Raw genomic sequence first — 72,089 nt, forward strand, 5'->3', positions numbered from 1 at the left:
TTAATGGTCTCCTCTATCTATAAACACACACACAAAAGCCGCACCATTGATTTAAGCGTGGTTATCTTTTCCGCTTCTTTATCCCAAATGAGATGGGGGAGGGTACTTTAGAGCATCTGTTTGCTGGGTTTTTTTTATAATTATTTTATCATGATGATGATGGTAGATAAGAATTATTGTGAAGGGCGGAGGAGGAAGCCGTCGGAGGGGAAGAAGGTGTGGCGAAAATGGCAACGGTATACCAACATAGATCTAAATTCAACTTAAAAATAGCTCAAATAAAAAAAAATCCTATACGGCATGTTTGGTATTGCTTATTTTTTTTTTTTTTAATGACTTTGAAAGAAAGAAAGCACTTTCAGGGGGAAAAAGTGTTCGAGCACGATCAGGAGGTATATTCAGGGTAGGATTAAGATAGCCTTTTATCATTATGTCATACGTCAAATTAAGCATGATGATATTGAAAAATAAATGTAAAAATGCAATCAGATTACTATTAGTGTGTCAAATTAGAAGATATGGACCTAGTCAAGTGCATAAAAGCATAAGTAAACCATTGGAGTAAACTCTCTCTCTAATGTAGGTATAGTTCACATTTGAGGTTTCCTGTCCGTGAAACAGCTGCTGCTTAGGAACCATGAAAAGTAAAATAAGATCACGGAAATCCTAACTTGGAACACCAAATACACAATCAGGTACATCAAAGGAGGAGACAATTTAAGCAATTAATTCTTCTTTCATGTGCTTCACAAATACATAATAACACCTCTACTCTATTCATGTATCTATATTTGTTATGGGGCCTTTGAACCAGTGTCTTGCACTCAGAATCCATGACGACACAGTGAGGATGAATAGGCCACCCACAGCAACTGGAGTGTAATTGAGAGTATCCTTGGTTATGGGATAAGCAACAGGAAGCGAAAATAGTACTGTGATTGTCGCAACCCAGAGGACAGCAACCCAACCCACTAGTATCCCATACCTGCCAAGGTTGAAGGGGCCTGGAACAAAAGATTTGCGTGCTACGGTCACCCGGAAGAAGATAGGCAAAGCATAAGCAATGTAGAGTCCAACTGTAGCTATTGACACCATAGCCTGGAATGCTACTAAGTTTCCAAGAGACTGTAAAAAAGGGAAATGAGAAAAGAGATAAGCCATTGAGCAGGGATTCTTACACTTACAAGCAGTGAGAATGCGCATCCAAAATAAATCATGGGACGTGCTGGAATTCCATAACAAAATTGAGAAAACAAATAATAGTACTTATACCATGCACACATCTATGTAAATAATTGATGATTCTCGTATTACCCTCTTCTTCTTTCTCCACCTACCGACTTTTCCTCTCTTTGAGGGGGCTAGGGTGGGTGAATCAGATATAACCTTTGGTTCTCTTCTTTTGCTTTCAGTCATTTACTGAAAATTTCATGAGACCGGTCTGTGTTTACGTGTGTAGTTTTGTATGGAAGTACTGTTTGAAGACACATTCTCACCATGGATCTGAACCTGATTCCCTGGCCAGTTTAGCCAGTCCATTAGCAGCAGATGACTTCTAAATAAGGTGATTTTGGATACTCGTTAAGTAATAAGCTAAGCAAAATTTGAGGGGGTTCTTTTACTGCATGTCACATTTAGAGGGCTCTGTTGCTAAACAATTAGTCCAGAGTACAGGCCTACAGGTTCACAATTTAGGAGATTGAGATTGGGAAACTAGGTGAGTTATGGAAGAAAGAACACTTCAGACAAAATGCCAATGTCAATTTACGCAAATGCAGGTGATGATTGTGCCAAACAGAGTAGCAAAACTTGAATACATATTTAGGGGCGAAAAATCTGATGCTAGAAATAAAAGATACAGGTAATCACCTTAAATATTTGCAAGCATTATTGCAGGGAAATTAACAAAGCATCGATCTCCGAGGATCCAAATTTGACACTGTAACTCGTGCAGGTCTTTGTTTTTTCAATGTTAAGATACCTAAAATTTTGATATGATTCCGTTGGAAGAATTAAGCACCAGTAACATGCGACCTCCTAGCATCTAGGGGCTAGGTTATTCCATGATTGCATGTGCATGAAACACAAGCTATATCCAAATAATATTTCAATCTAGTCCTAATACATGCATGATGAAACCAGAACGTGGGCGACCTTAAACAAACAAGGCAGATCAAGAGAAAGTTCATTACCGTCAAAGCCATGCAGAAAGATATAAATGCTGAGAGCCAAACTGCATTTAATGGTACTTCCTGCTTGTTCACCTTATGCCACAATGATGATAGCGGCATTGCCCTATCTCTTGAGAATGCATATGCCATCCTAAATTTGAGGAAACAGTCAAACAATAATTTTTTGGCATCTAATGATTAAAATCTAAAGCCAAAAAACAAAAATAAATCAAACTCGAATTTAACCCCTTTTAAGAGGGAAATAATAGATACACATTTCAGATATTAAGTAGAATATAAGTCATGTTTACCTAGAGTTGCTTGTCACCGAGCTTATACCACAAAAAAATATAGCAACAGCAACAATTCCCAAGCAAATGATGCCACCTACACCGCTGCCATATCTACTCTTAAAGGCAAGGTAGAAAACTTCTGCAATTGCATAACCTCCAGCATCATTGTCGGTGCTCAAAAGATATGGAATGTTGTTAACTGCAAATGTGATGCCAAGCAGATAGCCCCAGCCTGCAATGATTGATATGCCAATGGCACTGATAATTCCTTTTGGTCCATTCTTATCTGCGTTTTTAGTTTCCTCTGTCTGGCAAAAAAATATATATGATAAAGAACCAATTTAACATTTGCATAAGATCTTTATGAAACAACCAAGATTAATAGAACATGAGCATATGATAGTAGATGAAGGAAAAGAAAACAAATTTTGGGCTTTAAATTAATTTATGTCAAAGTAAGAGAACATAGATCTGAAGTTAGTTGCTTTGAGAAGAAATGATTTGAGAAGATTTAACATGGAAGTGATGAAAAAGGAATATCTCCTTACGACAGAAGAAAGGGGATTCGGTGGAAATAATGCCAAAGTATGGTAAATCTAGTTGGATATGTGTCAATTATGAAGGTATAGCCATTGATAAATCTAATATCTAACAAGAGCAAAGTAAAACACTACAGGAATAATTCTTACCATATGAGCAGATGCATCATATCCTATCAATGAGTATTGACTCAACAAGAGTCCCAAAACAAAAATGTATAGCTTGCTGTGGATTCCAGAATCATTTTCGGTGTTGAAATGAGAAAACACAAAATCTGGACTGGCCCTCTCAGTAGCAACAGTTGGTATAAGGATCATAAGGACAAAGGCACCTGAAGAGAACAACTTCATTAGGTAACCAAGTGGAATATTGTTTCAATCTCTCCGATGACCTTAGAAAAAATTAAAAATGTCCTACCTAAGACATTCCAGATAGCTGCAACCTGTCCAAAGAAAGATAACCAGGTAATTGACAGACTGTTTATTATGGCATGAATCAGCAGAATTCCCCCATGAAACCCGATGACCACATATTTGGAAGCCAGGTATCCTCCTCCATTGTTTCCACCAGTGCTAAGTAAGATAATTACTTGCAATAGTTGTGCAAGTGAGAAATCTACACTAGTAGTGACTGCCCACTGCAAAACAGAAATTTCGTTAACTGCTCAGAAGAATATAAAAGGATTGTTTAGCTCCAGTTGAGGTATGCTCTCCACTGGACAATAGAGGCTTTGAACTTCAAACCAAATAACTTCTGGTATTACCTGTCCAACAATGTTAAACCTGCATGAAAATCAATAGAAATTATTAGCTCACAGAGAGAGCACTATGCTAATGGAATACATGGTCATATGCAAACAAAAAAAAAAAATTCCATTTCAAAATAAACGCATAAAAATGGCTTAACTTTCAAGCCTCTGCAAACTCAATTTTGTTAGAAACACCAAAAGCTCTAAGTCACCTTTTCACTTGAAACATTTCTAGTAGAAGATATTATATTGTAACATGTGTTACAAAATGATACAATTTTGCATCATTCTCAGAATTTTTTGCTGAAGCAAGCCTCTAGCCTACAAGAACAAGAATCTATTGAATGGAGTAAGTATAAAAGTTGGGAGTCACATGCACTTTGGACAGGCATCTAAATTGTAAAATTCACGAACCTCTTTTCATGCAAGGAAATAACACAAGCAGCAATCCTCCCAAAGGAATGGCAATTCAATACAAAAACAAGCAGTTCAACGAAGAAACAGAGACCAAACAGCCATAACCAATAGTAGTACCAGCCAGTCGTCCAGGAAGCAAAGGGTGCCCACTCCTTCCCCGAGAGCTTTGCACTCCAGTAGTACAGACCGCCAGATGTCGGGTATGATGAGCAGATTTCCGCCATCGAAAGGCCAACAGTCATTGTAAAGAACCCAGCGATAAACCACCCGTATGTCATGGCTACAGGCCCTCCAAACTTCAGACCGGTGTTGTAAAGGGTGGTGATGCCAGTGAGAATTGATATGATCGAAAATGAGAAGGCGAAGTTGGACAACACCCTGCAATTCCCCAACACTACGCATGAATCCAAAACACACACACACACACACACCAACAAAAATGCAACCCAAGCGAGGAACCAAGCATTTGAGTCGGTGGAGATAATTACGAGAGATCGCGTTTGAGCTCCTGCTTGTAACCAAGCTCGTGGAGGCGAGCATGCCCGGTATCCATGGAGGAGTCGACATCACTCCTTTTGGAGCCATTGGTCCCATCCTTTCCCCGGACCATCTCTCTAGCTATGACCACCAGAAGGACGCTCCCTTCGAAGAACAAGAGATGGTTAGGGGTAAAGGAAGAGAAGAGACGAACCTACGCTTCCCGGAGCTCTTTCCGTCTCCCAGAACTCCAATAATCCAAGTGGGAGGGGTGTTGACAAGTAGGTTGCAACCTGCTTAAAAGATCTGGGCATCACATAGGAATCTCTTGCCCATCAGTGCGAACTCGAAATACAGCCAAAGACTTTGACCGGCCTCTCTTCTGTTTCTCAGCACTGAGCTCTCTTGACGCAGCCAAAGCTGTGGATTTATAGGGAAACTTGCTCAGCGGTCCATTTATTGACCGAACTTTAACATTAAATCCCTGTTGACCGATTGTTTAACAACCGGTCCATATATATTTCAACATTGCTTTATGGGACAAAAATGCCTCCGCCTCTCCCATTCCCACCGAAGAAGGAGAAGAAAAAGGCAGCCGCCGGCCACGGCCCGCCCCCTCCCGCGCCGGCCACCGGCCACAGCCCGCCCCCTCCCGCACCCGCTGCCCCCTTCCGCGCCGCCGGAAATACCTCCGCCCCCACGGTGGGGAGGTGCCGAAGAAGAGGAGCCGCTGCCCCCCCCCCCCCCCCCCCCGATGGCCCCATCCTGCGGCTGCCACCGTCCGACCCCCTTCCGTAGCTGCCGGCCTCGCGAGAGGAGAAGGAAGAAGAAAGAAGGAGAAGGGAAGAAGAGAAGAAGAAAAAAAAAGAAAAAGAAAAAAAAAAGAAAATGAAAGAAAAAGAAGAAAAGAAAATAAAATAAAAATAAAAATAAAGTTAACTGTGTTCCTAGACAAGTTAACTGTGTTCACAGACAACTTAACTGTGTTCACAGACCTGGAGTCGACCCCTTAACAGCATGAGTCGACCCCTGTTCACCTGGAGTCGACTCTTAGGCTTTTCTAGACAAGTTAACTGTGTTCACAAACAAGTTAACTGTGTTCCTAGACAACTTAACTATGTTCCTAGACAACTGTGTTCCCAAACAACTTAACTGTGTTCCCAAACAACTTAACTGTGTTCCTAGACAACTGTGTTCATAGACAAGTTAACTGTGTTCACAAACAACTTAACTGTGTTCCTAGACAACTGTGTTCACAGACAAGTTAACTGTGTTCCTAGACAAGTTAACTGTGTTCCCAAACAACTTAACTGTGTTCCTAGACAACTGTGTTCCTAGACAAGTTAACTGTGTTCTTAAACAAGTTAACTATGTTCTTAGACAAGTTAACTGTGTTCCTGGACAAGTTAACTGTGTTTCCAAACAACTTAACTGTGTTCCTAAACAACTGTGTTCCTAGACAAGTTAACTGTGTTCACAGACAACTTAACTGTGTTCCTAGACAAGTTAACTGTGTTCCTAGACAAGTTAACTGTGTTCCCAGACAAGTTAACTGTGTTCCTAGACAACTGTGTTCCTAGACAAGTTAACTGTGTTCACAGACAACTTAACTGTGTTCCTAGACAAATTAACTGTGTTCCTAGACAAGTTAACTGTGTTCCTAGACAAGTTAACTGTGTTCCCAAACAACTTAACTGTGTTCCTAAACAAGTTAACTGTATTCACAGACAACTTAACTGTGTTTCTAGACAACTGTGTTCCTAGACAAATTAACTGTGTTCCTAGACAAGTTAACTGTGTTTCTAGACAAGTTAACTGTGTTCCCAAACAACTTAACTGTGTTCCTAGACAAGTTAACTGTGTTCACAGACAACTTAACTGTGTTCCTAAACAACTGTGTTCTTAGACAAATTAACTGTGTTCCTAGACAAGTTAACTGTGTTCCTAGACAAGTTAACTGTGTTCCCAAACAACTTAACTGTGTTCCTAGACAAGTTAACTGTGTTCACAGACAACTTAACTGTGTTCCTAGACAACTGTGTTCCTAGACAAATTAACTGTGTTTCTAGACAAGTTAACTGTGTTCCCAAACAACTTAACTGTGTTCCTAGACTACTGTGTTCCTAGACAAGTTAACTGTGTTCACAGATAACTTAACTGTGTTCCTAGACAACTGTGTTCCTAGACAAATTAACTGTGTTCCTAGACAAGTTAACTATGTTCCTAGACAAGTTAACTGTGTTCCCAAATAACTTAACTGTGTTCCAACTTAACTGTGTTCCTAGACAAGTTAACTGTGTTTACAGACAACTTAACTGTGTTCCTAAATAACTGTGTTCATAGACAAATTAACTGTGTTCCTAGACAAGTTAACTGTGTTCCCAAACAACTTAACTGTATTCTTAGATAACTGTGTTCCTAAACAACTTAACTGTGTTCACAGACAACTTAACTGTGTTCTTAGACAACTGTGTTCCTAGACAAGTTAATTGTGTTCCTAGACAAGTTAACTGTGTTCCCAAACAATTTAACTGTATTCCTAAACAACTGTGCTCCTAGACAAGTTAACTGTGTTCCTAGACAAATTAACTGTGTTCCTAGACAAGTTAACTGTGTTCCCAAACAACTTAACTGTGTTCCTAGACAAGTTAACTGTGTTCACAGACAACTTAACTGTGTTCCTAGACAACTATGTTCCTAGACAAATTAACTGTGTTCCTAGACAAGTTAACTGTGTTTCTAGACAACTTAACTGTGTTCCCAAACAACTTAATTGTGTTCCTAGACAACTGTGTTCCTAGACAAGTTAACTGTGTTCACAGACAACTTAACTGTGTTCCTAGACAACTGTGTTCCTAGACAAATTAACTGTGTTCCTAGACAAGTTAACTATGTTCCTAGACAAGTTAACTGTGTTTCCAAATAGCTTAACTGTGTTCCAACTTAACTGTGTTCCTAGACAAGTTAACTGTGTTTACAGACAACTTAACTGTGTTCCTAAATAACTGTGTTCATAGACAAATTAACTGTGTTCCTAGACAAGTTAACTGTGTTCCTAGACAAGTTAACTGTATTCTTAGATAACTGTGTTCCTAAACAACTTAACTGTGTTCACAGACAACTTAACTGTGTTCTTAGACAACTGTGTTCCTAGACAAGTTAATTGTGTTCCTAGACAAGTTAACTGTGTTCCCAAACAATTTAACTGTATTCCTAAACAACTGTGCTCCTAGACAAGTTAACTGTGTTCCTAGACAAATTAACTGTGTTCCTAGACAAGTTAACTGTGTTCCCAAACAACTTAACTGTGTTCCTAGACAAGTTAACTGTGTTCACAGACAACTTAACTGTGTTCCTAGACAACTATGTTCCTAGACAAATTAACTGTGTTCCTAGACAAGTTAACTGTGTTTCTAGACAACTTAACTGTGTTCCCAAACAACTTAATTGTGTTCCTAGACAACTGTGTTCCTAGACAAGTTAACTGTGTTCACAGACAACTTAACTGTGTTCCTAGACAACTGTGTTCCTAGACAAATTAACTGTGTTCCTAGACAAGTTAACTATGTTCCTAGACAAGTTAACTGTGTTCCCAAATAGCTTAACTGTGTTCCAACTTAACTGTGTTCCTAGACAAGTTAACTGTGTTTATAGACAACTTAACTGTGTTCCTAAATAACTGTGTTCATAGACAAATTAACTGTGTTCCTAGACAAGTTAACTGTGTTCCCAAACAACTTAACTGTATTCTTAGATAACTGTGTTCCTAAACAACTTAACTGTGTTCACAGACAACTTAACTGTGTTCTTAGACAACTGTGTTCCTAGACAAGTTAATTGTGTTCCTAGACAAGTTAACTGTGTTCCCAAACAATTTAACTGTATTCCTAAACAACTGTGCTCCTAGACAAGTTAACTGTGTTCCTAGACAAATTAACTGTGTTCCTAGACAAGTTAACTGTGTTCCCAAACAACTTAACTGTGTTCCTAGACAAGTTAACTGTGTTCACAGACAACTTAACTGTGTTCCTAGACAACTATGTTCCTAGACAAATTAACTGTGTTCCTAGACAAGTTAACTGTGTTTCTAGACAACTTAACTGTGTTCCCAAACAACTTAATTGTGTTCCTAGACAACTGTGTTCCTAGACAAGTTAACTGTGTTCACAGACAACTTAACTGTGTTCCTAGACAACTGTGTTCCTAGACAAATTAACTGTGTTCCTAGACAAGTGTGTTCCTAGACAAATTAACTGTGTTCCTAGACAAGTTAACTATGTTCCTAGACAAGTTAACTGTGTTCCCAAATAGCTTAACTGTGTTCCTAGACAAGTTAACTGTGTTTATAGACAACTTAACTGTGTTCCTAAATAACTGTGTTCATAGACAAATTAACTGTGTTCCTAGACAAGTTAACTGTGTTCCCAAACAACTTAACTGTATTCTTAGATAACTGTGTTCCTAAACAACTTAACTGTGTTCACAGACAACTTAACTGTGTTCTTAGACAACTGTGTTCCTAGACAAGTTAATTGTGTTCCTAGATAAGTTAACTGTGTTCCCAAACAATTTAACTGTATTCCTAAACAACTGTGCTCCTAGACAAGTTAACTGTGTTCCTAGACAAATTAACTGTGTTCCTAGACAAGTTAACTGTGTTCCCAAACAACTTAACTGTGTTCCTAGACAAGTTAACTGTGTTCACAGACAACTTAACTGTGTTCCTAGACAACTATGTTCCTAGACAAATTAACTGTGTTCCTAGACAAGTTAACTGTGTTTCTAGACAACTTAACTGTGTTCCCAAACAACTTAATTGTGTTCCTAGACAACTGTGTTCCTAGACAAGTTAACTGTGTTCACAGACAACTTAACTGTGTTCCTAGACAACTGTGTTCCTAGACAAATTAACTGTGTTCCTAGACAAGTTAACTATGTTCCTAGACAAGTTAACTGTGTTCCAAAATAACTTAACTGTGTTCCAACTTAACTGTGTTTCTTGACAAGTTAACTGTGTTTACAGACAACTTAACTGTGTTCCTAGACAACTGTGTTCCTAGACAAATTAACTGTGTTCCTAGACAAGTTAACTGTGTTCCCAAACAACTTAACTGTATTTTTAGATAACTGTGTTCCTAAACAACTTAACTGTGTTCACAGACAACTTAACTGTGTTCCTAGACAACTGTGTTCCTAGACAAGTTAACTGTGTTCCTAGACAAGTTAACTGTGTTCCCAAACAATTTAATTGTGTTCCTAAACAACTGTGTTCCTAGACAGGTTAACTGTGTTCACAGACAAGTTAACTGTGTTCCTAGACAAGTTAACTATGTTCCTAGACAAGTTAACTATGTTCACAGACAACTTAACTATGTTCACAGACTTGGAGTCGACCCCTGCTCACCTGGAGTCGACCCCTTAATAGCACGAGTCGACCCCTGCTCACCTGGAGTCGACTCTCTCGGGCTTTCCAGAGAGCTGTTTTTCTGCCTAATTTCGGGGGTCGACTCCAGCTCTTCAGGGGTCGACCCCAGCTCTTCAGGGGTCAACCCCAGCTCTTCAGGGGTCGACCCCAGCTCATCATAAGTCTACAATAATTTTCTAATAACACTTAACTGTGTGCACAGTCGAAATAACTGTGTTCCTGGGTAGAATAAGTGTGTTTCGGGATGATTTAAATATGTTCCAAGCTTATTTAACTGTGTGTCATGTTAGATTAAGTGTGTTCCAAACTTATTTAATTGTGTTCCAAGCTTATTTAACTTTATTTTCATTTTTTTCTTTTTTTCTTTTTTTTTTCTTTTTTTTCTTCTCTTCTTCTCTTCTTCTTTCTTCTTTTTTCTCCTTCCGCGAGCTGGCGGCACACAGTTAAGTTGTCTGCGAACACAGTTAACAAGACTGTGCACACAGTTAAGTGTTCTTAGAAAATTGTTGTAGAAGTGAGCGAGTCGACCCAAGATTCTCACGAGTCGACCCCAGCAGAGCAGGAGTCGACCCCAGTTCAAACTTTTTCTTTTCTTTTTCTTTTTTTCTTCTCTTCTTTCCTTCTTCTTCTTTCTTCTCTTTCCGCGAGGCCGGCGGTGCCGGAAAGGGGCTGGGCCACGGCGGATGCTGGAGGAGGGCGGGCCGTGGCCGGCGACAGCCGTAGGACGCGGGACGGCGCCCTTCTTCCTCTTCTTCGGCACCTTCCCACCATGGGGGCGGGGGCGGAGGCATTCCCGGCGGCGCGGCCGCGGGAGGGGACTCGGGGGAGGCGAGCCGGGCCGGCGGCGGCCGCGGGAGGGGGCAGGCCGCGGTCGGCAGGAGCCGCGGCTGGGAGATTACAGTTTGAAAAGTCTCTGAAATTCTTTTTCTTCGGAAGGATGGGAGATCATGAGGGAAGGGGCATTTTCGGTATCTTATTTCAAAATAAAAAGGGCTTAGGGACTGGGAATTACAGTTTGGAAAGTTTGTTTTAGATTTAATTAGCAAGGACTTTTTGTTACAGTGGAGTCTTTAGAGGGACGGAAAAGTAATTTTCCCTTTCTTATATGGTGTCGAGAGATATATATTGACTGGAATTATAATTTATGGTAAATGACATAAGCTCCCAACTTCAGGATAAGACTGCCTTGCTGAGCATCACTAATTTATGAATTTGCAACATAACAGATTATAATTTGGCAACTTCGGAAAAAATATTCATTTTCCCCTCGGTAATCCACTTTTGAAAAGTGTAGTCACCGTCGCTTGAATCATTGACGGTTGAGATGAGGATTTCCATTGCCTTGCTGGGAATTTATGAAGTAAACCTGACATTTTGAAGTGTGGGTTTAGGCCCTTTTCTCATACGGCCGTACATGGCCGGATTTTGGGTTGTAGATTATATTTAAGTGCCTTGAGTCCAAGCCAGGGTCAGCTATATGGACTAGGTAAATGCTAGAACCAATTGACTAATAATCCAAATAAGGGTCTATCTGGATAATCTTGTGATTCATGGGAACACAGGCGGGCCAGATCTATATTTACGGAATTCATAGAAATTTTTTTAAAAGTGGGCTGGTCCCAATCTCATATGAAGCAAAAAAATCCCATTAAGTTTTTTTAAAAAAAATTTTATATGAATGGAGCAGTAGAGATTCAGTCGATGTTGACTGGAATTCTGGTGAAAGATTTTTTTTTTTTTATAAGATACGGGCCAGTCCACTTTGAAGCTATTTTCATAAATTTTATGAATATATGTTTGCCTTGAGTTGTCTATCCCAATAGACCCTAAAGAGGCAGTGTTGGACGGAGCAATCCAAGATATGCTCCCTCTGTTCCAATCGTGATAGCCTGGTGGGGGCTCTATTTGCCATCTGATCTGATTGACGGTTCCACTGAAAAGAAACATAAGCAATAAAATCCAAGGCACAGGCAAACATTTATAATTGCTGTGAAGCAGCAGGGTCGGAGTTGTATATATGGACTGCCTTGCTTCTCTCGAAAACCCCGGGCCTGGCACTCGTCCGACGGGCCCTAGGAATCCTCCTCCCCCATAGCCCATCCTGACCACCCTTGCCTTTGTTCAACGCCGGCGGCCGGCCCTCCCCTCCTACCAACCCCAGCATGGCGTCCACATGGGCATCCCTCAACCAGGTCAGCAGGCGGAGGGCTGACCAGACCTTGAGTCTGAGCCTGACGAACAGCTGCGCTTCCTTCGATCGTCGACGTCTTCTTCTGAGCCTGATTGCTCCGACGTTCTTTTTGCTCAGCGCCAACATCAACTCGAGTCTCTGATACGTCCTCCGGCGCCAGTAGGACTGAATGGTCCGAGGCACAGCCTCCGTTTTTTGTTCTTCTTCTACTACCGAGATTAGAAGAGACCAACCATGGTGGGGATTTTTGTGCCTGGTGAGTGTTTATACTTGTGCTGGGGTTCATGCATTGATGGATGGCCAGACTGGTCAATAGTCTATATCCAACTTTTTGACTGCTTCTTGTGCGTAGACCATATTTAATATTGCTTAATACTTCGAGACTTGAATTGATTTAGATAGTTTAAAATTGAAACAGAGCTGTGAGGCCTGATCATAACCTCCCTAGTTTTCGGGGGTCAAGTCACGACCCGTCCCGAGAAGCAATCAACTGGACTGGAACCATGAAACAAGTTAATCTTTGACCTGACCTTGTGTTATGTATCTTGAATGAGAAAAATAAAAAGACAAACAAGATAAGAGATGATGAACTAATCTTCTATTACATTCTGCTCCATTTATTGACTCACAACCAGCTGCTCTATATAAAGAGCTAATGCCCAACGGCTATATGCATAAAAGTAGAAATATGGAGCCACTAAGTCCTAGATAAGTGACCAACATACAAACAAAGTAATAAACTGAAAGACTCGGTAAAAACATGCGACAGACTCCACTACCACCTGAAGACTAGGACAATATTCAACTAAATACCAAAATAAAATATTAAGTAAATACTTCCAACAATCCCTCCCTTAAACTGAATGTTTGAAACATCAGTTTAATGAAGATTAGCTGCAATTGCACCCTCCCTCAAATTGAACTCTCCAAAGTACAAACACCAAGTAGCTTCCTGAGCTTCTGAAATGCAATCAATTTGAGGGGCTTTGTGAGTATGTCGGTAACTTGTTCTTCACTCCTGCAATAGATGAGATCAATTGTTTCTTCTCTTGTGAGATTCCTTCAAAAATAATATTTTACATCAATATGCTTGCTTCTTCCATGTAGAACAGGATTTTTGGAGAGCTTTATTACAGAACTGCTGTCACAATAAATGGGAGTAGGCCATTCTTGCTTGAAGTGAAGCTCCTCAAGAATATTTTGCAACCAAATTGCTTGACAAGCGTACGTCGTTGCTGCTACAAACTCAGCTTCCGTAGTTGATAAAGTTACGATTGATTGCTTTCTTGATGACCATAAAACTGCTCCTGAGCCTATCATAAAAGCATAACTAGATGTGCTCTTTCTATCATCTGCGTCTTCGGCATGATCACTGTCTGTCAAGCTAAACAAATTTGACTTTTCACCCTTCTGGTAGAGCAGCCCATAATTAGCAGTACCTTGCAAGTATCGAAAAATTCTTTTTGCAGCCAAGTCTCCTTTGGGCATTCCATGTACCTGCCAATCAGACTTATAGCATACATTATTTCTGGCCTTGTTGCAGTCAAATACATCAAGCTCCCCACAATTTGTTTGTAAAGAGTGCTATCAACCTTTCTTCCTTTAGGATCTCTAACAAGCTTTAGACCCATTTCAGTAGGTGTGCTAATAGGATTGCAATTCTTCATTTGAAAACTATCTAGAATTTCTTGCACATACTTCTTTTGAGAAAAAAAAAAATCCCAGCAGAGGATTGCACTACTTCTATGCCAAGAAAATAATGCATCATTCTAAGATCAGACATATCAAATTCAATCAACATGGAATCCTTAAGTATTTCAAACATAGCCCTATCGTTTCCAGTGTAAATCAAATCATCCACATATAAACAAACAATGAGCATTTTTCCTCCATCTCCAATCTTTGTAAAAAGTGTATGCTCATATGGACATTTCTTAAATCCCCCCTTAGAAAAATAAGCACTTATACGACTATACCAAGCTCTTGGAGCTTGTTTTAGTCCATATAGTGCCTTTTTTAATTTATATACCTTACGCTCATCTCCAATCTTAACATAACCAGGAGGTTGATCAATAAATACCTGTTCTTCTAAGTCTCCATGTAAGAAACCTGATTTCACGTCCAACTAAAAGATAGGCCATGAATATTGTGCTACCAATGCGATATTAATCTGATTGTATCATGCCATGCAACAAGAGTAAACACTTCTTTGTAGTCGACACCGAACTCTTGCTTATAGCCTTTAGCTACTAAGCGTGCCTTGTATTTGTCGACTTCGCCATTCTCCTTCAACTTTGTCTTATGCACCCACTTGACACCAATTGTTTTGTGTCCTTTTGGAAGATTAGTCAACTCCCAAGTGTTGTTCCTTTCGATGGCCGCAATTTCATCATCCATCGCCTTCCGTCATTTTAATTCTTTGACAGCTGCTTTGAAAATGGTAGGATCACAATCGGAAAACAGAGCAAAATGGGTAAGTGGGTCCTCAAATTGGTCAATTTCGGTTACCTCATAATCAATCATCCATGTGGGTCTTCTTCAAACACGTTAAGGCCTTTGTTCTTCATCTAATTCAGCTGCAAGTGGGCTTTGAGCAGCTACTGGAACATTTTGAGTGGCTTCTGGTTCTTGTACATTGTCCATAGGCTGCTGCCTTTTCTCATCACCATTAAAATCTGCTGGAATATGTTGTTTAACACCATTTTCATTCCATGACCATGTTCCTTCTTCATTGAAAAATGCATCACGACTAATAATAATTTTCTTGGTGTTAGGATTGTATAACTTATAAGCTTTTGACTGATCACTAGCACCAAGAAAAATGCATTTTTCTCCCTTATTATCTAGCTTTCACCTCTTCTCATCTTGAATATGGGCATGGGCAATACACCCAAAAATTCTGAAATGATCTACAGTCGGTTTTCATCCGCTCCATGCTTCCTCTGGTGTCATATTTTGAATAGCAAGTGTGGAACTTTTATTCAATATATGAATACGCCAATTAACCGCTTCAGGCTGGAAACTTTTTGGAATGCCACTCCTTGACAAAATGCTTCGCACCATATTTAGGATTATACGATTTTTCCTCTCGCAAACACCATTTTGTTGAGGTGTGTATGTTGTTGTAAGTTACCTCTTGATTCCATGGGTTTCACAAAAAATTGCAAATTCTTGTGAGTTGTATTCTCCACCCTGATCAGTGCGAAGTATTTTTATTGGGCTACCAACTTCTTTCTCAACAAGCATTTTATAATTTTTAAAGGCTGCAAATGCTTCAGATTTCTCCTGCAGAAAATACACCCATGTTTTTTCGACTAAAATCATCAATGAAGGTGTTTAAGTATCTTTTACCTCCATTGGAAGATGGATTTATTGGCCCACAAAGGTCAGAATGATCCAGCTCCAATGCCTTCTTTGCTCTCCATGATATTTCTTGTGAAAATTGATAACGGTGTTGTTTGCTAACAACATATTCTTCACAAACTTGAGAGAGAGCTGTAATTTGAGAAAGACCCGTTACCATATTCTTTTGTTGTAGTGTTTTTAATCCACCAAAATTCAGATGCCCATAGTGAAAGCGCCATAGCTATGCCACATCCTTTAATTTTGCTGAGAAGCATGAATGAGTAGTGTTGTGGAGATAAAGTGGAAATATTCGATTTGCCGTCATGTTGACTTGAGCGATTAAGCACAATTTTGCATCTTAAATTCAGCATACTCCATCTTTAATAGAGATTTCATATCCCTTTTCTTGAAGCCGGCCAATGCTAAGCAAGTTTGTTTTCAAATCTAGAACAAACGAAATATTAGAGATAGTCTGAATAGTACTTCCCTTGGTTTGGATTGTTACCTTTTCCTTTTCCATGACAAATATTCTAGAATTGTCACCAAACTTCACATTATCACGAAAGGACTCATCCAAATCAGAGAATGATGACTTGTCATCACTTATATGATTGCTGCAGCCTGTGTCTAAGTACCATAAATTTTTGTTGGTTTCTTTTTTTTATGACATACCACCAACAAGGATACTTCTTCTTACTTCTTTGTAAAATTAGATTTTTTACCATGTCTTTTGGACAAATTAGTTCGACATTCGGACTGATAATGGCCATACCTATGACATCTGTAGCACTCAACATTAAACTTGTCTGCTAACATTGGTCTGTAAGTAGTGGAGTGGTGGCCTCCTCGTCCTCTTCCTCTTCCTTGAAATTGATTATCTTGGTGTTGGTGTTGGTGTTGGTGTTGGTTTCCATGATCGTTGTTTCCTCTGCCTCTACCTCGTCCTCTATCTGCTCTACTTTGTGTCGAGTGATTTTCAGTTGAGGCCTTCAATGCTTTCTCCTCTTTCTCCTGCTGATTAATTTTCTGCTCATGAACCAACAAAGAACTCTGTAATTCATCAATTGAAAGTTCATCAATATCATTAGATTCTACTATAGAACAGACAACAAAATTAAATTTTGGTGTCATGGATCGAAGAATCTTCTCAACAATGGTGACGTCCTCCGTCTTGTCACAGTGGATCTGCATCTTGTTGACGATTGCCATAGTTCTTGAAAAATAATCTGTAACTGACTCTCTTGATTTCATTCAAAGCATTTCGAACTCCGAACAAAGTGCTTGAAGCTGCTGCCTCTTTGCCCTTGCCGATCCTTGGTACTTCTTCTTCATGGAATCCCAAATATGCTTGACAGTGTCCTTGCAAAGAATGGTTTCCAAGATTGAGCGATCAATAGCTTGGAAGAGATAATTTTTTGCTTTAAGATCCTTTAATCGCTGCCCTTCAAGATTAGTTCTCTGCTGGTTCGTTATCACGGTGCCTATTGCTTGTTCTGCTACTCCAACTTCAACAATCTGCCAATACTCTTTGAATCTTAAGAAGTTCTCCATCAACATGATCCAATGATCATAGTGACCATCGAAACGTGGAATAGCTGGTTGCACAAAGTTTTCGGAAGCCATCGTTCACTGCTACTGCAAAAGAAAAAACAAGTGAAATAGAAAGAGTGTTGCTGCTCTATACACTATATCTCACGAACCCTTTTTCTTTTTGGCTCTCACAACCTCTCAACCTTTCTTATCTCACTCTCCCCACAACCTGGAACCTACGTTTTGGCTCTGATACCACTGTTATGTATCTTGAATGAGAAAAATAAAAAGACAAACAAGATAAGAGACAATGAACTAATCTTCTATTACATTCTGCTCCATTTGTTGACTCACAACCAGCTGCTCTATATATAGAGCTAATGCCCAACAGCTATATAATAAAAGTGGAAATATGCAACCACTAAGTTCTAAATAAGTGCCCAACATACAAACAAAATAACAAACTGAAAGACTCGGTAAAAATATGCAACAGACTCCACTACCACCTGAAGACTAAGACAATATTCAACTAAATACCAAAATAAAGTATTAAGTAAATACTTCCAACACCTTGGTGATAAAGTTTGTTGTCTGCATAAGGCGATCGGGTTTAATATCGTGTGGTTGGAAGTTAGTAGCATGACAACTACTTTATATCTTGTATGGTTTTGAATACATTTTCTCCCGCTTTGAACATGACATATTTGGCTCATGTACTGAGAAAAAAGAATGATTCTTAGAATACTTGACCTGCGGCACACGTTCACCATATTCCAAGGTGAAGATAAGGTAGAATTAGAATCACGGCTATCCTACAAGAGCTCCAGCAGCATATCTTACAACTAGTAAACAACTGACCACAGCTGCTGCAACTCAATTCAGAGGTGAGAGAGGACTAGGGTGGAGACAACCGACAAAGGAAAATTAGAAAACTATGCTGTTGGCGAGGTATAGCAGTAGGGTTGCAAATAAAATGGGTCCACCTGCCACTTGGCCCTATCCATGTTTGAAGAATTGAAGGTCCTTGGTTCGGATTGGGGTCAAAAATATAGACCCAACTTGAGAACCAGATCGGATCTAGATTTTGTATTTTCAACCCAATACAATGCTGCCTAGCCCGTGTATCATCCATGTTTAGTCTAGTTAAGAAAAAATGGGTTTAACTTGGCCTAGATCCTATTCAGGCCAGCCCAAGAACTTGAATTATATAAACCCCCTTTTTTTTCTTTACTCTAAATGAATTCTCAAATTCATTGAATTAATGAAATCTTATTTAGTCGATCGCTCTCTGTTTGCCTCAACAACACCATTTCCTCCAACCGACTTTCATTTAATTAAATTTAAGTATTCATTATTTGTCATGGTGAATTATTATTTATCCTATTCGCAAGAATATTAATGGATCTTTGTAAGTTATAGTTCGTAAATTTATATGTTAAGAATGACCAATTTTGGATTAGGCCTGGATGATGCTTGTCCCCAAAACTTGACCCTAATAGCCTCTGGGATCTAAAATTTTTTCTATGGACCTAATATGACTTGACCTAATTAGCAAGCAAGTGCGGTCTAGCTCCAAAATCGAGATCCGAACATGAGACCAGATCAAGTTGGGATCATACATACCTCGATCCAACACCCAATAGATTTGCAACACTACTTAATTTGGATCTCGAGACAAGAAGAGATTGTGTTGATAAGCAAGCCCATGTGATTCAGCAGTAAAAGAGAAAATATGGTTGTTCTTCTCTCTTCCTAAATGCAACAGCAAGTAAAGAAAATTATGCAAATCCCATTTAACTTTTAATTAGCAAAATTTTAGAGCAAATAGCCAAATTAGAGGTCAAAAGAGCATCATTAATGACGGAAGGCCTAACAGGGATGTTGAGCATTTGGGACCTATTTCTCGGTGAGGTTGGGAAGGGATGAAACTCAATGTTATAATTGTTACCTTTGACAAGGTGGAAGTCACTGATTCAACCCTTACTATCCATAAACCTAATTCGAATTTTCCTATTTTGATTTGTGCCATGATCAAATAAGTCGAATGGCGGAACGAGTGGGCCTGTATCGAGTATAATAGAGATTCCGTATTGGGCCTATTGGGCCATTGGCCTAGGTTACTGAGTAGCGATAGATCCGGTCATTCGGGTGGATTTAGAAAGTTTGGCGAATTGTTATACAGATATCCGAATTTGAATCCAAAAAAAATCAGATATATTCATATCCATATCTATATTCGGACGATTTTTCAACTAACAATCTGTATCCGTATCCGAATTTGATCGGATCAAAAAAATAGTATCCGAATTGGATACGAAAATGGATACGATCGGATTAAATCCGACCCATTTTCAGCCCTATGATTAAACGAAAATGGATAAGAAGCTTGAGGGATCCTCTATTTTTTCAGGTTGTTGGCACCTATAAATAAGCCTTTTAACCATATGTTGGATCATAGGATTGTTGGATTATTTTAAAATAATAAAATGAAATATTTCAATTTTCAATGTTTTCCTCTAATTTTATACATTTCAAGATTACCTCCACTTCAGTTTTGTCTTGTTTCTTAAAATAGTCCCACATTGGAAAGCTATGAGAAGTTTTTTGTACTTATAAGTAGTTATGTTGCTGGAACTTAAAGTTGGACTTGTGCGAGTGGACTTGTCTAGTACTTGACAAGCTACTCAAGCCCAAATAGGCATCCAGACCATCTAGTCGGGCTCAGATCAATACGAGCAGTCACGTTGGTTTGGAAAGTGAGTAAAATCGCTTCATCTAACGGTTGAAAAAAATGAACAGTCATCTAGCTTCTCTGATACTTGTTCGAACATAACTGCCATGATACAACCTTTCAATGTGCCCTTTCATCTTTTTAAATAGGCTGTTACATCATAAATCTCATGTTAACGATTCGAAGACCAGTTTTGCAGTCTATTCTTCGAGAACATAGGACAGTGTTTTATCCTGAAAACAAAATTGCTGGATTTTCTAACTACAATTAGTGGGAGGCAATATTTGTTTGAAAGACAGATTAACCTTCGACTCACTGTTCTACGATTAAGCCATTATCCTACCCTTGATCTTTTATTTTTTTCCAACAATTTTTCAAACAAATATTGGTCCATATGGCTCTTTCGAATTCTGCATTTACTTCTCTGAATGTGGTTCAGCAAGATATCTTCAAACTGGATCGTTTTAATGGCAACAATTATAAGCGATGGAAGGATAAGATCGAGTTCTTTCTGACCACCACAAAAGTATACTATGTCTTGGAGACACTCTGTCCCACCATTCTTGAAGACAACCCCACAGTGGAACAGATTGCTGCCAAGAAGAAATGGGATGAAGATAACTTCTTCTGCCGGGGTAACATCCTCAACTCGCTAGCAGACTCTCTGTTCGACATGTATGCTCCGATGAAATCAGCAAAGGAGATCTGGGAGGCATTGGAAAAGAAGTACAAAACTGAGGATTCCGGCAACCAAAGTTGTAAGTAATTATTTTGATTTTAAGATAGTTGACAATAAGCCTATTCTAAATCAAGTGCATGATTTACAACTTATTGTTCAACAAATGAAATATGAGGGCATTCCGGTTGATGAGAAATTGCAAGTTGGTGCGATCATAGCCAAGTTGCCACCGAGCTGGAAGGACTATCGTAAATCTGTTAAGAGAAAGGGTGATGATTTCTCCCTTGAAACTCTTCAAAGACAGCTTCGAATTGACGAGGAGTCCAGGCTTCGTGACAAAATTGAGGAAAATGCAGAAATTACAGCTCATGTTGTTGAAACAGACAACCCAAAAGGGAAGAAGTCCCGATTTGGAAATTCTTCCAAAGAGAAGAATAAGAAGAGCAACTTCAAGAAAGGTAGATGTCATTACTGCAAGAAGAAGGGACACTTTAAATCAGAGTGTAGACTTCTGAAAAAGAAACAAGAAGCCAACAATGTTAAGGACAATCTTGTTGCTGTTGCGTCCGAGGCAAATATGGTGGTGAATGATGCTGATTGGTGGGTCGACACCGGTGCAACTTGTCACATCTGTGCAAACAAGAGGCACTTCAAGAAGTATGAGAAAGTGGGTGATGAGATTGAACTTTACATGGGAAATTCCTCCACTACAAAAGTAGTTGGGAAAGGAACTATTGAATTGAAGTTCACCTCTGGGAAGACAGTAACCTTACTTGATGTGAATCATGCTCCTCGGATTCGAAAGAATCTAGTTTATGATGGTCTTTTGTCTAAACATGGTTTTAAGTTAGTATTTGAATCTGATAAGTTTGTACTTACTAAAAAAGACATGTTTGTCGGCAAGGGTTATACCGAAGGATGTATGTTCAAACTCAATCTAATTAAGGATAATGTTTCTGCTTACATAATTGAGTCCTTATCTTTGTGGCATGTTAGATTAGGTCATGTTAACTATGATTCTGTTCAATGTATGGTTAAGTTAAATTTGTTGCCCTCAAATTTGCATGATGATAAAAGCAAATGTGAAACATGTGTTAAAACCAAGTTGACCAGAAAATCCTTTCCAAGGATTGACAGAAATTTTTCAAACTTTCTTGAATTAGTACATTCAGATGTATGTGATTTGAAGAATAAATTAACAAGAGGTGGTAAAAGATACTTTATCACATTTATTGATGACCTATCTAAGTATGCACATGTGTATTTGCTTAGAACAAAGGATGAAGCATTGGATAAATTTAAACTATATAAAGCAGAAGTTGAAAACCTTCTTGAGTGCAAAATTAAGACACCAAGGAGCGATAGAGGTGGAGAGTACTTTAACAATGAATTTGATTCATTTTGTGAGGATCACGGTATTGTCCATCAATGTACAACCCCATATACACCACAACAGAATGGTGTGGCTGAATGAAAGAATAGAACCCTTATGGACATGGTCAATGCAATGCTTGACCATTCTGGATTACCTGATAATCTTTGGGGTGAGGCAATTCTTTCAGCTACATACGTTTTAAATAGAATACCTTCAAAAAGAAATTTAAAATCTCCTAATGAATTATGATTTCAATGGAAACCAAATTTGGGTTATTTTAAATTGTGGGGGTGCCTAGCTTATGTAAGGCTGCCCGATCTCAAGAGATCCAAATTAGGACCACGAACTACAAAATGTGCATTTGTAGGCTATGCCTCAAATAGCAAAGCATATCGTTTTCTAGAATTAGATTCTAATGTCGTAATTGAGTCTAGAGATGCTGAATTCTTTGAGAACATATTTTTCAAAGAATCTAAATCTTTAGAACTTGTTTCTCAAGAAACCGAGAATATTCAAAAGAACGATGCTTCCAGAAATAAAGAGGACTTGGAAATTAGAAAGTCCAAAAGAGTACAGAAAGAGAAGAATTTTGGTCCTGATTTTATGACTTATTTAGTTGAAGGTGATTCTAATTTGATTCTGAATGAATATGGTGTATGTTTCAATATGGAAAATGACCCTACTACTTTTGAGGAAGCGATGAAATCAAGAGATGCCAATTTCTGGAAGGAAGCTATCAATGATGAGATAGAGTCCATCATGTCTAACAATACATGGACACTTGTGAATTTACCTTCAGATTCTAAACCCATCGGTTGTAAATGGATCTTTAAGAAAAAGTTGAGACATGACGGGTCCATTGACAAATATAAGGCTAGATTAGTAGCCAAAAGGTTTAGACAGTCAAAAGGCATCGATTATTTTGATACATATGCCCCTATGGCTCGGATTTCGTCTATCAGAATTTTGATTTTATTAGCTTCAATATATAACTTCAAGATCCATCAAATGGATGTCAAAACGGCATTCTTGAATGGATATTTAGATGAAGAAGTATATATGGAACAGCCAGAAGGTTTCATTATTTTAGGGCAAGAAAAGAAAGTATGTAAACTGATTAGATCATTATATGGTCTAAAACAGGATCCTAAGCAATGGCATGAGAGGTTTAATAGTGTTGTTTTATCTAATGGCTTTCATATGAATGATGCTGATAAATGCATATACTCTAAATTGATTGATGATGAAATTGTGATCATATGCTTGCATGTGGATGATATGTTAATCTTCAGTAAAAGTGATTCTTGCATTAAAATTACGAAAGATTTTCTATCATCACATTTTGACATGAAAGACATGGGTATTGCAAATACCATTCTTGGTATTAAAATACAAAAAGTTAATGAAGCATATGCAATTTCATAATGTCATTACATTGATAAAGTTTTGAGTAAATATAGTCATTTGCATGACAAGATTTCAAGAGTTCCTTATAGCCCCAATTTGAAACTTGGATTAAATAAAAAACGGTGTGTATCACAACTTGAATACTCAAATATCATTGGAAGTCTAATGTACGCAATGCATTGTACTCGACCAGACATAGCATTTGCAGTAGACAAATTGAGTAGATACACAAGTTATCCAAGTACAAAACATTGGAAAGCAATTAACATTGTATTGGCTTATTTGAAAGGAACAAGATCATATGCACTATACTATGGAACTAGTCCATCTGTGATCGAAGGGTATAGTGATGCTAATTGGAATTGTGTAGATGATGAATCTAAATCTACAAGCAGATAGATTTTCACCCTTGGTGGAGCTGCTATCTCTTGGGGATCTAAGAAACAGACTTACATAACTCACTCAACAATGGAGTCCGAGTTAGTGGCTTTAGGAGCAGTTGGAAAAAAGGTTGAATGGTTAAGAAACCTATTGATTGACTTGCCAGTATGGCCAAGTCCAATGCCTCCTATTTTTATACACTGTGATAGTCAAGCTACTTTGTCAAGAGTATACAGCAAATCTTATAATGGGAAGTAAAGACATATAAGTCTTAGACATAATACTGTGAGACAATTATTGGAAGAAAACATTATCACAGTTGGGTACATCAAATCATGTATAAATTTGGCAAATCCTTTGACAAAAGGCCTTAGTAAGGATCTCATTCGGAAAACTTCTTTTGAGATGGGTCTACGACCAATCGAGTAAATCACCAAAGGGTAGCAACCCTACCTAAACTTGGTTGTCAAGCTATGGGTTCAAAGGGAAGAACAAATTCTGAGGGTGATGGTTAAAGCACAACAAATTGACCCACTAAAAACAATGAAGTTGATTTGTGCTAAGTCTTGCTATAAAAAAGGAAAGGTTGAGTTAAACTCTTAATGAGTTCGCATAAAAGGTGTATTTACTTGCAAGAACCCCTAGAAGAACTCTACCTATGTGAGTGTAAAGTCAGGCCGCTTTTGTCGGGGCTTGGTCAGTCACCTATAGCACTCATGAAGTCGGGATAACGCGTACGGCCATCAATGCGTGGCTAAGAATAACACAAGAGATTATCAATGGTGATATGTGCAGATTCTCCGGTTCTATCTACAAGTTTGCTAGTTCAAAGACATTGAGTCTACTATCATCCTGATAAAACTTTGAGAGTTTTGTACTATATGGAAGTTCAAACCCAAAAGGTACTTTCATTTATATATCAACATTTGTTGTAACAGCTAACTTATTTTAAAATAAGTGGGGGATTGTTGGATTATTTTAAAATAAAATGAAATATTTCAATTTTCAATGTTTTCCTCTAATTTTATATATTTCAAGATTACCTCCACTTCAGTTTTGTCTTGTTTCTTAAAATAGTCCCACATTGGAAAGCTATGAGAAGTTTTTTGTACTTATAAATAGTTATGTTGCTGGAACTTAAAGTTGGACTTGTGGGAGTGCTAGATAAGCTACTCAAGCCCAAATAGGCATCCAGACCATCTAGTCGGGCTCAGATCAATACGAGCAGTCACGTTGGTTTGGGAAGTGAGTAAAATCGCTTCATCTAATAGTTGAAAAAAATGAACAGTCATCTAGCTTTTCTAATACCTGTTCGAACATAACTGCCATGATACAACCTTTCAATGTGCCCTTTCATCTTTTTAAATAGGCTGTTACATCATAAATCTCATGTTAACTATTCGAAGACCAGTTTTGCAGTCTGTTCTTCGAGAACACAGGATAGTGTTTTATCCTGAAAACAAAATTGCTGGATTTTCCAACTGCAATTAGTGGGAGGCAATATTTGTTTGAAAGACAGATTAACCTTCGACTCACAGTCCTACGATTAAGCCATTATCCTACCCTTGATCTTTTATTTTTCCCCAACATGATTTATACAAGATTGCGAACGGTATCTTTTTTTTTGCTTTCTCCTTTTTAGCTTATTAAGTATATATTATTGCCTTAGGAAAATAAAAGTCCCACTCATCACCACCCCAGCCAACATGACCCAAGCAGATCGAGGAAGTGAAAACCAAGCACGATCCTTATATACGTAACCTCATCTTAGATCCGTGTGCTTAGGCCATCAAGACCTAACCAACATCCAGCGGCGTAATAACGTTCCAAGTATAGAAAAAGAGAAAAGATGAAAACCTGTATGATTAGCAGAAAAAAAAAAAAATCAATTGGGAGAACCCTTGCAACTTTTCTCACCACGGCTTTCAAGCATAAGATACAAATCGAATCGAGCAGAACATTGCATTGAAAAAGGAAAATTACAGTAACTCAACTTAGGTGTAATTAGTAAAATTACATGCAAACAAACACACCTAATAATTTGCATGAGAAGGATGAAAAGGAGGGGGGGGGGAAAGCTTTCCTGAGGCCTCGAATCGTACATGAGTTTCACTTCACACAAATTGGTGCAGACACTTGGTTGACACAATGATTGCCAGGCACCTCCGGAGGAGCAACCAGTGAATTGTATATATGAATCATGAACCTCCTGTCGAAGTCTCCTCTTCTTCTTGCACTCATTTGACGAGCCTTTGGGATCCTCCTCTCCCACAGCCCATCCGAAACACTCCTGTTCTTATTCAAAGCCGACGGCCGACCTTCTCCACCAGCCAACGCCAGCATCGCATCCATATATGCATCCCTCATCCGAGCCAGAAGCCGGAGTGTCGAAAACACCTTAACCTGCAGCCTTCGAATCGGCCGCACCACCTTCTTCAGTTTCCATGCTCGCTGTCTTTTGGTGCTTCGGCTCCCTCTGCCAAGCCTTGCCACCAACCTCACCTTCTTGCTCGGCGACGATGAAACCTCCCGCCCTCTACGGGCTCTTCTGCGCCAGTAGTGCTGGATGCTTCGATATACCTGAGAGGTAAAGAGCTCCATTTCTTCGCTTGTTTGGGCGGCTGAATCGCAATGAGATGATGGGAGAAGGGAGTAGTAGGGTTTTGGCCTATGTATAGGGATAGATGGCCGGAGTAGGATATCATGAAGGTCAAAGTACGACATTTTGACTGGAATTGTTAGTATTGTTATTAAGCTGTGCTGGGTTTGATCCGTTCAAAATTAACAGGCAGGTCACGGAATGTTTCTTGTCATGGCTCTCTTTCTTAATTTATGGTTGTCGTTCGCGTGGCCCCGTCATGATTGGACCACGAATAAGTCTATCTTGTACAAAGTTTAATTGATCAATTATTTGCTAGTCCATAAATATAACCGACATAGTAGTTAATGAGAGCTTGAATCCGGATGGCAATACCAAGGGAATAAAATAGAGTGATACGAAAATTATGGACATAATACTACAGAAAAAGCATTTTTTGTAAATGTGTGATTTCTTACACAACTCCTAAGGGAGACGTCGCCCGTTTAGGGCCCTTCGTTCCGTTATCAAAGGAGATTTCATAACCTTTTAACACCTAAACACGACATCATGATATCAGAAAAGAATGATAATGGAATAATGTAACCTAATATGGCTAATATTACATTTTGTTTGATGTATGATCACTGATTTGCAAAAATTGAAGTTTATTAGGGCATGCAGAAATGATCAAGAAGTTAGCAGGCAATATTTTACCCATGCAAAGAGAAAAAATATGGTACGGGAAACAATCACATGACCTTCCATATATACCAAAATAAAAAGCTGCTACCAAATTGTTAAAATTTGATCTACTTGTTGATTACTTGACAGCAAACAACATCATGCTTCAACCATGTTTTTCACAGTCCGGCTATCGAGGTGAAACCCTTTTTCTTCGGTCGCGAAGAAAGTAATTTCACTTGGGTCCTATAAAGTTTGTTTTTTTTTTTTTCAAATGTTTAATTCTACGATATATAATGCCAAAAATAAATGTTTTTTTGCCGCTTCCCCAAATAACTAGATCACAATATCTTTTGTTACCCAAGTGAAAATATTTGTGCTGGATGTGTGAAGATCCCTGCGGACGTATGTTTAGTCCTACATCGGTTATTTGCTGAGTAGATCTTTAGATACTTATACAGGATCAAGAAATCCAAATAATACCTTCCGGCTAGCTATTTTAGATGAAGTTCTGAATTGTGACAAATGGTATCAGAGCGGAACTGATCCATAATGTATATGGATTAGGGAACACTGCAGCACGGATCTATTAGGGTTGACCATGGTTCGATTATGATGTTTATGCTTAAATTTGAATGGATGTTAATACTATGGCTATAGCTTTCTGCAACTAGCTTACATGCATTTGATTTACAGCTAGAGACTCCTATTTTGCCCTCCTCTGCTTGCTTTGTAGTGGGGCTTCGTCCTACCTTGCTAAACAAAAGGCAAGCAAACGGGGCAACGAGGCAGGGTTTTGGGGTCATAAGACAAAACTAGAGACCTTGTCCGAACAATCCTCCCATACCCGAAATAAAGGAAATAAAATAAACAAGCTCTTTAATGAACATTTAGTAAAAAAGGTCATTTGCTTCCGGAATTTCATTTGAAATGTTCAAATCGGCAAGGCGAATTTGCCGACATGGGTCCGGTCATAGCTGGATCACTTCCAACATCATTTTTTTTTTTTCTTTTAGTTGTGCGGGCGCATCGTACACATATAAATACATCTTCAAAAGCCAGAAAATTAAAAAAAAAAAAAAATCTCAAAACTGAATTGGAACTGCGGAATATTCTTCCCGGCTTGCAGATGTTTTTCGGTATTCAAAGTACCCGTCATAAAGAATTGTCCATAAAGTCATTATTAATAACAAATCTTATATTCAATTTAGATTATATCAAAGAGTATATATTTACAAAAAATATGTCGGATACATGAAACAAATTTGAATATATGGTAAATAAAATGATAACATAGAAAGCATGAAAATAAGTGACAAAATCTTTTGTACGGAGGTTAAATGATATTAACCACAATGACAAGTCAAATTTAATGTGTTGCCGCTATGATAATGGGGTGGTGTTGTTTTTTTCGAAAGTTAATTTTTGAAATCTTCTAGGACGAAAATACAAACCAAGTTTATAAAAACTAATCTAATCAATTTTTTTTAAAAAATATGTAAAGTATATCTAAAATAATTTTATTTTCTAGCATGTTTTAAATAAATATATCAAATTTAAGTATATCTTACATTATACTTCAATATCAGTTTGAGAAGAAAAAAAAATCATATCCACGTATTTCGCAGGCGACAAGCTAGTAAAACCAATTTTGGAAACTATAGGTATAACATTTATATGACGCTATTCTTTTCCTCATCGTGTGCTCAGGACATTAGCCGCAGAAAATAACGGCTCAAAATTCGGGTGGATAAAGAATTACTATTTATTTCTCAACTAAGAGATAATGCAGCTAATGTGACAGTGTGACTATAATAGCTGACTAATCAGCAAAAATAAAAAGAAAAAAATGGCATCCTGAGCGACTGCGTCCCCCTTTTTTATATTTGGAAGTAACAAAAAGAATATTAAAGTGTTTTATATAAACAATTACATCTTGACAGGTTTATCCCAGCAAAATCTTGGAAAAGAAAACTGTTAATCAAAACCTGAAAAATACATTTCTAGATTCTTTCCAACAAGGAAAGGAGTTCTTGCAAGAGTTTGTTCACCAAAACATCATTACGTATGCTCCATTTTGGTGTACTTCACCAGTCAAATTGGAACGAATCAGCCTTCTTGCCAAACTCAACTTCCTTTAAGCTTGAGCATCAGCAAAAGGATGCTTAATTTATGCACTTCTCTACATAGAAGGACCTTATCACCTTAAATTGGTCCATTATAACCCAACGCTAACTGCGTTCTCTAGCTTTGTACCCCCAGCCTCGCAGGCTTAATTAGGCACCTAAACATGAGGGGAAAGAAAGGCAGGAAAAAGAGAAATATAAGCTACCCCTAACTGTGGAGAGCTCTTCCTTGACTTCAATTCTTGAGAGATTTCCAAAAGCAGTTGCCTTACTTTGAGCCGGTCGAAAGTATCATGCCATTAAAATAACGATATTTTGGATGAAGTTAGAGCTGAATTAATTTACTTTTGCTTTGTTAGAATTTTTCCTCTCCAATAACCAACGATTTTTTCAATGTATTACTTTCTTCCGAGCGTTGTTTTGACTGCCATTTTCCTGTTTAGCTTCATGTCCCTCATTTAGAGAAAATACTCTGCTCGCTTTTTATAATTTCTTTCACCATCATTATGTTTTGACCAAAAAAAAAAAAACTTACGAAGTTACTCCAATTTTATTTTAACGCCTAGATATATATAACTCGACCAAGAATGAAGAAAGCCAACTTAGATGAAAGTGTCTGATACTTTGATTATTCCTTGGAGAACATTTCGAATTGCAGCAAGAAGACAAAACAAGTTTCTCATATAATTACTTCATAATTAATATTTTATTAAACTGCATTGTTGGTTTCTACGAGAACATACTATTCTTAGGAATCTTGTTGCATAATTTTGCACTTAAATAACTGCTATTGTTTCTTTTCTTTTCAAGCAAAATTAGCCTAGACTCGGTCATGAAGACCATTCTTCTGTCGTCTCCGTAGAGATCTGGTCATTGACATCCTATTGTTCTCGTTGTTCGTAACGCACCAGGCGGAAAGAATGAAAAAATTTTGAATGAAACATTCCAACATCTTTCTTTCATCAGCTGCATTGATCTCGAAGTGTCCGTTGCATGATACAATGATGGATGCCATGAAAGAAGATGAATCATTCTTTCGCGTGAAAGATATATCAATGGCCATGATATATATAACTCGGTCAAGACCAAAAGAGCCAACTTAGATGAAAGTGTCTGATACTTGGATTACTCCTTGGAAAACATTTCGAATTGCAGTAAGAAGACAAGGAGTTCCTCATATTATTAATAATCAATATTTTATTAAACCGCATTGTTGGTTTTCTACGAGAACATACTATTCTTGGGAATCGTGTTGCATAATTTTGCACTTAAATAACTGCCATTGTTTCTTTCCTTTTCAAGCAGAATTAACCTAGACTTGGTCCATGATGACCGTTCTTCTGTCGTCTCCGTAGAGATATGGTCATTTGCATCCTATTGGTCTCGTTGTTCTCAATGCACCAAGGCGGAAAGATTAAAAAGGCTTTGGATTGTATCTTTAGCGCCAAAGAATGATTGATTCCTTTTTGACGTATCAACCATTTGATTGTATCTCGTATAGCCCTCAAAATACTTCAACCTCTTTCTTTCATCAGCTGCATTGATCTCGAAGTGTCCATTGCATGATCCAATGATTGATGCCATGAAAGAAGATGAATCATTCTTTGATGCGAAAGATGCAATCTGAACCTAGAATGAAAATCTTGGGCACAGACAAATGATGCAATGCAAGTATTCGGCTTCTGTTGCTCAGGAGGTTTAGACCCTCCAAAAGTCCAAATAAGCTCGTTGGAGGGTTATTGACCTCATGACAAGGAGTGAAATGGCAGATTATGATCTTCCATATATTGCCGGACATGATTTTCTATTACAGTCTATAGTTTTTTTCTTTCTTTGTTTTGTCCCTCGAAACAATCGGTATTTTGTGCACACCGATTCAACTACATCATTCCTGTGAACTGCACCTAAATGTCCTTGTGTCTGCTTTGGCCTGCCACGAGCCTCTTATAATTCAGACACATAAAATGACCAGAGCCAACATTAGTCATGGCTGATAGCAATTTGTAAGAAAATATAAAATATATAAATAAATCTATCTCATTCTATTAGTTTAAATTTTTAGAACAAGTGGTAATTTTAATATGGTATTAGAGCAAAAATTTTATTATTGGACTCATCCATTAAAGAAAAAGTCTGACCTACACGTGCGGAAAAGTGTAAAAAAATATAAAATATATAAATAAAACTATCTCATCCTATTAGCTTAGCTTAAGCTTTTGTCTCTTCAGAGAAAATTAAACTAAATATAATATTTTTAAATTAGATAGCTAAGAATTGTTGGGTTGAATGGTTAAACAGTTGGTAGTCTACGATCGCAGTAGAGAGGTGGATCTTCCAACGCCAATTAAGTTGTACAAATCTCTTGTACCACAAATGCTACAGGTTGGAACCGCTCACCTTGGAAGTATCAATGGTTTTTGTGAAGTATACTGATCTCCCTTCTGAGTTAGAAGAATTTGGTGATCGTTTTGCAGAGAATTTGAGTACAAGGTGACGCACGAGATGAGAAAAAAGATTTGTTCCAATCCATTTGTGGATTGATTCACCAACTTTTTATTAGCATATTCTTAAGTTTACAAGCAATAAAATCTGTCTGCTAGTCAAGGAAGAAGGCTACAATATGTGTGGAGTTTGACATGAACAATATTTTAATAGAATATACATGCCAGGATAGATCAGGTTTAATAGATGAAGCGATTAAGGGTTGCTTGAGTTGAATAGGTTAGGTTTTTCTTGTTCTCGCAGCGATTAAGGGCAGTGCAGAATTGAACATTCCTACTTCTACATGTGCTAGCTCTAATCTTGCATTGACCGACCCCGAGCCATTTTACAGCGGACCTCCCACCATTTGCTCTTGGATTAATGATGGTGCCCCTAGTAGTATTAACAGTCTAGTTAGTTCCAAGAGGAACACAATCAAAATGGATGGTTCATATCACGCCCTCGCCTGTGCGGGGGACGTGAGGCACCCAATACCCACGTGAAGACCACATGAGGAGAGAACACGGGGTTTTCCTGCTAAATATTGTCCGGTTTCGGAGCCCGCACATGTACACACGCGCCGCTCGGATCCCTTTCCGATTTTGTTTTCCACCTAAAACGCGTCTGCAGGATTTGGAGACACTCGCCTCATATGTCCAAACTCTGAAACGAGTCTATCCGATATAGAATTTTTCATTCACCCACTCTCGGACTAGAGCCGTCCTCGGCTCTAATACCAAATGTCACGCCTCCACTTGCGCGGGGCACATGAGGCACCCGGTGCTCATGTGGGGGCCACATGAGAATAAAACACGGAGTTTTCCTACCAGATATTGTCCAATTTTGGGGCCGCACGCGTTGCTCAGACCACTTCTCGATTTTGTTTTCCATCCAAAATGCGTATGCAGGATTTGAAGACACCCGCCTCATACGCCTAGGCTCTGAAACGAGTTTAACTGATGTAGGATCTTCCAGTTTATCACCACACAAGCTGCAATACAGGATACTATGGTGGCAGTCAAAGAGTTGGGTAGCTTAACCCTCCAAAATTCTATTTGGGCTGAGACATTAATGATGGCTAGGTATCATGTTAAGATCCTTAATGGTAGAGACTAAACGGGTCCGTCTAGTGTTGGGCTAGTTGGGCCTTTTGACCCGTGGAAACAAGACACCGAGTCCAGTTCGAGACAAATGAACATGGGCCCCTGACGCTGATGTGGTTGGGAGTCGGGCCAGCTCGGTACATAGATCTTCGACCGCCCAATATTGGCGTTAAGCTTCGTCAGACATATAGAGAAGTGGTAGGAGATCCGGTAGAAACTTTACTGGCCCCTACCATTCGGTTTTTACTTGGAAGCTATCATGGTTTGAGCTAACATAAAATTGAACTTCTATGGGGATATTGTCATTGGCCGAATTTTCAAACCAGGTTAGTTTTGAAGAACCCAACTTAATTAATTTAACATAATTCATGAGATAAGGCTATCAACCATGTCATGATTCATAGTTTTTGATAATGACTCCAAAACTTTGCCCAGGTAATGTTCTAGCCTTATGCTCAAAGTCTTAGCAGCGCACGATACGGCATCAGGGGTGACAATGAGATCATATGCCAACTAAACCAATATGCTAGGTCATTATAACGGCAGTGATGTTTTATAGGTCAAGTGGGCACCCGCAACGCATGTCTATGAAAGAAACAAACTTGATATATTTACTTATCATCATTATTTTTTAAATTATTTTACTCTTAAAATTATAATGAATTTATAGCATATGCACATAAAGTATAAAGTTTCAATAAATAAGTTCACATCTAAAATAACATAAATGATGCTTGATTGCATCTTCTATTACATCTTTTCTAACTTATTGTAATTATGCTTACCTTTCTCTTTCCTAAAATATTATAAAGCTCAAAGGCATTTTTTTAATAAATTATGATCATTTGATTTATTTTTTTTATTGTTAAAGGACGGTGACTTTAAGAAGATTCTCTATTTTCAAAAAGTAGATGAATAGAATTTATAAACAAATATTTCAAGTGCAGTACAGAATAAACATTGTCACATGCATTTCTATATGTGCCATAATTTGTGTTTCCATATGAGGGAGTGCCATTATATATATACTTAATATGTCAGTCAAAATATAATCATCTCAAATAAGAACAAATTCCCATCTCTTTTCATTTTCAACAGTGTTCTGTTCTAGGATGGCAGTCCTGCTGAGCGTAGATGCGATTAGTTTAGGTTGTTCAAACTTTAATTAACTTTACTTGCATTGATATAGTTCATTCTTAGGTTAGGTTGGATTGATTAATATTTTTCCGGCATACTTAAGTTGAGCTACATTGATGGTCAACTTGGCAGCCGGCCAAATAAAAGCTGCATTTTTTTAAAAAAAAACATCCAATAGAATAACGTACCTAGTTACCAATGAAATGAAAATATACGAAGTACCTAGTTACCAAAAAAAAATCTATCAAGTACCTTATTTTCTAAAATCTTCAATAATTATAATTGAAGAGGCTTTGAACTCTTGGTCCTGTTCGAGCCTTTCTAGCTTATGTTTCCGGCCACTATGGATTAGTGGAACCTCTTTAAATAAATGGCTTGTAATTTAATTAGATAGACCACTTCCCTTCACATAGAAAGAGAATAACAAAACCATATGCTTGGAAAGTAGTATAAAAATATATTACGATAACTCCAGATCCATGGCTCTATCAATTACGTCCATGAATATATCAGTTATTAGTCTCTATAGAACAAGAAAAAAATTTACATATGACCTGCCACTTGAATAACTTTTAATTCTATGAAAACCATCCTTTTGGATAAAATATTTGTTGTTAATATATCTCATATTTCAAGATTATTGTATATCTACTTTTTATTGAATGCCAACACTATTTATTCAACCTTTTTATTGGCTATTTTATTATCCACCGAGATGCTTCTTTGTTCTCATCTTGTAACTGGTTTGGATTTATCAAATAGAAAACCAAGTCCCTATCAATTAGGCATATCATTTATTTGTAGCCATTGACTGTCTTATTTAAATAAATGGCATAACAGTCTCCACCATTTTCATCCTTACATACAATGACTTGAAGTCTATATCAATTAGTATGACATATTTTTTTGAAGTTAATGTTGTTGTTAGGACATAGGAGTTAGTAAATACTAAATCTTTATAATATATTGAAGTTACACGCAAAGTATTGTAAAACTTTTGCTCATGTAATAACAAAAAAGTATGCCAACACCATTTTATGATGATGTTTTTTAAAACCATGAGTTAAACCCAATATTCTTTGTTATAAGTCTGTTTTAAAATAAAATAACGGATCCCATCTAATTAGATCCAATGGCTAGTATCGACATAATAAAACCGGTATAGAAATATTTAAAAACAAAAAAGAAAAGCTCGAACATAGATACCATGTGATTATATAATCAACAACTTGAATCTAAATTACTTTTTCACACATCTGTAAATCATAAGCTTGAGTCCTTGTAAGATCATTTTAGGAAATTTTCAACTCAAATCATTTCTTGGATTTTTCTTTTACTAGTTAGGTAATGAACACCATGTGGATGTCATTTTAATGGCGTTGATATGCATGTTCATTGCAAGTTTGATATGTATGATGCACTTGAATAAATTTATAGCAGTCAAACTATAATTGATGAATATGAGGTGCTGTACATGGAACCTAAAATGGTTGCCCTGATTGTTGCCTTATTATTGATAGAATGATGCCACCAATGGGGGAGGGGGGTCAAAAGGTTTCAGCTTTAACAAGTCTACTTTTAGAATTAGGGAACATTGAAGGGCTCTTTTGGAAATAATCCCAGTCAATTCCAGATACGCCAATCCGAGGGCAATCCACGTCGGCCCGCAATCCTTATCCGCCTCCGCGGATTGCCGGCATCCGATACCGCCACGTCATCAGACGGTCGGTGACCTGCGGGGCCCACAAACGAACCGAATCTACTGGACCACCAGCGGCTCACCACGTGGAGAGTCACGTCAGTAACAATGATGTGACGGCGCGGAGACGTAACCGTCACCCCTTTTCGCATGTGGTGAGTTAGCTGGGAAGGAAAGCGGAGGCAAGGTTTCGGATGCTTGTAACGCCCGTCACTTAACGGCCAAGCGATACCCTTTTTTTTTTTTTTTTAATTGTAAGCGAGATCCTTCACGGCTTCTATCCCATCTACACTTCAGCTCTCTCGTATCTTTTGACCCGGACCAAGCGGCCCGGTGGTCGGCACGCAACCATGCTGCTCAAAATTTTTGTCATGGTAGCCACTGTTGATGACTGATACACCGTCAACAAGCTTTGTTGCAATTTTGGACCCTGCACGCCCTGTGACGATGAACCCTCAAGTAGTACATACGAGATGTTTGTCATCACCTGGATAAGCCGAAGCTTTATCCTAAGCATAATTAATCTTTGTTTTCTTTCAAATTTATTTCCTCCATTTGTATCACCATCTAAATAGAGATGGAGCTAGAGTATAGTTGATAAGGACTGGATTATCATAGCTCTACATGCTTGACAGAACATAGCGTTTTTAATATGACAAAAGAAATGGATCTTCCATGGAAAATGCTATGGATTTCACATTCTACTTAGATGAGGGCAAACTAAGTTTTCTATAGCATCCTAGACATTTATGGGCACATTTTGGACTATGCATGATTTGCTCCTAGAGTTGGGCAACGGGCCGTGCCGGGCCGGCCCGGCCCAGGCCCCCCGGGCCAAAACTCTAAACGGGCCGTGCCTGGCACGGCCCGTGAGGCACGGAAGGCAAGCCCGGCCCGGCCCCCGGCCCCTCTATTGGTGGGCCGGGCCGGGCACGGCACGGCACGGGCCGTGCCAGGCACGGCCCGTAACGGGCGGTAACGGGCCGTGCCAGGCACGGCCCGCAACGTCTCTAAACGGGCCGTGCCTGGCACGGCCCGTAACGGCTCCAGACGGGCCGTGCCTGGCACGGCCCGTCTGGAGAGGGGGGAAGAAAATAGCCGTTTCCAACGGCTATTTTCGGGAAAAAGACGGTTTTGCCCCTCCCAACAGTCCTATAACGGCTGAATTGAGGGGTATTTTGGGAGAAAAAAAAATTTTGGGCTTCTATAAATAGCCCATTCCTCCCTCATTCTCACCACACCAAACCTCTCATTCTCTCCTTCTCTACTGCTATTATTTCTCTCTTCTAAAGTGCTCTTCTAGCAATTTAATTTTTAGTTTGTTCAAGTGCTACACAAGAGGAGGTTCCTGTTGAGAAGAGAAGGTCGCTTCTGTTGAGAGCACAAGAGGAAGCTCGGAATCTCGGCGCTGCCTCTGCCCTCCGACCCTCTACTCAATTCCTCCTTGCGGTTAGTTTTTATTTTTTGAATTAATCATAGATATGTCATCTTTTGAGGAAAGTCAGTTTGGCATTCCTGTTTCTGAGGGGGAAGAAACTAATCCCCAACCCCCTGTTCCTAGTTCCTCTAGAACTGGTGAACCGAGTGAAGGTCAAACCTCTTCTCGTAAGAGGACTAGTACTGTATGGAATGAATTTGATAGAGTTATGGTTGAGGGAGTCTGGAAAGCTAAATGTAAAAAATGTGCCAAACTTTATAGTTGTAGTAGTAGTGGGGGAACAGGGCATTTAAAAAGACATCAAGAGAGTCATAGGATGCATGATTCTCATGCTCAAACTCAAAGTAGCCTTAATATACAAGGGGGATTACTTGTAGGTAATTTTGCATATAATCATGAAAATCAAAGAAAAGCACTTGTAAAATGGATAGTTAAGGATGAATTACCTTTTAGTTTATGTGAATCTTTTAATTTTGAAGAATATGTTCAATTAAACCTACAACCTGCTTACAAAAGAACTAGTAGGCGTACATTTAGAAGAGTAGCTATGACCAATTTTTTAGCAATGAAACAAAATTTAATTGAAACACTTTCTACTTTAAATGTAAAAATTTCATTAACTTCTGATATTTGGTCAGCATCTGTAGGTAGTAATTCTTTTATTGCCATTACTGCTCATTATATTGATAATGATTGGCAATTAAATAAACGTATTCTTGCTTTTCGTGCTTTTGATTTTCCACATTCTGGGCAACAAATTTCAAATATAATTTATCAAACTGCATGTTCATATAATATTAATGATAAAATTATATCTATTACTTTTGATAATGCATCTAATAATAATTCTGCTGTTGTATTATTAAGAGACTCATTGCATCCCATATTAGATGGAAATTTACTGCATATTAGATGTGCATGTCATATCTTAAATCTTTCTGTTCAAGCTGGCATGGGCATGATTCAAGATGTGATTTCAAAAATTAGAAATGCAGTTTCTTTTATTCATGCTTCTAGATCAAGACTTCAAGAATTTAAGAAATTATGCATAAATCATGGTAAACGTTTTAAAAAATTTAAACTTGATGTAATTACTCGTTGGAACTCCACATATAGCATGATACATGATGCATACCCATATAAAAATTTATTAAGTGCATATATTAATGATTGTGGATTAGGATTTACATTGACTGAAACTGATTGGAATAAAGGAAAAATTTTGGAAGATTTTTTGCTTAGTTTTTATAATGCTACCAATGTTCTTTCTGGTATTTATTACCCTACTTCATGTTCATTTTTACAACAAGCATATATAATTAGTCAAAAATTTGCAGAACATAGATATGATGATGTTTTAATGCCTATTATTCACCTAATGGAATCTAAATGGAATGAGTATTGGGACAGGATATGTCCTATGCATAACTTAGCTGCTGTATTTGATCCTAGAGTTAAATTAAATGGCGTGCTAATTTTACTTGATGCATACGCTGAAAATATGAATCAAGATGCTGAATCTGCTAAAGATGAGGTAAGACAACTTCTTTATGATATTTATGCTATATATGATGAAAAAATTCGTGGATCTAGAACACAAATACAAACCTCTATTCCTCCTTCTAGTAGTTCTCGTTCGTCATCTATTTTTTCATTCATTGCACAGAGAAGACACACACATGCTTCAAGTTCCTCTTCATCTTCTTCATCTTTAAGTAGTGAACTAGAATTTTATTTATGAAATGATCTTCAGTCTGCATATGATGAAAATCAAATAGAGAATCTAGATGTATTATCTTGGTGGAAGAGTGTTAGAAATCAATATCCTGTTATGTCTGCAATTGCACGCGATATTTTAGCTGTGCCGATGTCCACGGTAGCATCGGAATCCGCTTTTAGTGCAGGTCGGCGTGTTCTTGACGAAAAGAGAAGTAGGATGACGGGCGAAACGGTGGAGATGCTTCTCTGCTTCAAGGATTGGCTGGATGCTGAGGCAAGACTTCAAGATAAAGGTGGACATAGTACAACATCTTCTGATGATGATGATACAAACACTACTGAAGAGTGAAGACTGAAGACTGAAGACTGAAGACTGAAGAGTGAATACTGATTCACTGAATCACTGATGATTAGTAAGATTTCTTAATTTTTTATAATTGTACATTTTTATTGTATTCTGGAGGTCAGACCAAGGTCCAAACCTCGGCCCTTTCTTAGTTTCTTATTGTATTCTAGAATCTAGAGGTCAGACCAAGGTCCAAACCTCCCTTCATGTACCATTTTGATTGAAATTAATAAACTGGTAGGGGTCTATGCCAAACCCCCCACCATTAAGGTGGCTTTATATTCATAAATCAAGATTTCTTAGTGTTCATAATTTATTAATGTATTAAAAAAATTTTATCGGGCCGAGCCGGGCCCAGGCCCGGACCGTGCCAGGCCCGCGTGCCAGCCCGGCCCAGGCCCTTATGGGCCGTGCCGTGCTGGCACGCGGGCCGTGCCGTGCTTGGCCCGCGTGCCTAGACCGGGCCGTGCCGGCCTAGGCCCGAAGCGGGCCGTGCCTGGCACGGCCCGCTGGCCAGGATTCGCTAGCCCAGCACGGCCCTATCAAAGGGGCCGTGCCAGGCACGGCCCGCTTCGTGCCGTGCCGTGCCGGGCCGTGGGCGGCCCGGCCCAGTGCCCATCTCTATTGCTCCTCTCTCTTTTATTATGTAGGCACTTTCTTAACTTTGAAGTCTTTTTCTTTTTTCTTTTTATGATACTGAATATCTTTGTCGTGCATGAAAGTGAGAAAGATTAGATGACATGATATCGAGTATGCATGCAAAATACATTTCAGTATAGGTTCGTGACATGTTGTTTCCTTTGCTCTAAAAACACATCTGTTTTCTCATGAATGATATCACACAAAGGCCACCTTATTTGGAACTTGCATCCCAGATTCTTCCCATCTAGATTCAAATTGTTGTCTTTTTTGTTCTAAAAGCACCTTATTTTCCTACGATGATGTCACAATATTTCTTTTAGAATCCATATATAAGATTTTCCTCTATATAGGTTCAAGTTTTGTTGTCCTTTTTTTCCGAAGTGGAGTACTTCTTTTGCTCATAAATGACGTTCCATAAAAATTACTTTATTTAGAATCCATATACGGGATCTTTCTTTAGAGCTTCAAATTTAATTTTGTTGTCTTAGTATCACCATATCTGTTCCTAAGTGATGTCACACCGATCATTATTTACGCAAGAAGAATTGGATTTGTCGATGACTAGATGGTATTAATAGGATAGTGCCAATGGCAAATTGCAGCTTGCAAAAAAAATATGTAGTTACATATTTGAAAAGATAACTATTTATACTTATTTTGGAAAAACAAGTTTTGTGGCCTATGATAACTAGAATAAGAAAATTTTGATCTTCTTAAAAACTATCATCTCCTAACTAAACGTTGATGCACCGGTTCATCCCTTTATGGAAAAAAAAAAAAGCCTAAGAGGGCCTCAATTTGACACGCGTGCTTCAATTACGTTTTTTATGCTGGAATAAAATCTTCTAATTCTGTGTAAAGATCATACAAAAATATCACACTAGGGATGCGGTATGTGAGCTTGCAGCTCCCCATCCAAGTCCATCCCTGCAATTAACTATTTGCTATTCCATGGCAAAGTTATAAGAGGTACATCTAGATTTATTAGGTTACCAAATTTAAAACTAATTTGCTGATCTCTTTTTGCTATTTGCCAAGAGAGATTACAAGGCAATAACCTGGAGATCGCTGGCGCACCAACAGCCCTTTGATCTCGATCAAGGGTCCAGACTGGGACAGCGCAACCCCGCGACTATGACGGAAAGACTTGAGCCATCCAATGCCCACGACGGAGATCATCGTACACACTCGATATTTAATCTCTGGACCCACACACCCTTGATCGGTTGCGGTCCCTCCCCGTTCGCCATGGAAGTCCACAACCTGAAAAGCCTTGTTCTTAATTAGAGCAGACCCGATCGGTGGTCCAAAACAATCATAGCCGTTCGATCCCAATCACAGGACGTCGAACGCATCATCCCCCGGCCCGACTCGGACCGAAGAATCCAGTCTCGCTGGCCGACACGGGCTGTTGTCCCGTTAGCTAGCCGACGAGGGCCGCATCAGGTTGCTTGACGGAGAGTTAACGTCATCCAGAAGCCGTTATCCTCTCCTTATAAATGACACCTTCCCGGCCCTTTGCTCCCCCGTTTTCTCTTCACCGAATTTTGTAGAAAGAGAGCAGGGAGTTCGGTAGCGAGGGATGAGGCCAGTGGACGGTCACGTTTCCGGCGAGTATTCCGGGTATATGGGCGGCGTGAGGACGGAGGTGGCGTCGGAGGGGATCATGGGGCGGATCCAATCGGAAGACGAGGAGTGCAGGATCGAGGCGGCGAAGGAGATCCGGCAGCTGACGAAGACGTCGTCGAAGCACCGGCGACAGCTGGAGGGTGCCATCGTTCCGATCGTGTCGATGCTCCGGTCAGGTAATCACGAGAGCTCCGAGGCCGCCATGTTTGCTCTCCTTAATCTCGCCGTCAAGGACGAAAGGTGCGAGCTTTGGCTTCCTCCTCCTATAAAAAGGCTCGTTTTTGTTTAAATATTACTAAAATTCGTGTTTTTTTTTGTGCTATGTAATCGAGTTTAGTTGGGATTTTATTGAATTGGGCTTGTTTCAGTTGTGAAGAAGAATCTTCTGTTGGTTCTTTGTCCCTCTTTCTCCAGCTTTTCTATCTTTCTTTTTTTTTTTTCACTTTTGCTTTTTGGTACTTATTTTTCTTTCTTATATGCGGCATCGACCGAGATTTGTAACTTTTTTTGTTTTCAATATATATAATTCGCGTGGTCTAGTTATTGGTGTAATTCGAATTATTGTGTAATTAGTAGCTTGTAGATCGACTTTTTGATTTGGGATTGTTCATAAAATAAGTCGGGATGAGTATGCAAAATCAAATAATCGATCAAAATTTTGTGTTTTGAACCTCCGAGCTATACGCCGTTAGAGTTAACTATGGTTTATTTGATGATTTATAATTAGCAGGATATTTATGCAGTTTTGCTATAGAAATCAATTGGACAAGGAAGCGAAAATAGATTACTGCTGCAAGCAATCATCGAACCGTATGCTATTAAAAATAAAGGGACAAGAATTTCTGGTAAATTCCGTGTATACTGTAGGATTTAATCTGTAATTAATTTATAGAGGTCCTTCCAGTATAATTAGATGGTTGTTGCTTCAATTTATATCTCATAGGTTGATAACTTTGATTTTGATTTGAAGGATTACCATGGATATGGTAGGATCATATTGGATGTTTCGTCTAGGCCGTTTGCAGGACATGAGTGAGAAGAAGAAGAAGAAGAAGGATGGTATGGGAATCAAAAAGTTCTGAACAGCACTAAGAACAATAATTAAGCGTGAGGATGATGTTACCATAAAATTGTTTTAAGTTCAAAACAAGTTATCACTGACCAATTATCGTCAAACGGTCCCGACTAATTTCTTAGTTAGGAGGGAAAATTAATCTGGTGGAGACCAAAATTGTTAAAAATCCATAAGCAGCACACAAACAAGTATCTTTTAACACACAGCCCAAAATTATTTTTAAAGTAGTAAGCTATATGATCCTTGTTTTATTTTATTTTATCTCTTGTATTACTTTTCTGAAGCCAGTATCTGGAAGTAAATTACTTTTCATGTCAACTTCTTTATTTCTGCCCTGTTAGAGCTCTGAGCCATGATCTGCAAATTATTTCAGGAACAAGATCAAGATTGTGGAAGCTGGTGCACTGGAACCATTGATTGGTTTCCTACGATCAACAGACTCAAACCTACACGAGCATGCAACTGCTGCTCTGCTCACCCTCACTGCTGCTTCCATCAACAAACCAATCATCGGTACCGCAGGTGCCATCCCCCTCCTCGTCAAGACACTTGGAGATGGAAGCCCACAAGCGAAGGTTGATGCAGTCATGGCCTTGTACAATCTCTGCACGATCCCTAAGAACATCAGCACCATCTTGTCGGCCAAACCCATACCTCCTCTTATAGACTTACTGAAGTGCTGCAAGAAATCATCCAAAACAGCTGAAAAATGCATCGCCCTTTTAGAAGCACTGCTCGGTCACGATGAGGGGAGAACTGCTTTGACGTCCGAGGAAGGTGGAGTTTTGACGGTGGTAGAAGTACTGGAGGACGGGTCTCCTTTAAGCAGAGAGCATGCAGTAGGAGCCCTGCTCACAATGTGCGAGAGCGATCGCAGCAGATACAGAGAAGTAATCCTCAACGAGGGTGCGATACCTGGCCTTCTTGAGCTGACCGTTCAGGGGACCCCCAGGTCTCAATCCAAAGCTCGTTCACTCTTGCAGCTGCTGAGGAACTCTCCATACCCCAGATCCGAAGTGCAGGCGGACACCCTCGAAAACATCGTGAGCAACATCGTGGCCCAGATCGATGGCGATGATCGCGCGGGGAAGGCGAAGAAGATGCTGGCTGAAATGGTGCAGGTCAGCATGGAGCAGAGCCTGAGGCATTTGCAGAAGAGAGCTTTTGCCGCCCCAACCGAGCGGTCCCTCGGTAAACATCCTCCTCAAGTTCCCTCCAAGTGGTAGTTCAATGAAATGGGTGGCGTTTTACTGTCTCTTCCTCTTTGTCGCATCAGTGTTGGAAATCAAATTTTTGATGAACAGAATAATGAAGTAGGATGCCAGTCCAGGCCGTGATGGCAACTGGTGACTGGTGAAATGTTGGTAGTTAAAATCTGTCAAGTGCTTTATACTTTTCTGTGGGATCTTTGACGGGCTTTGTACCATAGACTTTTAGCCTGTTGTTCGATCAAAGATGTTTTGTTTGTTTAATTTTTTTGTTTCTCAGTGAAATTGTCTCCTCGACCTTTTCTTTTTGGTTCATGTAAACTTCGAATTTCTTCAATAATCGGATAAATGGAACATATAGGTCTTTTGTTTCTCCTCTTATATTGGAAAGAGAATACGAGGCGCCTCCTAGGACATCCAGGACAATATTTATATGTTCTCGCGGCGATGTGGTAATAGAAATGAATCCTAATCCAAACAATATAGTCCAAGAAACCAGAATTGAACAGCACTGAAATGATTTAGATGTAATAAAGGATTTTAAAGGAGTGGGAAAAGTTATTCATGGGACAAGTTAGAGAGCAGTTAACTTACAATATCTACATGTCCCCAACTGTTCCCCACCTGCTCCGAACTCGAATAGGACATTAGGTATCTGGAATTTGGTTCCATTCAAAATCCGAGAGGCATATGAATCAGGTTTTTGGTTTGTGCGAATATTAGCATCTTTAATTGTCAAGAATATTAACATCTTTAATGATTCGGTTATTGAATCAAGACTTGGTAGGTCGGGGATACAAATTTCATTAGCTTTGTCTGTTCTGTAACATTTCAAAGCTAACAATTCGCATGGTCAAACCTCAATAGAAATTTGCTTAGCCTTTTCTGAAATATATGGTTCCATATCTAACAAGTAACGACTAACGCATTCAAGTTAGGCCTTCTGTAGAGGTTGAGAACAAAGTTGGACTTACATTGCAACGAGAAGTCAAATTGTGCTTTTCTTCTGCCATGAGAGCAAGCCAAGGAAAGTAATAATACGAGCAGCATAATTTGACTGATCCTTAGTTATCCACCTTAGGGATGAAGTAGTGGTATGCGCCTGAGGAAAAAAAAAGGCCGCCCCTTTCGGGGGAATTTTCATCGGTGCTGGGCGTAGGGTAGACTATTTGCTGCAATCCTCTTCCTTCTGCAAAAATTTTCCTCTTATGGCTTTCAGCGCCTCGTTTCACTTCACCATATTAAATCTGCATTTGTACAATATATTGGGTGAAGTATCTCTATCTATTGATTGATAGGTTTCGTGGAGTATATATATAGGTTAAAAAAAGAGATCTATGATTGCTTGCAATATGAATAGTTTTGACTTGCTTGGTTGCTTGCAGCTGGATATATTATGCCATAGATAATGACAATTAGTGGAGACATCGATTGTTCGCTCAGGAAATATCACAAGGTTATCAAGTGAGAAGCAAAGTGATCATAGGGTGATATTAGGCAAGAATGGCATGTGCCCGTCAGGATAACATAAGCTAATCTTCACTATTGGCATGCTTACGATGGAAGCAGCATGTCATTGGATCTTTAAAAAATCATGTGGACCAAGATTTGGAAAAAGGATGTAAGTAGATTGGCAGAGAGCGGGCTTTAGGTCTATGTTGCTTTGATAATGGGAGTAATTGGAGTTGAATAGACTTGGAAGAGCAAGAATTTCAACTCAATTAATTCTACTAATTTGACGTGTTGCAAGCATCAAAAACTCTAATAATTTGGTAAGCTAGCAATTGTTTGGTAAGCTACTAGTAAAAAAAACTCTGTTAATTTGGTAAGCTACTAATTTGAAGCCTTACAAGCGTCAAAAACTCCACTGATTTCGGCAAGACTTGGAGTTACATAGAGTTACAAATGTCAAAAACTCATACTGATTTGGCAAGCTAGTGACTTGGTTGGTCTAATGAGAAAGTTCAATACGTGTGTGGCCGGTCAAAAATCTCAGTGAGCATTCTTTTTAGGCTTGGTCCACCCCTAGGCTGCATTGCGTTCGGCTTATAGGCGGCCTGTCCCGGATCATTCACTGCGCTACACGAAACCACCTTTATTTAGAGAAAAAGACCACCCTTCTAAGTATGCGTAAAGTTATTAGGATTGGTCGTACATTGGATGAATGATCTACGGAGCCCCACGCACCACCAATCATCTGTTGCCACGTCAACAGAAAACGATTACGTGTCGACGTGGGATTAGTTGCGCTCATATAAATCTAGAGTCTCGCAGATTCTTTCTCCCAGCAGGAGGCGCTCCCTCACCATGCTTTCAGGGCCGTGCTTTGGCCGCACATAAATCTGCATTTTCTTGGGTGGAGACTGAAGCTGGGAATATAGCAAAGAAGCCAATGTCGGCAATCTTATCTCCGTTAGTTATACGACACCCATAACGCCCGTCAAAGTAGAGTGGATTCCGTGCGCCCGGTTCACGGTGGGCAGATAGGCCACCGACCACCCGACGTCGTGCCCCCACATGCTCCCTTCAACAAGGTCAGGACCGGTTTGTCGGACATCAGCATTTTAAGTTTTTTTAAAAAAAATTATAATGACACCCCTAGCTTCGAACGGACATCCTTTTAATTTTCAGAAGCTTTATTTTTCCAATTTTCCAAATCATTCTAAACTGATCCTTTGGCTCTCCAAGTAGACGGCATTTGCCGGCTGTTTCAAAGGATCAAAATAGCCTCATCCTGTTCCTAAGTACCACGATCATAGTGCTTTGAGAATTGTGCAATTGATAATCCTTAATTATAAGATGCTTTGAAATTTGTGCAGATGGATCATGTGGACGATCCTTAACTATAGGTCACATATGATTTGAATAAAGAAGTTTGGAGTACTTTAAAATTTGTGTAGTCGGTGTTCCTTAACTATGAGCGCAAACTAAAGATTTATTGATATTTGTGTAAGCTGATAAATGAAGGGGTTTTGACTACTATGTAATCTGCGCAATGGGGGATCATAAGCTAAGGGTTCATTCAGATCTGTATAGATAGATGAATGAAGAAGTATAGAGTACTATGAAATCTGCATAATGGATGATACTTAACTATGGGCCATATACGAAGGCTACTTTAAGATCTATGCAGACAGATGAATGAAAGAGTTCGAAGTGTTGTGAGATCTGCACAGTAAGTGATCATTAACTATGGGCCATATACTAAGATACTTTGAGATCTATATAAATGGATAAATTAAGATGTTCGAAGTGCTTTGAGATCTATGTGATAAGTGATCCTTGATTGTGGGTCATATACCAAGGATTCTTTGAGATATTTGCCAAGACTTCACACCTCAAACAACTAATACGAAGAATATTTTGATTATAATATAATTTTACATTACCATGTGATGGTCATGTAACACAAATTCTATTAATAGAGATTGATGGTAGGACTAGTTTGGAATGATTTAGAAGTATAAAGGATTAGTTTGAAATTTTTTACAAATCAGCGAGTGCCTATGAAAACGTCCATAACCGAGGGGTTGTGAATATAATTTTGTCTAAAATTTAAATATACGAGATTTTTAATGCAATCAGTCTCCAAAAAAACCCAGCTCACACACTTTAATGACATATGGTGGCCCCATATTTGCTAATCGACATGGCTATAAGGGTGAGCGTTAGAAGCAAGTGTACCTGCCCTTGCCTATGGTTCAATGTATCCTAGTTTCATGATTATTGAACATTGTACAAAGAAACCGAAGTGGAGAGAGGTGTAGGTATAAAGTAAGGTCCATCGGTAAAGCTGGTGGACCAGTCCAACCACACAATCGTGAATGTACTGCACACTTTTCCCTCATGTCTCTTTTTGTTGCTCATCTATGTTGGTTCGTGATTGGGCTGGTCCAGTACTAAGTTAGTGGATCTGATTGAACCACTAATTTTTGTTGGAATTGGAACCTTTCCCCATTTCCAAAAATAAAATCAAACTTTGCTAACTTTTTTAGGGTTAACATTCCACCTGTTCTCTCCCAATGGCATATGATCCACTCGCTAGTTCTTGCCACCACCAGCCGAACATAGATGTTACCGCGACCGTTCATGCGATCTTGTGATGCTACAAGAGCAACAGACTCGATGGCTCGGGTAAGAAATATGTCAGATTTGAATCGAGCTTTGTGGCATTTTAAGTTGGAGGTTCTTTTAAAGGATCATCCTACCCTAGTTGCTTATATTAAACTTCCTAGGAGAAACGGTAACAAGGTTCAATTTTGAAACTTGAACATATTGGTGGATGGCCGGCGCAGAATGGAAGGCCAAAAAGCGTAGTATAGGCCACTGTATATAGATGCGTCTCAAATCGTCGTCGGTAGTAGCAGACAATTCGAATATATTGTTTAGTGAAACCCATTGATGACTAGTAGGCTAGCGTGCTTGATTTTTTTTGTTCCGTCCACGGTCCACATACCACATCCTAGCCTAAATCGTCGAAATTGTCCAGGGGCTATAGGTATAAAGTAGCTTGTCTTTTTAATATTTCTGAAGCTACCATCACTCAGTTTAATATAAATTGAGTGCCCATATGTAGCTTTCCACGTAATCTCTTTCATTCATAGCAGTTGCGGCGTTGCATAGATGTCATCGGATGCTTTTAATCAAGCATTTCTCCCACTATTCCGCGTATTTTCTGATAAGAATCAGTCCACTCTCTCCAAGTTTAATATCGGAGCACATTCTCACGTTCCTTGCACACGGAAGCAAGTATGGTCCTGAATCGACATCCTAGGTATTGGTCGGGCATCCGGGGATTCCAAGGGGATTTGGAAGGCATTTGATGATGCCCACATGCAAAAAGTAGGGGAAGCTTTTTTTTTTTTTTTTTTTTTTTTTTTTTTTTTTTTTGGCTGGACAAAAAGGAGAAGGGGGTAGGAAGGGACAAGCCCACCCCCACGTAGCAGCCCTCACTGAACCCCCGCCCCGCTAGAAAAATGTTCGATGCAGGCAAAAATGGCCGTATGTTGGACACCCCGACCGGTTTTACTCATACCCTCCCCACCCGTGGATCCGGCTTAGTTATCCCTGCTCGAGTCCTACGTGTTAGTACGTCACACCTAGCATCACCCCGGCTACTAGAGGTCCAAGAAGCATTCCTATGCCTCATATCCAAGCAGTGGCCGAAGTCACATTTTAATCAATGCCGCAGCGACTCGAATTTGGAACTGTGAGGATAAAAATTACGCCCAATACCACTAGGCTACCACCTTGGTGGTAAGGGAAGCTTCTTGCTTCCACCACCTTCTTTTCAAAAATAGAAAAACCACCTATAAAATCTATAAATAATTCTTGGAGCTTGCTATTGTGCTCCTGTAAAATCCGTACAATATGTATTTTTCTTTTTTTTTTTTTGGTATAACAGCCACTCCTATGTGTCGAGCACGGGTAAGGCCGACACGAGTAAGGCCGACCGAATCAAAAAAGAGTAAATAACACAGGACGTGGGGCACTTCAGCCGTGTCATCTCATATGAAACCTCCAGCATAATGGGCTAAAAAAGATGCCATCAAATCAACCGCACTGTTCGCCTCTCTGTAGATATGTGTAGCCTCGGAGAGTCCGCCAGTAGTGAAAAGCCTACAAATATCACATAGCAGCGGTCTAGAGTCCTCACTAGTGTGATGGACCAGCCCACATACAGTAGGCTGGTGGGCCAAGCCCAACGCGGCCAGCCTAGAAACCCCAGCAGAGTCTGTGGAAAGAAGATGGTTGTGATTGATCCCTCACAGAGGGCTTCATCCCTCCCCTCACCGCCTCTCTCTTCCTTCTCTTCTTGCAGCGGCAGCAACAGACCCACCCGGATACTAAGCACCGGAGGAGGTACCCCCAGCTCGACATCGTCGCCCACAGCTTCTTCCCGGAGCTAGGTGAGTCTTCTGATCACTCCATCCCTTCCATTTCATATTCCGATCTATCCGGATAAGTGATCAAAACAAAAGAAAAATAAAGAAATGAAAAGAAAGGAAGCAAGAAGAGGAAGAGCTTCCCTGGGGTCCTCGGCCGCGGATCCGACGTGGTGTGCTCGGTCACAGCCATGGCCGCAGCCGTCGACAGCCGATGGTCTTTCCCCACTCCTTTGGTCGCGGCGAGCTCGGCTGCAGCCGTGGCCGCATCCATGGCCACGACCGTGGGTTATTTCCCCTACCCCAATGGGAACGAGGGAGGAGCCGCCGGCTCTGACCGCAGGCTCCGTCGGCCCTCGGTCGAAGCTGCGGTGGGCCGGAGGCCCCTTCCTCTCGAGAGGGTGGTTCCGACCCCCATGCCCATCGAAGATGGAGGTGGGGATGAGGAGAAGAAGGGAGGCTACAGGCCGGGCGCAGGCGCGGGCGCCGCTGGCCGGCCGCCGACACCGCCGACCTCGAACCTGGCCCCCTCCCGAGCGCTTCGACGAGCCCTCCTTGCTTCACGGGAAATGAGGGGAACTGGAGGTCAAGCAAGGAGAAGAAGTTTCGGGAAGGAAGAAGAAGAATACAAAAAAAAAAAAAAAAAAAAAAAAAAAAAAAAAAAAAAAAAAAAAAGGAGAAGAGAGGAAGAAAAGGAAGAAGAGAGGAGAAGCTTCGGGAAAAGAGGGAAAGGGAAAGGGAAAGAGGAAAAGAAAAAAAAAAAGGAGAAGGAAAAGAAAAGAAAAAGAGGAAAAGAAAAAGAAAAAAAAAAAGAAAAAAAAAAGAGAAGAAAAAAAAAAACATAAATAAATAATAAATAAATAAATAGAGAATTAAGATAATAAATTAATATAAATGAAATAAAATAATAATATTAGCTTTGTAACTGGGCTTGGGCCGACTCAAGGTCTCTCTTTAAATTAACTAAAACTAATAGAGTTTAATTATAAGTTAATTAATTATGTTACTGAATACAAATGGGCGATTCAGGTCAAGAGTCTGTTCTAGAATTTAACTAAATTTTGAACCTGAACCCAGTATCTATAATTTAATTAAATTTCGGGCCTGAATGCAAATGGGCCCAGACCTGAACTAGAAGACAATTGGGTCTAAACTAGAAGTTAAAATTAGCTCAGACTTGAACTAGAAATTAAATCAGATCGAAATCAGAGGTTGAATCAGGTTCTAAACCAGAAGCTGAACCAGATTTGAATCAAAAATTGAATCAAATCCGAATCAGAAATTAGATTAGACCTGAACCAGAAATTGAATTAGGCTATGGACCTGAAAATAAAATTGAGTCTGATAGATGGGTTGTAAATGATTTTAATTGAAAAAAGATTATAAATAAATAGAGATTCAATGTGCAAGTGACATGTAATTTAATGATATTGCTAGATATTGGAGAATTGGCATCTAAGACTAAGGTGAGCAAATCTTAGTAGGTGACCCTGACATAATCTTATTGCTTTCAAATACATAACATTAATTGGATATGAAATTGTATATTACTATTATGTTTTTCAAAAATTAGTATCAAGCATGTATTAGCAAATGTTGCATGATTTTGGTTAAATGATATTTATCACGATTACTATATTGTGAATACATGATTTATGATGATGTAGAAAGATGCATGGAAAAATGAAGTTTGTAGCATGATCATGGATTTTTGCATATTGTGACGCCATTATTCAATTTTCAATGTACTTATGAAGTAAAATTTATGAAAAGCATGATATGGTTTATGAACTCTCAGATTGCTATGTACGACCCTCGCCAGCGGGTTATAATAGCTCGACATATGGCCCTCGCCAGCGGGTTATAATAGCTTGGTTTAGACCCTACCAATAGGGAATAATAGTTGGCAAATATTATGACCCTCGCCAGCAGGTTATAATAACTTGGTTTAGACCCTACCAATGGAAATAATCGTTAGCAAAGATTATGGCCCTCGCCAGTGGTTTATAATAGCTCGGCATATGATTCTCGGCAGCGGGTTATCATAGTTTGGTTTAGACCATGCTAACAGAGAATAATAGTTGGCAAAAATTATGGCTCTCGCCAGCGGATTATAATAGCTTGGCATATGGCCCTTGCCAATGGGTTATAATAACTTGGTTTAGACCCTGCCAACAGAAAATAATAGTTGGCAATGATTATGGCCCTCGCCAGCAGGTTATAATAGCTCGGCATATGGCCCTCGCCGGCGGGTTATAAAAGCTTGGCTTAGACCCTGCCAACGGAGAATAATAGTTGGTAAAGATTACGGCCTTGTCACGAATAATAATAATGACCACATTTGCACTACCATCTAAGAGCACGGTTTTCAAAGTATGAAGTAATGGCAATGTTTTATGATGCACATCCATATTTATGAACTTGCATGATTGGACATGCATTGCTTTATGACTGACTTGGATATATGCTATATGAAATGCCAATTTTGTTATAACGGTTAACTTTCTAAATTAATGCACTAGCATGAAGTACATTATGCTTGATCTGATAAGATTGTACATGATTATTTACTGAGCTTTTATGGCTCAGACCAATTCATTTATGTCCTTACAAATAAATAGGACTGCTGGGAGCAAGGAGCTTAACTCACTCCAGGGTTTGGGATACACTGAATATAATTGTACAAATTTTTAGAAGCTCTGTATCGCTCCTTATTGTTCAAACACTTTATGACATTCATTAATAATATAGTTCATTTGGATTTAAAATTTTATGTAGCTACATACTATTGCGGGCAAGGGTTTGCAATAGCACGACCATGTCATGATCCAGATTCGGGGCGTGATAACCAGGGCCCGAGTCCCGGATCCACTTGATTACCATGGCAGTCTCTCTCGAGGAGGATGCGATCCGCCCCCAGCACCTGCGTCACATATGTGACACCTTTCCAAGCTGTCCTGAGTTCTGCCGCAACAATAGGGATGTCAAATATCCTCCATCCACCCGTCACAATCAACCTACCCTTGGGGTCTCTGATGACAAATTCCACACCTCCGATGCTCCTTCCCTCGCCCACGCTGCCATCGAAATTCACTTTGAGAAAACTAGGGGTGGGGGCTCCAAGAAGATCAAAACGATCTTGGGCGCTACAGAAGTAGGAGAAAAGTATGTAGTTTGATGTTTTTTTTTTTAATGAAAAGTTAATGACGGCAATCAGTTAACTAGAGGTAGAGGTCAAACAATCAAGTTTAATTGCAATAAGTTCAAAATGCATCCCTATTTAATATATATATATATATATATATATATATATATATATATATATATATATATATATATATATATATATATATAATCTTTTTTCCTCTATCTTATTTTTGATCTGGATCTGCACTGTTTGTCCGCCTGTGGTCCGGCGATTATAGGGTATTTGTGGAAGCTGGCTCAGACAATATGCTCAATGTTGGAAGGGTTGGAGGCAAAGAAAAGGAGGGCGGCGGCGACGGTGCCGGTGCCGGTGGGGGAGTTTGCGAGGAGTTCCTCATCCATTTCACTAGGTGGTTGATGGTCACAAGTGTTTTGAAGAAATGGAAGCGGTTTCTAATAACTCTAATATGGTCCAAACTCAACAACGCCTTGTTTGTCTCTCTTTAACTTCACAGTATTTTCAACTCCGGTAATACTCCTTTAGTTTATTTTTGCTCGACGATAGAAATTAACAAAAGTAGGCAACAGCCAAATTAAAAATACATTACTAGTTGCATATTTATAAGATATAACGAATTAGAATGTGTAAATATTTGAGTTATGGATGTTTCATTTCATATGCATCACACATTTCCAGAACTAGTGACTGTGAATTGATACAGATGTTATAAGCAGGTTTAAAACTTAAAAAACGTAAGCAAAAATTATATCCAAAATCCTTAGCCTACTATTGATATGATGGCTTGTTCATTCGGATTAAGTTTCTGAATTTTGGAGAAAGCAGACCCGTACCACCACTCCAATTTGAAGATAAAAATAAAATACCAATTAAATTAGTCTATCTATATATGTCCATAATTTTTAGCAAGCAAATGCAACGTGGGTGCACACGATGCATGTATAGTGCAAGTAAGGACTCCATGATTATTTATTATTGATGTTGGGAATTAAAAAATGGAGAGCTACAATATTAAATATATTCTCAAATATCTCAAATATCTATATATAAAATAACATTTTTAAAAATTCTTGGTTCATGCATCAGTTTGATCCGAAGTCAGTAAGTCATATCATCTTAACTTACATATTTGAGAGAATTTGATGCATAACTTGGCATACACAGGGCACTTTGGGAATTCTATGTCACATCTAATAATTTAAGAATCCATTTGGTTGAGAGTATTCTAGTACGAAAATAATAAATTATATGTCAGATTATTATAATTGGTTAAAAAAATAAAAAAAGATAGTAAAATATTTGATTAGTTTGATATTTATTTTTTTAGAGAGAAAATAAAATAAATACCATTAAAAGGATGATATATTTTTCCATACTAGATTACTGAGTGGATGTATCTAAAAATCCTATTTCTAGACAAAAAAATCCTTACTTATATTATATCAATAGTATATTAACTATATTATATAATTAATATTAATTATATTAATATATCATAAATATATTAATATATTAATTAATAATATATTTAATATACTAATATATTAACAAAAATGTATTAAATATTAATAAATATAATATAGGGATTTATTAATAATTAATATATTTATTTATATATGAAACATACTAAAATTTATTTATAATAAAAATATATTTTCTAATATAAATTTATTTTAATACTCAATATGGGCAAATATTCTTAGCGTTCATGTAAGGGATAAACTAAGAAAAAAAATACTATTATTTATTCAAAATATTATTTAAAATTTGGAACAGTAACTTTTCTACCGATCAAATATGACAAAGTTTATCTTCCTCTCTAATTATTTCTTCAAATAAATATTTTTTAAAATTATCAGAATAATCTTATATATTTCAACGAAACAAACTCTAAGGGCTCGTTTGGTTCGCGGGAAAAGAAGGGGAAAAAATGTGGTCAACGGAAAAGTAATGAGATGCCTCATGTTTGGTTGGAGTTTTCAAAGGAGAGAGAAGGAAAAGTTGTATTCTGATTGGAATATGATTTCCACATTTCATGGAAAAGTCTTTCCCATGAGAAACATGGGAAAGTTACTTTTCCATGAGGCGGGAATCACTCCATTTTTACTTTTTTCTAAAAAGTCCCTTCAGTATTAAAGAAGCATTAAATAGGCATTAAAAACCTAATTTTTATTAAGGATATAATAGGAATTATACATAACTTTTCTAAAAAAAGTGGATGGCCAATCAAACATAAATATTTTGTAAATTGGTCACTTTCCAATGGTCAACCAAACATGCCAAAAGTATTTTTCTAGGCATCCATTTTTTAGAAATTTGTTTTCTAGAAATCATATTTTTAGAAGGAAAAATGCTTTCCGCGAACCAAACGAGCCCTAAGTACACACGCCGAGGGAGAAGCAAAAACTAGTTTCTTAGCCGGAATCCTGAAATCCCCTTCTTTCCCTTTGATCTCCCAAGTAATAATAAATCACCAAAATTTCCGTCTCCTTAGTTAGCAGGAAAAAAAAGAAAAAGGTAAATAAAATAAAAAGAAAGCGAACCACTCTCTTTTTGTCTTTTTGTTATTTTATAACTAATCATTTATAGTTATTCGCCTCAGGTTCTTTCCCCAGGCGCACTTCCACTGTTCCCCACGTCCTGATGACCTTTTGCAACTCATCATTTATTAAGCCGCCTCCCCTTTTTGCCTTCTCGCGGAATCCGACCCTCCTCTCGCTCTATTCTCTAACGCCAACCCCAATACCTTCCAAGGCTTTACCTCATTATTAATCTATAACTATCGATTATGAGTCTCTTTTTATAGATCAAAGTGAAAAAGAAATCACACCGTTCGATCATTCGATCTTTGTATCGCTGCCACATGCGCAGTACAGGAACTTTATTCAGTAATTTATATTAATATATAATTCGCTGTTGAGTGGAGGTGTTCAGAAAAAAAAAAAGTTTAAATAGATTTATAAAGCGGACGAGTTTTCAAAAAAATTTTATCCGCCGCCAATGGCCTTCTGCACGTGCTTAGAAAAAATAATTAATGATTTTTACTCAGGTAACCGTCGGAGTGAGGTTACCTCCTTTCTCTCTCTGGTCATGACTCATGTCCGGGCGCGTTTATTCTAGCACCAGCGAAACCAAAACCATTTGTGCTCACTGGAAGGTGACTATATCCGGAATTTACATACATTATAAAATAAGAATAGTTGCCGCCATAGAGTTGGCACGTGCGAACAGAATGCCAGAGGGGTGATATAAGACCTCTCTTCTCCCCTTCTCTCTCTCACCGCCCTGGTTTTCACCCTGGGGTTTTCCGTCCATGATCTCGCCGGCGTCAGCGAAGCCTTCGTTACGGAATTGGGGATCTCGGTTCGACCACCTCTACCGGGACACCACAATCGACGGCTACGATCGCATGGAGGCTTTCAAGCGCTACGCTCGGAGGAGGAGGAGAGGGGAAGAGCACAAGAAGAACTCGGCGGCGGCGGTGGCGGTGGCGGTGGAGGCGGCGATGGGCTCGCTGGATCCGTCAAGGGTGTGTGCAGAATGCCGTACCTCTCAGACCCCGCTCTGGCGGAGCGGTCCCAACGGCCCCAAGGTCCTTTCCCTGCTCCAAATCCTCGTCTCCCACCTGCTCTGTTTCTTTTTATCTAGATCTTCTTACCGTTCTTTTCTAGATTTTGTAGTATTATGATGTTAATTCTTCTTTCTTGTCAGTATGTTGATGACTATTTGTATTCAAATCACTGGTTCGAAAATCTTCCGTTTTCTTTAATATTATTTTGATGATTTGCTGTATATTTCTCTTTGTTATCGGTATTTTGATGATTTCTTGTATGTAGATCACTATTTAATAATTTCATGTACCATTCTGTTCTTTTATCAAATTCTTGGGGTTTGATCCGGTATTCCGCTTGGTGGGTTTGTTTTGACGTTAGGGTTAGCGACAATTTGATCAGCGCGTATTTTCTTTTTCTTTTTTGCGCTATGAAATTGATATATAAATATCGTTGGTCATTTCTTAATTTGTGATTTATTTGGAATCTTTTGGTGGGAATTGCAGTCTCTCTGCAATGCATGTGGGATCAGGTACCGGAAGAGGAGAAAAGCTAAGATCAATGGAGAAGATAAGCATCGGAAGACTACTGCTACCAATTCCACTGCTATTGGAACTATTAAAGGAAAGAATGGAAGCATGATGGCTTCTTTGGAGGCGGTGGGAGCGGAGTTGAGGCGGAGGCAGAAGGAGAAGCAGGAGAGGATGCTGCTGCTGCTTTTGGAGCGCGAGAAGCAGAGGAGCAGGGAGTTGAAGGCGGCGGCAACGGCAGCCGCCGGGGGAGCCGCCGGCAAGGAGGAGGCGGAGGCGGCGCTGCTCCTGCTGTCCCTCTCCTCTTCTGGCATTTTTGTCCATTCCTAGCACCGGGAGACATCCCCCACCACTCTCTCTCCTCTCCGGTGCAGAATCAGAGAGAGACAAAAGAGAGAACCGGAAAGAGCCTTTCGTTTTTTTTTTTTTTTACGTTGTTTTCTTTTTTTCTAAGTTAATGGATGATGGCGACATTGTAAGGACTTATCTTGCTACTGGAGTTTGTGGTTATTGGGAATTTTGGCTTGCAATGGCTGCAAAGGAGAATTTTGGCTTTTAAGGAGAGGACGAAGGAAATTGAAGGAAATTGAATTGTAAAGCTTGCAACCTGCAGGAAGAAAAGTTTGATGATTTTTATCATGTGTGCGAGCTATTTCGTTTCTTTCTTTTTGGGAGTAAAATAGTGTTATAGTACTTGTTATCTCTACCATGTTCTGGAAGCGAGAATATTACTTCCGCATTCGTGCGAAAGAATGATCCCCCATCTTTCGAATTGTGCACCAGCCGCTTAAAATCGTTATGGACACAGATTCCCAGGTGGTATGACATTTTTTTCACCACACCTTTTTATTAGAGTCCGCCATTGTTTGAAGTAATTAAAATCACGTTCTGCACAGTATCCAAAGCACTTCAATTTTTTAAATAAAATATAAAAATTTTATTGAGACTTTTTATAAAAAAAATAATATGAGATACGAAAAAAAAATTATTATCCCACCAATTGAGAATTAGCCTTTTGTTTTCCAATAGTATCCCTATACTATCAAAATCAAAATCAATAGATAGTTTTTTTTAAAAAATATATTAGATGGGGGGGGGGGGGGGGGGGGGCTGTGTTATGCGGGGTTCCCCGAATTTAGTCCCACATCGGCTAATCAGCGGAAAGGTCTGTGCCTTAAATGGGGGGCTCAATAACCTCTTCTCACCGAGGCGCCTTTTGAAGGGCAAACTCGTGAGGGGTGGAATGGGTGGTTCCACCTGGGGCGCTGTCAGAGCGCGGACCCCCGGGAGCGGTTACGATCCCCGATCCCCAAAGCGGACAATAACTCGGTGAGGACGCGGTCGCTTTTCCTGCTCGGCTGGTGTGCGGGCTGTGCTGGTGACGGGGTGCAAATCCCGCATCAGATGGCGCTAGAGGAAGGGCCTGGCTGATGCCGGACCAAATTTAAATGAAAGCAGGAGAAGAGGGGAAGAGAAGGAGGAAGAAGAAGAGAAGAAGGAGAAGGGAGGAGAAGAGAAGAAGAGGAAAACATGAGGGAAGGAAGCCTTTAATTCTACATTAAAACCCTAATCAGCATAAAGTTCCCTTTAAATAGGGCCCCATAAGAACAATTAAAATAAACCCCTTACATAAAATAATTCCCCACAAATAAGCCCTAAAATGCAAATAAGCCCAGAATAAAATAAACCCCAAATAAATCCTAAAACACAAATAAACCCAGAAATAACAATAAGCAAATATGCAAATAAAATGGGGACCTAGCTGATGTCCCCATCAACTCCTCCCGGGTGAGAAAAACTCGACCCCGTCGAGTGTAAATCGGGTCGGCTGTCGTACTGCTCCAGAAGATCCGGGTCAAGGCGCTGCAACTCAGCTCGCGAAATCCACGACACATCTGATTCGGGTCGACCTTTCCACCGAACAAGGTAACGTTGGTAGCTTCCTCTCCTGGTGGATATAACCTGCTCATCTAATATATGTTCTATGTGTTCTCTGCGTGCATGAAACTGTGGAAGTGGAGGTTCACTAGCAGGTGCTAGAGCAGGGTGATCAACAACAGTGGATGTATCAACAAAAGGGTCAGAAGGAATGAATGTTGATTTCTTGTATGGGACTAAATCTTCAATATTAAATGTCGCACTAATCCCATAGTCTTCAGGAAGATCTACAACATACGCATTCGAACTGATTTTCTTTAGGACTTTGAACGGTCTCGCACTACGAGATTGCAACTTTTTGAACGTCCCCGAAGGAAGTCATTCAGGTCTAATTCTTACCATGACTGAATCACCTACATTTAATTCTTTATAACGTCGGTGCAAATCAGCAAAGGATTTATATGTTAAGTTATTAGAGTGAATAAGTTTGCTGATCTCCTGATGCAATGAATGCAGGTGTGAAGCAAATGATTGTGCAGACTCAGAGACTCTATGTTGATGAGACATGGGAATCAAGTCTATGGGTTGCCTAGGTTTATAACCATTCACCACTTCAAAAGGACTCATGCCTATGGTCCTATTGACCGAACTATTATATGCAAACTCGGCAGTTGGTAACACGAGATCCCAAGTCCTAGTATGCTCACCTACCAGACATCTGAGAAGACTCCCTAGACTTCGGTTGACAACTTCGGTCTGGCCATCAGTTTGGGGATGATAGGCAGAGGAAAATTTTAATTTGGTACCCATCATGTGCCAAAGAGTTTTCCAAAAATAGCTCATAAATTTAACATCCCTATCGGACACAATAGATTTAGGGAGACCATGGAGTCTAACGACTTCGTCAAAATAGAGTTTCGCAATCCTAAAAGCATCAGAAGTCTTAGAACATGGGAGAAAATGAGCCATTTTAGAGAACCGGTCCACTGCTACAAAAATGGAATCGTGTTTGGTCGAGGTACGTGGAAGCCCTAACACAAAATCCATGCTAACATCTTGCCACGGACAATCAGGAACATGTAGTGGAGTGTAAAGCCCAGTGTTCTGTTTACGTTGTTTGGCTAATTGACATGTGCGACACTGAGCGACGATCTTGGCCACGTCTCTCTTGAGACTCGGCCAGAAGAAACGTCTTTCCACCATCTCAATGGTTTTGTCTCTCCCGAAATGCCCAGACAGTCCTCCAGCGTGTACTTCCCATACTAGAAAATCTCTCAAAGAAGTTCGAGGAATACACAATCGGTCGGAGCGAAAGAGATAATCATCGTGTAAAAAGAAATCATCATGCTCTCTCTCTACTCCATCTCGTAAGGTCAGGTATACATTACTAAAATCGGGACAGGTGGCATATTGTTCCCTGATCCTTTCAAAACCAATTACTTCAGTGCTCATCATGGATAGGAGGAAGATCCGTCGATTGAGCGCATCAGCAGCCTTATTCTCAATTCCAGCTTTATGTTTCAGCACAAAAGTATAGGCTTGTAGAAACTCAATCCATCGGCCGTATCGAAGGTTTAGTTTCTTTCGAGAATTGAGATACTTTAAAGCCTCATGGTCTGAATACAGGACAAATTCTTGCGGTAGCAAATAGTGTCGCCAATGTCGCAAAGTTTGCACTACCATATAGAATTCCTTATCATAGGTGGAATAACGCAACCTGCCGTCACTTAACTTTTCACTAAAGAACGCGACAGGGTGGCCTTCTTGGCTTAATACACCACCTATGCCAACGCCAGAGGCATCACATGCGACCTCGAATACCTTAGTGAAATCAGGGAGGCGCAAGACAGGTGCTTCGGTCATCCTATGCTTAATATCTTTAAATGCTTGGGATGCCGACTTAGTCCAGATAAAGTCTCCTTTCTTCATGCAATCTGTGATGGGAGACATTATTGAACTAAAATTTCTAATGAAGCGACGATAGAAAGTAGCCAGACCATGAAAACTACGTACCTCGGCTAAGGTCTTGGGCTCAGGCCAATCGACTATCGCGCTTACTTTTTCTGGATCAGCGGAGACACCCTTGGAAGATACTATGAATCCTAAGAAAGTGACGTGATCAGTCAGGAAGGCATACTTCTTAGGGTTTGCAAAGAAGCTTTCTTTCCGCAGGACTTCACAAACCTGCCTTAGGTGTGAGAGATGGAGCTCTTGAGTTTGACTATAAATAAGGATGTCATCAAAGTATACAACGACAAATTTGTTCAAGAAAGGTCGAAAGATCTGTGTCATCACCCTCATAAAAGTACTTGGAGCATTAGTTAATCCGAAAGGCATTACTAACCATTCGTAGAGTCCATCTTTGGTCTTGAATGTAGTTTTCCATTCATCCCCAGGACGAATCCGAATCTGGTGGTACCCACTCTTTAGGTCGATCTTGGAAAAAACTGTAGCACCAGACATATAGTCTAAAAGGTCGTCCAGCCTAGGAATGGGAAAACGATACTTAACCGTGATTTTATTGATAGCACGGCTATCGACGCACATCCTCCAAGAGCCATCTTTCTTGGGAGTGAGGAGTGCAGGTACAGCACATGGACTCAAACTCTCACGAATATACCCTCGAGTGACGAGTTCGTCAACTTGGCGTTTCAGTTCAGTGTGCTCGTTTGGATTGAGTCTATGGTGGGGAAGATTTGGCAGTGACGCTCCAGGAATGAGATCAATTACGTGCTGGATATCACGCATTGGAGGGAGTGCCTCTGGAAGATCAGTTGGGAAGACAGAGTGAAACTCCTCCAACAGAGGAACTACGGCGGCCGGATGTTCGACATTTGACTCCACATTAATAACTCTAGCCACAAGGGCGAACACAGGTGAATGGCTTTCGATATCTTTCATTACCTCTTTCGAAGTAATGATGTGAAGTGACTCTTCTTTTTGTGGTGTAGCACCCTTCTTCTCAGGACCGGGCTCTCTAGGAGGCAATGAATTCAGTATAATTTTCCGACCCTGGAACATAAAACTACACGAATTTGACCGACCATGAAGTGTGACGTCCCTATCGTATAACCAAGGTCTTCCTAGAATGACTTGACCTACGTCCATCGGAAGGCAGTCGCACCAAATCTCGTCTTTATAAGATAGGAATTGAATCGGGACAAGGCATCTTTCTGAAACCGAAATGGACGTCTTATCTACCCAGGCTACTTTATATGGATTAGGATGAGGGGTAGATTTCAGGCCAAGGCGAGAAACAACTCCAGACGCAATGGCATTGATGCAACTCCCGCTATCAAATAAGATTTTGCATGTTTTACCATTGATCTTAATAAGTGTATAAAATAGGGAGGTTCTTCGCCAGTCTTGTTCGGTCTTTGTTTGAGCTAGTGTGCACCTAACCACATGGAGCCTATGGTTTTGGTCATTCCTATCAGTGGGCTCATTTTGGTATTCAGTCTGAACAAACTCTAACCCGGTCTTTTCATCTCCAAAGTCATCTACAAAATCCTCAATGTTTGGTTCATAGACTTCTTCGACACATTCGGTATCCAGGGTTCCTGCTTCCAATTCAGTCATTAAATAGGTCTTGGCGTTACATTGGGACGCAATATGGCCAAACTTTTGGCACCTGAAACACTGGGTTTGGTTTCTTAAGGGCGGGTTGGACCCTAATATGCCTTTTCCTTTATCAGTTGATGTACTTTGAGCAGGCACCGGGAACGTCCTAGTCGGTGTTTGGCTAGAACCGGGCTGGGTAGGATGGTTGGAGAGTGGTCTGGGTTGTGGAAGATGGCTTTGATTAGGTCGGGCTCCTGGGGGTAAGAACCGAGAGTCGGTACGTCTCACCACAGGGACTCGTAAAAAACTATCCACATCTTGAGCCAATTGATATGCCTGGCCAAGGGTAGTAATCTCTCGGAGGATCAATTCTTTCTGGATCTCCTCGTGGAGTCCTGCTCGAAATCTAGAAAGAGTAACAGTCTCCTCTTCGATTACACCGCACCTCATGTGAAACTCCTCAAATCGTGCAATGTAATCGGCAACAGTTGAGGTTCCTTGAGTTAGTTTCTGCCACCTATCAATAAGGCGTTGTCGGTAAGAGAATGGCAGATACTTCTCATTCAGTTTTTCTTTCATATCCTCCCAAGTGGTGATGCGTGGAAGCCGTTGGGTCTCACGCCGATGTTCAACATTATGCCAGTACCAGTGAGCTTGCCCAATAAGCTTCATTTTGGCAAACCGTACTCTTCTATCATCAGTCATATCGTACCACTCAAAATAATTATCCATGGCTGCTCTCCAATCAAGGTACACGCTCGGCTCTAATTGACCAGCAAATGTGGGGGCTTCTACTTGCACGGTACGAAGTAGTCGCTCGTCAAGATCGCGCTGGTGATCAGGATGATGTTGGTTCCTAGGGGGATGGGGAAAAGCTACAGGCGGTGTGGTCAAACCAAACTCGGGATAAGCTGCGATTGGGGATGATGGTTCCGGAGTCCTAGGGTGTTGTACTAGAGCACGGATCTCACGTTTGAATTCGTCTTGATCAGCTCGTATTGCAGCTAATTGTTCCAGAATATCTTGTATAACTCTGGGGTCCATGGTGGATAAAGGGGTCTGAGAGTCAGTGAGGAGGTACTCTCTACCACTACGGGTGGGCATACAGAAACTACTCTAGTTAGTGATATGATATGCAATGCTACTAATGAACCCTAATTGTCCAAATGTGATGCAGGACAACCTACTGATGCAACCCACTAATGCAACCTACTATGAATTCGAAAATCAGCAACTTTTCACCAAAGTAACTTAAAATTAAATGTTACTAATTTGTACTTTGGTTATTTCAGAATTAAAGTAGAAAATTAGTCACTATAAGAAGTTAGGTTGCAAACACGTTTTACAGTCATTCAAAGTCCGAAAGTAATCTGATCTATGGATATTGATGATGTCCTGACACTAAGGTGTGCTAATTTAATATTTAGATTTAATTGGTAGGTAGGACGGGTGTGGTGGAAAATGTTCTAGGTTTTGCAGTTTGACAAGAAAATAAGTTTCAAAATAGGGCTGTCATGCAAGAGAACTAGAACATATTTAGATAAGCAAGCCCAAAGGAGGAAGAACCTATTACCTGTGGTGAATGCAGTTGACCAGGATCGTCTGCTCGTGGAGTCTCGAACACGAGGTGGGCGCCGGGCAGAGCTAGCTGGAGTTGTGGAATTGGGCCCAAGGCTTCCTGGGCTGTTGAATTGGGCTAAAGAATACTCTGGTTTGGGCCTGAAATCGGACCTGCAGCCGCTTGGACCTGGGCTGCACTCAAATGATGGCACACGGGCTTGGGCCAATACGGGAGCAAGAGCGGCTGGGGTGGAGCTGAGTCAGTGGGGTTGGAGCTGCTGGCCCTTGGTTCGTGTAGGAAGGATGGAGGGCCAAGGGGGAAAAGGCAGAGTGGGAGAGAAGATGAGGGAGGCGACGGTTGGGATGGCGGCCGAAGTCGGGGAGGTGCTGTGGTGGTGCTCGGGGTGGCGGTGGTGAGGATGGCGTGGGTCCTGTGTCGTTCACGGGAGACGTCTTCGGGTCACAGTGAAGGCGGAAACGGCGGCGGCGGCGGACGAGGCTCGGTGGAGGCGGAGCCCGGCAGAGGTGGCGCAAAAGAAATGGAGCGGCAGCAGCGGCGGCAACTTGAAAGAGGAGGCGGAGCTCGGCTTCGGCGACGGCGCGGCGAGTCGTGCGCAGGCGGCGCGGATCGGCAGTGGAGATGGCGAGGTGGCGGCAGAAAATGGGGTGGCGAACTCGGCGGAAGATGGGAGCGGCGATGTCGGAGGCGGTGCTGCGGTGTAGGCGGCGTCCGGACGGAGGTGGCACGGCTCGGCAACGGCGGTGGCGACTCGGCGATGGTCGCTGTGGTTGACCGCGAGAAGGAGGCGGCCGAGGAGGTGGTGGCAGCAATCGGGTGGTCGCAGGAGCGGCGGGGACGGCGACGGCGAGGCGGCGCAGCTCGGTTGACAGAGGAGAAGGCGTCGGCGGCAGAAATGGCACGGTAGGGGCGGCGGCAATGGCGTCGGCGGCGGAAACCCTAGGGTTTCCGTTCGACAGAAACAGAGGTTAGTTTTTTTTTTTTTGGAAACACGTGCAGGTCACGTGATCCTACGCTTTTTTTTTTTTGAACCTTAACGGGTTCGGGTTATCGGTTTCGGGTTTCGAATGAAACCCGCTCCGATAACTGTGAAACTCAGCACGTGCGGGTCACGTGCCAATTTTTTTTTTTTTTTTAACTTACTGGATGTGGACCCGGGCTATCGGGTTTTGGGGTAACGGGTTTAGAACCGACCCGTTACCGTAACTCCTTCTTCAACCTCCCGATCGATTCGGGAGGGCATTCCGGCCACTTCGGCGGTGGTTGCGGAACGGCCGAACGGCACGGTGACGGTGGCTCCGTTGTCGGCGGCGACAGGCGGCGGCTGGTCGTGGTGGCGGCCGGGATTCCCTTGTGCGCGGTGGTCGGCGGGTGCGTCGACAGTGCCGAGGGACAAGGTGGCAAATAGATCGGCGACGCTCTTCCTCTTTCCGGCAGCGGGAGTCACACGCGGTCCTTCGACGCGCTCCGGTGTCCGTGGTCGACGTACGGCGTAGTATTCGTGCGGCCACAGGAATCCGGGAATCCGGCGACGCTCGGCCATACACCGGTGGTGGTGGCGTCGGTTGCAGGCTCCGGTGGAGGGCCAGAGGCGGCGCTGCAGTGAGGGCTCCGGAGGATCTGATGGAAAGAGGTGGTTGCGGCAGGGAGGGGCGGTGGAGGATCCCGCCGCAGAGGTTTTCCCTCTTTTTTTTTTTTTTTGAATCTGACAGAGGGAAAGAAGAAGGAACCGAGAAGCCCGGTGAACCAGGAGTGGTTCCCCTCTGTTCCTTCTTGTGAGAATTGAGAGAGCGGAAGATCTCTTTTCTGGTGAGCGAAACTGACAGAGGGAGTGGTCCTGTTCTTGCTGTTGGTGGGAACCGAGGGAAAGGAAGATTGTGGTTGGATCGGGCTTTGGCAATAGAAGCAAAACCAGCCTTGCTCTAATACCAAGTTGATGCCGGACCAAATTTAAAATGAAAGCAGGAGAAGAGGGGAAGAGAAGGAGGAAGAAGAAGAGAAGAAGGAGAAGGGAGGAGAAGAGAAGAAGAGGAAAACGTGAGGGAAGGAAGTCTTTAATTCTGCATTAAAACCCTAATCAGCATAAAGTTCCCTTTAAATAGGGCCCCATAAGAACAATTAAAATAAACCCCTTACATAAAATAATTTCCCACAAATAAGTCCTAAAATGCAAATAAGCCCAGAATAAAATAAACCCCAAATAAATCCTAAAACACAAATAAACCCAGAAATAACAATAAGCAAATATGCAAATAAAATGGGGACCTAGCTGATGTCCCCATCACTGGCCCTCCGCCTATCCAGCAAGGAGCCGACCCGGGCACAGGACCTTCCCGCTGGGGGGGCTGTGTTACGGAGGGTTCCCCGAATTTAGTCCCACATCGGCTAATCAGCGGAAAGGTCTGTGCCTTAAATGGGGGGCTCAATAACCTCTTCTCACCGAGGCGCCTTTTGAAGGGCAAACCCGTAAGGGGTGGAATGGGTGGTTCCACCCGGGGCGCTGTCAGAGCGCGGACCCCCGGGAGCGGTCACGATCTCCGATCCCCAAAGCGGACAATACCTCGGTGAGGACGTGGTCGCTTTTCCTGCTCGGCTGATGTGCGGGCTGTGCTGGTGACGGGGTGCAAATCCCGCATCAGTACCCTTCACTTTATTTGTCTCTTTTTCAATCTTCTCTAGTTTGTTATCTATATCGCTACCAGTTTTTAGTTTTTATTCTAGTAAATAATGACATGGGTCTGATTCATGGTGAATGTACACTAGCCCGAATGATCTAACGAGGCTTAATTGGGTTTGGATCTAAAAATATAACCACAAAATAAAATCAAGTGGGTTCACTACAACAAAAAAGATGTTTGCCGACTCTATATTGCCGACACTAGATAAAAGCGTCGGCAATTTTTTTTCTTGCGACAGTAAATGTCGACGCTTTTAGAAAGCGTCGGTAAAAAACCTTCCGCCGACGCTTTTGTTAGCGTCGGAGCGTTGGGTCCATTACCGACGCTTATAAGCGTCGCATTGTTTAATCACCGACGCTTATAAACGTCGGCATAAGGGATAAATGCGACGACGCTTATAAGCGTCGTCGGACTTCATTTCTCCCACAACAAAACCCGATCCCTAGCTAGCTCACGCCGACCGACTCCCCCCTCCCTCCGCCGATCTCAGCCATTCCTCTCCGCCGAGCGACCCCAAATCGCGTTCCTCCGCCGCATCTCCTTCCCCTCCTCCCCCTCTCCGTTGGCCTCCTCTCTGTGGATATCTCCCGCCTCCTCCGCCGCAGAGCACTCACGCGGCGTTTGAAGTTTGGTGCCGGCAAGGACAGGGACAAGGCCAGGTTTGGGATCTTCTTCTCTTGCTTCGATCTTTAAATTCTAGTTGTTCTGAATCTTTAAATCCGTGCTTGCCACCGCCATCCACACCGGCAGAGCCTGAGGGCAGCTATCCTCCTCCGCCGTCTGGGACGCCGAATTCTGAATACTACCCTCCATCATCAGGTTCATGGGTTTGCTCACATTGTTACTGAGATTTCTTCTATGCTAGTCCATATATATGTTGTGTTTTTCTTTCTACTAGTTCGTAACTTCTATTTTTTTAAAAAATTTGAAGAACTATTGGTGCTTTTGGTTGATGTATAACTATAGGGTAAGGTGGTTTTCTTCTGCATATTTTCAAATTACTGCTCATAGATTACGTATTAGAAGCTAAATGATTGAGGAGGTGATTGCAGAGGGGAAAAAGATGCTAGAATGTTTGAGTGAAATAAATCTAGCAAATATTGAGACAGAATTCCAACAAAAAGAGTTAATTACTTTCCAAATATTAATATGAATATCTATATATTATATATGCGATTTGAATATATAGAGACCATTAGATTTAATGGTATATTTTTCTGCTGATATATAATATAAGAAAGCATCTTTTGATCTGTTGATACTCATCTGTAGCTAGTTTAAAAATATACAGTCGTAGCAGCCAAGATTGGTCTATTGTACCTTTCTATTGAACAATATTCATATATTGAATAAGTAGAATGTAATATAGTAATTTAATTAATTTATAGAGAGGAATTGTAACATAGGTGAATATAAGTTTTCAACTTGCTATAAAAAAAATCATTAATTCTGCAGATACTTTGTCAAATTAAATCCATTAATTTGTAGATTAAAATTTTAAAAATTTCTATAGCAGAGCATTATATTTACCTACATATCATATTTTTGTATTACTGTGAGGTTTTCGTCTTTCATAGCACCAGACTTCACAAATTTATGCTTTTAGACTAATGAATAGCACTTATATCTTGAATACCAAATCATTAGGCACACAAGTTTCTACTCATCTTCCTTATTAGGTGGATTTGGTTGCTCTGCCTAGAGATATTTATATATCTTTCTCTTTCTATCTCCTTGTTTTAGGAATGTTCATTCATTACTGTATTAATATTTTTCATTTCAGTGGATTGGAACGATTGCATGCGATCTAGATCTACTGCCCTTCAGATCTCTTCGTTGGCTTAGAAATTTGGGAAAGTTATCAAAGGAAGACTTGCTCTCTTATCAGGGACTTGAGAACTCGTTTCCCTCTGTCCCTTTTTTAATCTCCAGACCATGTCAGTTAATGTAGGCTATGCAATCATTGAATTAATTGATTAAGTGCTATTTGTTTAACTTAATTTTGCTTGAGTCAGTGTACGCATGCATATTTTTGACTGTATCATTTACCTTGTTTTTTCTTAGAATGGACAAAAGTTGGATGAATAAGCCGAGATACAGTGACGAATATTTGAATGGAGTTCAGAATTTCATTAAATTTGCTTTTGAGAAATCTAATATGAATGGGAAGATTTTATGTCCATGTCGAAAATATGTAAATGCTTTTTCTCTTGCTCCAAAAACTGTTGAAGAACATTTAGTATGGAATGGTTTTACAAGAGGTTATACTGAATGGGTATTTCATGGAGAGTTGATATTGTCATCTCCATGTAACCAACCCTCGTATATAGAAGACACCTCTAGTTTTGCATCCAGTAATACAGAAAAAAATCCTGTAGGAGAAGATGAAATAAGGCGCTTACTCAGAGATGCTCTTGGACATAGTATTAGAAATTTAACAGATATTAGTGGAGGACAAGAAGCAACTGAAATAAGTGATGAGCGTACATCAACTGATTTTATGCATGTTGAAGAACATATACACTCTGATGATGACACAGCTTGATATCATAACTTGCTGAAAATCTTGTGATGAAGAACTATATCCGGCTGTAAGAATTTTTCAAAGATTTTTTTTCTTGTGCATTTATTCCATTTGAAGTATTTGAATGGGTGGTCTAGCAAGTCTTTTACTATGCTTCTCCAATTATTAAATGATGCATTTCCGGAAGGCGTTACTTTGCCATCATCTTCTTATGAAGCCAAAAAATTAGTAAAAGAATTGGATCTTGGATACGAGAAGATACACAGTTGTCCGAATGACTGTATTTTATTCCGTGGTGAAAATATTAACGAAGAGTTGTGCCAAATATGTGGATCTTCACGATGGGAGAAATCTAAAGATGAGCATGATTTTTTGAATGAAGTGGATGCTGCACAGACTAAGAAAAGACCAGCTAAAGTGTTGAGATATTTTTCTCTCATACCTAGATTGAAAAGGATGTATGCATCATCGAAGACGGCTTCCTCTATGAGAAGGCATGACGAAGGCCGTACAAAAGATGGAATGTTACGACACCCAGCGGATAGTTTAGCATAGAAAGCATTTGATGATAGGCATCACGAATTTGCTTCTGATGCTCGCAGTGTTAGACTGGGTTTGGCTACTGATGGGTTTAATCCCTTTCGAACTATGAGTTCTACATACAGCACTTGGCCGGTTGTTTTGGTTCCATATAATTTACCACTATGGATGTGTATGAAACAGACTTCACTCATTTTGTCAATGGTTATTCCAGGTGATAAGGATCCAGGTAATGATATTGATGTTTTTTTGCAGCCTTTAATAGAGGAATTGAAACAGTTATGGGAGGGTATTGATGCATTTGATGCTTTTACTGGTCAAACATTCAAATTGCGTGCAGCTCTTATATGGACTATTAATGATTTTTCTGCATATGCTAATTTATCCGGTTGGAGCACTAAGGGGCGTATTGCATGTCCTTCTTGTGGAGATTCAACCCATTCATATTGGTTAAAACATGGAGGAAAGTTCTGTTATATGGGCCATCGTCGATGGTTAGAACCAAACCATCCATTTCGATTTCAGAATGATCTGTTTGATAGTACCACAGAGTTGCATTCTACCCCTATTCCACCAACTGGTACCGAAGTTCTTAGACAAATGCAATGCACAAATTACATACCTGGTAAGGTCTCCTAATGTTTAAAGAAGAGGGGAAGGGAGGATGTTGGTAGCTCATTAAATGAAGGGTTAATATCAGAGATTTTAGAGGATGATAACTTTTTTGAGAATGATGACAATGTATATGGACAGGAAAATGACGATGACACATTGGTTGCTTCTATACAGAAACAGTTATGGAAAAAAAAGGAGTATTTTTTTTATTTACCTTATTGGGAGTATAATCTTCTTCGACATAATCTTGATGTCATGCACATAGAAAAGAATGTTTGTGATAACTTGATTGGAACATTGTTAAATCTTGATGGAAAGACCAAAGACAACTTGAAAGCGCATCTTGATTTGAAAGATATGGGCATACGACAAGAGCTTCATCCGAAAGAGCTTGCTAATGATAAATTTTTTATACCTCCTGCATGTTACACAATGTCTACTCAAAATAAGGATCTTTTTCTAATGGTTCTGAAAAATATGAAGATTCCTTACGGGTATGTATCGAATATTTCACGGTGCGTAAATCTTAAAGAGCGAAGACTTTCAAATCTTAAAAGTCACGATTGTCATATTTTGATGCAGGATATACTTACATTGGCTTTAAGATCGTCAACGCCGAAACAAGTTCTTATAATTATTTCTCAGTTGTCATCATTTTTTAAAACATTGTGTTCAAAAGTTCTTGATCCTAGGGTGCTTGATCAATTGGAGTCTAATGTTGCCCTTACATTATGCCATACGGAAAAGATCTTTTCTCCTGGATTTTTTACTATTATGGTTCATCTACTCATTCATTTAGCGGCGGAAGCTAAACTTGGTGGACCGGTTCAATACCGATGGATGTATCCTATTGAGAGGTGATTTTGCTAAACTCTAATGTCTATATTTATAAATCATATCGGTGTTGATATTGATCTTAAAAATTTCTTGTTGAAGATTTCTTATGCGCTTAAAGGATTATGTACGCAATCGAGCCTATCCCGAGGGCTCGATTGCTGAAGGATATATTGCTGAGGAGTGTTTGACATTTTGCTCGAGATATCTCGAAGGTGTTGAAACTGCTCTTAATCGACCTCCAAGGAATTTTGATATTGTAGAGAATGCAGAAATTTACAAGTTCTCATATGCGGGAAGAGTTTTGGGGACAGTTAAAAGTGTTGTTCTTGACCAAAAATCATTAGCACAAGCACATCGCTATGTGTTACTTCACAGTGATATAATATTCGAGTATCGCAGGTTAGTATGATTGTAATCTTCTTATCTGTCATATCAGATATAAATGCTTAGCTAAAGAGTTTCTGATCGTGCAGAGAATTTTTAGTAACTCAGCGAAGCATCAACAATAACATTCGTCCTACCCCAAGGATTGAGCAAAGATGGTTGGTTGAGTTATTTTCTGAATGGCTATTCAAACAGGTTAGACATTTAATACATTAGGTATTTTCACAATTTTTTAAGACATTGTCATTGAATACATTAGGTATTGCAACGAACTAGGGCAGCCCATCAAGAGGGCTGGAAGCCTTTTATCAAGTTTCTTAGGATTAGTTGCGCGTAGGGGTCAGTTGTGTCCGCTCAACTATCATAAGTGGAATGATATGCTTCCTTCTTATAAAGTTGAGCTTCTTAAATTTGTACAGGTAAAGAATTGAATTTAATATTGTTAATTTGATAGCTACTGTATGTTAATTTGCTTACTATTATAATTTTAATTTTTTGATTTAATATTATTATAACATTCTTTATTTTGGTGTAGAAAAAGTTTGTGCTCCCTCCAGAGAGCCATGATTGGATGCTAAAGTCCCTCAACCGCAAATGGAAAGAATATAAGTCGAAGTTGAAGGTCGACTGGAAGCGCGAGGGTATGACAGAGGAGGAGGTTGCTCGTGTTTGTCCTCCTGATGTATACCATCATCAGTGGAGGGAGCTTGTTCACTATTGGTTTTTCGAGAGAGGACAGGTTGTGTATTCTCTCTCAATACCTTATATAATGTTTAATACATTTAA

The 72,089-nt window shown here is 39.9% G+C and overlaps 4 protein-coding genes across 4 annotated transcripts; 3 read left to right on the top strand and 1 right to left on the bottom strand.

The window, feature by feature from the left end:
* Positions 1-696: 696 nt before the first annotated feature.
* LOC103705653 (amino-acid permease BAT1 homolog) lies at positions 697-5,051 on the bottom strand. Its single transcript, XM_039125654.3, has 8 exons — positions 4,658-5,051; positions 4,287-4,547; positions 3,768-3,786; positions 3,422-3,641; positions 3,154-3,335; positions 2,483-2,772; positions 2,193-2,322; positions 697-1,125 (listed from the first exon to the last, which is right to left on the bottom strand). The coding sequence occupies exons 1-8, from the start codon at positions 4,777-4,779 to the stop codon at positions 778-780; spliced, it is 1,572 nt and encodes a 523-aa protein (XP_038981582.3). The 5' UTR covers positions 4,780-5,051; the 3' UTR covers positions 697-777.
* A 15,211-nt stretch (positions 5,052-20,262) lies between these two features.
* LOC148715345 (uncharacterized) lies at positions 20,263-23,347 on the top strand. The gene is made up of 3 exons (XM_089925691.1): positions 20,263-20,626; positions 20,682-21,467; positions 22,290-23,347. Exons 1-3 carry the CDS (start codon positions 20,263-20,265, stop codon positions 23,345-23,347), a joined length of 2,208 nt encoding a protein of 735 aa, XP_089781817.1.
* Positions 23,348-41,193: 17,846 nt separating this feature from the next.
* Positions 41,194-43,839, top strand: LOC103705654 (U-box domain-containing protein 45-like). Its single transcript, XM_088704036.2, has 2 exons — positions 41,194-41,532; positions 42,741-43,839. Exons 1-2 carry the CDS (start codon positions 41,246-41,248, stop codon positions 43,591-43,593), a joined length of 1,140 nt encoding a protein of 379 aa, XP_088560162.2. The 5' UTR covers positions 41,194-41,245; the 3' UTR covers positions 43,594-43,839.
* A 5,104-nt stretch (positions 43,840-48,943) lies between these two features.
* LOC103705655 (uncharacterized) lies at positions 48,944-57,346 on the top strand. Its single transcript, XM_089924712.1, has 3 exons — positions 48,944-49,484; positions 55,676-56,218; positions 56,684-57,346. Exons 2-3 carry the CDS (start codon positions 55,940-55,942, stop codon positions 57,035-57,037), a joined length of 633 nt encoding a protein of 210 aa, XP_089780838.1. The 5' UTR covers positions 48,944-49,484; positions 55,676-55,939; the 3' UTR covers positions 57,038-57,346.
* Positions 57,347-72,089: the final 14,743 nt, after the last annotated feature.

Source organism: Phoenix dactylifera, chromosome 1, assembly GCF_051530095.1.
Source record: "Phoenix dactylifera cultivar Ajwa chromosome 1, Ajwa_hap1_PhDact_Kaust_v1.1, whole genome shotgun sequence".
Lineage (NCBI taxonomy): Eukaryota > Viridiplantae > Streptophyta > Magnoliopsida > Arecales > Arecaceae > Phoenix > Phoenix dactylifera.

Excerpts from the sequence above, each read along its gene's own strand:
- LOC103705653 (XM_039125654.3), bottom strand. The coding sequence starts at position 4,779 with ATGGTCCGGGGAAAGGATGGGACCAATGGCTCCAAAAGGAGTGATGTC. Across the intron at positions 2,773-3,153 it reads ATGATGCATCTGCTCATATG|ACAGAGGAAACTAAAAACGC; the intron begins GTAAGAATTATT and ends TTTTTTTGCCAG. Across the intron at positions 1,126-2,192 it reads CTTTCTGCATGGCTTTGACG|TCTCTTGGAAACTTAGTAGC; the intron begins GTAATGAACTTT and ends CCTTTTTTACAG.
- LOC148715345 (XM_089925691.1), top strand. The coding sequence starts at position 20,263 with ATGGCTCTTTCGAATTCTGCATTTACTTCTCTGAATGTGGTTCAGCAA. Across the intron at positions 20,627-20,681 it reads GGATTCCGGCAACCAAAGTT|TGCATGATTTACAACTTATT; the intron begins GTAAGTAATTAT and ends TTCTAAATCAAG. Across the intron at positions 21,468-22,289 it reads CAAGGGTTATACCGAAGGAT|GCTATGCCTCAAATAGCAAA; the intron begins GTATGTTCAAAC and ends GTGCATTTGTAG.
- LOC103705654 (XM_088704036.2), top strand. The coding sequence starts at position 41,246 with ATGAGGCCAGTGGACGGTCACGTTTCCGGCGAGTATTCCGGGTATATG. Across the intron at positions 41,533-42,740 it reads CTCGCCGTCAAGGACGAAAG|GAACAAGATCAAGATTGTGG; the intron begins GTGCGAGCTTTG and ends AAATTATTTCAG.
- LOC103705655 (XM_089924712.1), top strand. The coding sequence starts at position 55,940 with ATGATCTCGCCGGCGTCAGCGAAGCCTTCGTTACGGAATTGGGGATCT. Across the intron at positions 56,219-56,683 it reads GCGGTCCCAACGGCCCCAAG|TCTCTCTGCAATGCATGTGG; the intron begins GTCCTTTCCCTG and ends TGGGAATTGCAG.